Consider the following 72089-nt stretch of genomic DNA (forward strand, 5'->3'; position numbering starts at 1 on the left):
AAATAATATGCATTTTACCATTTTAATTTTTAATTATTTGTTGGATGTTTGTAGAACTCCAGATGATTTGTGTATATTACATTATGTTTTGTTTAATTTTAATTTTGTTTTGAGGCGGAGTCTTGCTCTGTCTCCCAGGCTAGACTGTGGTGTGATCTCACCTCGTTGCAGCCTCCGCCTCCTGGGTTCAAGCCATTCTCCTGACTCAGCCTCCCAAGTAGCTGGGATTACAGGCGTACACCACCATGCCCAGCTAATTTTTGTAGTTTAGTAGAGACAGGGTTTCACCATGCTGGCCAGGCTGTTCTCAAACTCCCTACCTCAGGTGGTCCACCCACCTCGGCCTCCCAAAGTGCTGGGATTACAGGCGTGAGCCACCATGCCTGGCCACATTATGTTTCATTATAACTTTGCTAATTTTATTTATTCTAGTAAATATTTTGGAGGTTCCCTAGAATGTTTTGTGCCCACAATTATCTATATGTAAAGATATATTTACTTCTTCCTTTCCCAACTGTATGTCTTTTTTTTTTCTTTAATAATTGGCTAGGACTACCAATATAACTTTGACTACAAGTGGTGACAGAGGACATCCATGTCTTGTTTCTTTTTTTTTTTTTTTTTTTGAAACAGAGTCTCACTGTATTGCTCAGGCTGGAGTGCAGTGGCGCAATCTTGGCTCACTGCAACCTCCGCCTCCTGGTTCAAGCGATTCTCCTGCCTCAGCCTCTGGAGTAGCTGGGATTACAGGCACCACCACCATGCCTGGCTAATTTTGTATTTTTAGTAGAGATGGAGTTTTGCCATGTTGACCAGGCTGGTCTCGAACTCCTGACCTCAAGTAATCCACCTGCCTCAGCCTCCCAAAATGCTGGGATTACAGGCATGAGCCAATGTGCCCACCCCCATGTCTTGTTTCTAATCTTGGAGTGAAAACATTCAAACTGCACCGTGATATAGTGAACTAAGTTAATTGTATATGTTTTATGTTCTACTGATCAGTTTGTGGAAATTCCCTAGTCTGCTGAAATCTTTTCATTCTTTGATAAATATCATCATTGAATTTTGTCAAATATTTTTTCTGATTCTACTGAGATAATCATATGGTTTTTCTTTTTTATTCAGCTAACATTGTGAATTACATTGGTTTTTTGAATGTTCAGCTAACCTTGAGTTCCTGGGATGAACCTCACTTGTTTGTGCTATATTATTTTTATGTTGCTGGATATGGCTCACTAGCATTTTAAGGACTTTTGCACCTATATTTATAAAGGATATTTGTAGATTTTCTTGCCTTGTCTTCTTATTGATTTGCTTTCTTGGTGCAATGCCTGGTTTGTAAAGTGAGTTTGACCATTTCTACTATTTTCTAGAAGAGATTGGATAGGATTGATATATTTCTTCCTTACATGTTTGGTAGAATTCACCCCAGAATCATTCTGGACCTACAGTTTTCTTTGTGGGAAAGTTTTTATTTAAAGTGTGGTTTCTTGGCTGGGCACGGTGGCTCATGCCTGTAGTCCCAGCACTTTGGGAGGCCAAGGCATGTGGATTGCTTGAGTCCAGGAGTTCAAGACCAGCCTGGGCAACATGGCAAAACCCTGTGTCTACTAAAAATACAAAAATTAGTTGAGCATGGTGGCAGACATCTATAATCCAAGCTATTCAAGAGGCTGAGGTGAGAGGATCGCTTGATCACAGATAGCAGAGTTTGCAGCGAGCTGAGATCGTACCATTGCACTCCAGCCTGAGCAACACAACAAGACCCTGTCTTAAAAAAAAAAAGTATAATTTCTTTATTAGTCATAATACTATTTGGGTTGTCTTTTTCTTTTTGAGACAGGTTCTTGCTCTGTTGCCCAGGCTGGAGTGTGATTATAATGGTGTGATCATGGCTCACTGCAACCTCAACATCCCATGTTCAAGTGATCCTCCCGCCTCAGCCTCCCAAAGTGCTAGGATTACAGGCATGAGCCACTGCACCCATCCGGTTATCTCTTTATTATAGTAAAATATACACAACAAAATTTACCATTTTTTTTCCCCCTTCAAGATGAGGTCTTGCTCTGTTGGCCTGGGTTGGAGTGAAGTGGCATAATCATGACTCACTACAGAATTGAACTCCTGGGCTCAAGTAATCTTCCCCCACCTCGGGCTCCTGAGTAGCTGGGACTACAGTCATGTGCCAATATACTTGGCTAATTTTTTAATTTATTTTTATTTATTTATTTATTTTTTTGAGACGGAGTCTCGCTCTTGTCGCCCAGGCTGGACTGCAGTGGTGCGATCTCGGCTCACTGCAAGCTCCGCCTCCTGGATTCACGCCATTCTCCCGTCTCAGCCTCCTGAGTAGCTGGGACTACAGGCACCCACCATCACGCCCGGCTAATTTTTTTGGTATTTTTAGTAGAGACGGGTTTCACCGTGTTAGCCAGGATGGTCTCAATCTCCTGACCTCATGATCCACCCGCCTCGGCCTCCCAAAGTGCTGGGATTACAGGCGTGAGCCACTGCACCAGGCCAATTTATTCTTTTTTATAAAGGTGGGGTCTCCCTATGTTGCCCAAGCTGGTCTCGAACTGCTGAGCTCAAGGAATCCTCCCATCTCGACCTCCCAAAGTAGTAGGATTACAGGTGTGAGCCACTGTGTCTGGCCTGAAATTTACCATTTTAACTCTACAGTTTTGTGGCATTAGCTACATTCATACTGTTATACAGCCACCACCCCCATGTAGCTCCGGAACTTTTTCATGTTCTCCAACTGAAACTACCCGTTAAACACTAACTCCCCATTCCTCCTTTTCCCCAGCCCCTGTTAACCACTGGTTCCACTTTCTGTCTCTGTGAATTTGACTACTTTATATATCACATATAATGGGAATCATACAATACCTATCCTTTTGTGTCTGGCTTATTCCACTTAGCATAATGTCTTTAAAATTCAACCGTGTTTAGCATGTGTCAGAATTTTCTTCCTTTTTGAGGCTGAAAAATACTACATTGTATGTTTATACCACATTTTGTGTATCCACTCATCCACCGGTTGATGCTTGAGTTGATACCACCTTTTGGGTATTGTGAATAATGCTGCTGTGAACATTGTTGTACAAGTATCTGTTCATGTACCTGATTTCTTTTGTGTATATACTCAGAAGTGATAGCAATTCATTGCATTTTTTTTTTTTTTCTTGAGAAGGAGTGTCCCTCTGTCACCCAGGCTGGAGTGCAGTGGTGTGATCTTGGCTCACTGCAACCTCTGCCTCCTGGGGTTCAAGTGATTCTCCTGCCTCAGTCTCCTGAGTAGCTGGGATTACAGGCGCCTGCCACCACACCCAGCTAATATTTGTATTTTTACTAGAGACTGGGTTTTGCCATGTTGGCCAGGCTGATCTCGAACTCCTGACCTCAGGTGATCTACCCACCTTGGCCTCCCAAAGTGCTGGGATTACAGGTGCCTGCCACCACGCCCAGCTAATTTTTGTATTTTGTTAGAGGCAGGGTTTCACCATGTTGGCCAGGCTGGTCTCGAACTCCTGACCTCAGGTGATCCACCTGCCTTGGCCTCCCAAAGTGCTGGGATTACAGGCATGAGCTACCCAGACAATTCAATGCTTTTTAATTTTGAGGGATCACCATTCTGTTATCCACAATGGCGGTATCATTTTATATTCCTGCCATCACGTACCATGCATAAGGGTTCAATTTCTCCATGTTTTCACCGATACCTTTTTTCTGATATTTTGATAACAGTTATCCAGTAAGTATGAAGTGGTATCTCATTGTGGTTTTGATATGCATTTCCCTAATTATTAGTGATGTTGAGCATCTTTTCCTGTGTTACTGGCTATTTGTATATCTTCGGAGAAGACTCTTACCTTTTTGAATTGGGTTGTTTGTTCTTTGTTGTTGAGTTGTAGGAGTTCTTCATATCTTGTGAATATTAATCCCTTATCAGATATGATTTGCAATTTTTTTATCCTATAGGTTACCTCTTCACTGTTTTATAGTGTACTGAAGTCTCCCCTCCCCTCCCCTCCCCTCCCCTCCCCTCCCCTCCCCTCCCCTCCCCTCCCCTCCCCTGCCCTCCCCTCCCCTCCCCTCCCCTGCCCTCCCCTCCCCTCCCCTCCCCTCCCCTCCCCTGCCCTCCCCTCCCCTCCCCTCCCCTCCCCTGTTTAACAGAGTCTCACTTCGTTGCCCAGGCTGGAGTGCACTAGCTATTCACAGGCACGATCATTGTGCACCTTAGCCTCAGACTCCTGGGCTCAAGCGATCCTCCTGCCTCAGCTTCCTGAGCAGCTGGGAGTACACGCATGTGCCACTGGGCCCAGCAGAAGTTTCTAATTTTGACAAAGTCCAACTTATCTATTTTTCTTTTGTTGCCGCTTCTTTTTGGCTTCATATCCAGGAAATCACTGCCAAATCTAACGTCATGAAGATTTTTTCCTGCTTTCTTCCAAGAATTTTATACTTTTAGCTCTTACCTTTAGGTATTTGGTCTATTTTGAGTAAACTTTTGAATATTATCTATTTTTTTAAATGAGGTTTGGTAATTTGTGTTTTTCAAGGAATTTTTCAGTTTCATCTGAATTATTTAGGTTTAATGGTATGAAATTGTTCATAATTTCCTTACTATTTTTGGGACAGAAAGGTGTGATGCCTTTCCCCTCCTCATAAGAGTCATGGCTGACACTCCATAATAAAAGATGGGTTAAAAAGAGAAAAATATAATTTATTTGGTCATAGTTTTACGTGACATGGGAGCCTTCAGAATGAAGACTCAAAGGTACAGGGGAAATGATCTGATTTTATGCTTGAGTTCAATGAAGCAGGGACAGCCATGTAGAAATGTGACTGGACAAAAATGGTTATAAGCCAGTGTTAATAGACTGAGTGAGGAAACCCAGCAGGCCTATGTGGTTCAGATTCTTTTTGGCCTCTCTGAATGGCATTAATTTCTCCCAGGTATGAGTGGGATCCTTTCTGGAATGGAGGGTTTATGACCTATTATCAAACAAGGTAGATGAGAGATTTTCTTCATAGCCAGGTCTTACACAGAAATGGGGGAAAATTAGAGTAATATATTTAGGTTTTATGGCTAGCTCTGTGGAAAAGGGTTGCATTAATAGTTCCTATGACTTACCTTCGGGAAGAGGAATTCGAGTTTCTGTGGCTTGCCTTGGAGGAGAATGATGGGGAAGAAACACAGGGCAAGAGAAAGAGAAATTTTGATTCTGAGGCTGCTGCTCAGTCCTTTGGGGTATCATTTTCTGAGCCCCAACACTATCATTAAAAAAAAAAACTTGGCCGGGCGCAGTGGCTCACGCCTGTAATCCCAGCACTTTGGGAGGCCGAGGTGTGCAGATCATGAGGTCAGGAGTTCGAGACCAGCCTGATCAACATGGTGAAACCCCGTCTGTACTAAAGAAAAAATACAAAAGTTAGCCGGGCGTGGTGGTGCACGCCTGTGGTCCCAGCTACTCAGGAGGCTAAGGCAGGAGAATCACTTGAACCTGGGAGGTAGAGGTTGCAGTGAGCCGAGATTGCGCGATTGCATTCCAGCCTGGGCGACAGAGCAAGACTACATCTCAAAAAAAAGAAAAAAACAAAAAAACCCCACAAAACTATTTCTGGCTGGGCGCGGTGGCTCACGCCTGTAATCCCAGCACTTTGGGAGGCCAAGGCGGGCAGATCACGAGGTCAAGAGATTGAGACCATCCTGGCCAACATGGTGAAACCCCGTCTCTACTAAAACTACAAAGATTAGCTGGGCGTGGTGGTACACACCTGTAGTCCCAGGTACTTGGGAGGCTGAGGTAGGAGAATCGCTTGAACCCGGGAGGCAGAGGTTGCAGTGAGCTGAGATCGCACCACTGCACTCCAGCCTGGGTGACAGAGTGAGACTCTGTCTAAAACTAAAACAAAAACAAAACATGGGTGACAGAGTGAGACTCTGTCTAAAACAAAAACAAAAACAAAACAAACAACTTTATTTCAATAGCTTTTGGGGTACAAGTGTTTTTTTGTTACATGGCTGAGTTATATAGTGGTGAATTCTGAGATTTTAGTGCACCTGTCACCTGAGTAGTATACATTGTACTAATGTGTAGTTTTTCATCCCTACCCCCCCAACCCTTTCCCTTTAGGGTCTTTAAATTCCACTATATCACTCTATATGCCTTTGTGGACTCATAGTTTAGCTCCCACTTGTAAGTGAGAACATACAGTTCTTGGTTTTCCACTGCTATGTTACATCACTTAGAATAATGGCCTCCAGCTCCATCTAAGTTGCTGCAAAAGACGTTGTTTTGTTCCTTTTTATGGCTGAGTAGGATTCCATGGTGTGTGTGTGTGTGTGCGTGTGTGTGTACCACATTTTCTTTACTCATTGGTTGTTGAGCACTTAGGTTGGTTCCACATCTTTGCAATTGTGCTGCTATAAACATATGCCAACACTATCATTTTAATAGCTGAGTTATTTCTAGAAATATACTCCTTTCTTATTCTTGATATTAGTAATTTGTGTCTTTTATTCTTTAACTGATTTGTCTGGCTTGAGGTTTATCAAGTATGTTTTCAAAGAAACAGCTTTTAGTTTTACTGATACCTGTGGTTTTTTTTTTTTTCTTTTTTTTTGAGACAGAGTCTCGCTCTGTTGCCCAGGCTGCAGTGCAGTGGCGCGATCTCGGCTCACTACAAGCTCTGCCTCCCGGGTTCACGCCATTCTCCTGCCTCAGCCTCCTGAGTAGCTGGGACTACAGGCACCTGCCACCACGCCCGGCTAATTTTTTGTGTGTGTGTTTTTTTAGTAGAGACAGGGTTTCACCATGTTAGCCAGGGTGGTCTCGATCTCCTGACCTCGTGATCTGCCCACCTTGGCCTCCCAGAGTGCTGGGATTACAGGTGTGAGCCACTGTGCCCAGCTTCCTGTGTTGTTTTTCTGACCCTTACTTAATTGGTTTTTTAATTATTTCTTTTCTTTTCTTTAATTTTTGTTTAATTTCCTCTTCTTTTTCTAGTTTTTTTTTTTTTTTTAATGGTGGATACTTAGATCATGATTTAAGATCTTATTCCCTTTCTAAGTCTTTAAAATCTATATAGGTATTTTCCTTTATCATTCTTTAGCCTGTTCATAAAAATTATTTTGAACTTTTTATTTGGAAGTAAGTGTAGATTCACAGGAAGTTCCAAAGGGAGGACAGACAGGGCCCATCATTTTTTCCCCAATGATTACATCTCACATAACTATAGTATAGCGTCAAAACCAGGAGTTTGACTTTGGCACCACGTATATGTGTAGTTATGTGTTATTGTATGGCATATGTAGATATAAATGTGACCACAACTGTAATCAAGAGACAACTATTCCATCCCCACATGGTGTCTCTTGCTACCTCTTTATTTTTTATTTATTTTTGTTTGAGACAGAGTCTTGCTCTGTTGCCCAGGCTGGCATGCAGTGGCGCCATCTCAGCTCACTGCAACCTCCACCTCCTGGGTTCAAGCAATTCTTGTGCCTCAGCCTCCCAAGTAGCTGAGACGACAAGCGCATGCCACCACACCCTGCTAATTTTTGTATTTTTAGTAGAGATGGGGTTTCACCATGTTGACCAAGCTGGTTTTGAACTCCTGACCTCAAGTGATCTGTCTGCTTCAGCCTCCCAAAGTGCGGGGATTACAGGTGTGAGCCTATGCAAATTAGTGCTTATGAACAATTGTGTACAGGTTTTTGTTAGGACAGAAGTTTTCATTTTCCTAGGATAAATGCTCGATAGTATAATTATTGGGTCATGTGGTATGCATGTTTTCAGATTGTTAAGAAACTGCTGAACTACTTTACAGAGTAGCTGTGCAATTTTACATTCCCATCAGCAATGTAAAAAAGGTGCAGTTTTTCCACATTATCCTCAGTATTTTCTAATGTCACTAGTTTTTATTCAGCTGCTCTGATAGTTGGCGGAGCAGTGGCATTGGTAATTCAAGCCTGTCTTTCCTACCCTCTGCAGTGTCTCTTTCAGTGATCTGATGTTAAAACCAGATACTGTGATTGTCCACCTGGTTTTTGGTTTTTATGAAGGTAATTTCTTGTGTAGATAGTTGTTAATTAGTGTTCCTGCAGGGGAGATCATTGTAGGGTCCTGTATTTGGCCATCTTACTCTGCCCCGTCTCTGTTTTATTCTTTCATACTCTGGTGTATAATATATAATAAATACTTCATAATTACCTTGTGGATTGACTCCAAAGCCAAGTAGGGCAGAGATATTTTATATTAATTCACCCTGAAAACACTAAATGCAACCGCCCCCGTCAAATTTCTGCCCTCTGACTCCCCATCAGTTTATTCAGTTTTTGTTCTGTTGGATCTTAGGTCAGTCTCATGAAACTGTTTTTTTTTTCTCAATTAAAAAGAATCTGTGACTCAGTGCACTCGAACGACTTGAAAGTTTTCTAAGTGATAGCTTGAAAGCATGTTTTTTTTTTTTTTTAAGATTCCATTTATTGATGTGTCAGTAGTTTGAAGTAGTTAATACAACCCCTTTTCCCAAGGTTCTCAGAATATCCTTTGTTGAAGACACAGACTTTGACTTACCTTATAGCAGAGCCTTCAGGCAAGCATTAAATGAGTTAAAAACCACCTGTAGATGTCAGAAACATAGTGGCTGTGATTAATTAGTTACTAATAACTTTTAAATGGGAAAGTTCTGCTTTAGATGCATAAGAATAATGCACTGACAGGGACATTCGATTGTTTCTGTGGTATGAAAAATAAAGATTAAAAAACCACTTTAAAAAGGTTTAGGCAGCTGGATGCAGTGGCTCACACCAATAGTCCCAGCACTTTAAGAGTCTGAGGCCGGTGGATCATTTGAGTGCAGCAGTTCAAGACCAGCCGCAGAAATATGGCAAAACCCTGCCTCTACCAAAAATACAAAAATTAGCCAGATGTGCTGGTGCATACCTATAGTCCCAGCTACTTGGGAGGCTGAGATGGGAGGATTGATTGGGCACAGGAGGTCAAGGTTATAGTGAGCAGTGATCGTGCCTCTGCACTCTTACCCTGGGTGAGAGAGCGAGATCCTGTCTCAAAAAAATCAAATCAAATCAGTCAATCAATGAAATAAAGGTTAGATAAGATATCTTTAAGGATAACAAATAAATATATTTTCAAAGAAGTCAGTGAACGGTACATTTGATTTATAAAATGTAGGAACAAGTTATATACAGGAAAAATTCTGGACATGTAACAATCCTGAGACACTGTACACTAAATATACCACAAATATAAAAGAATATCAAAGACATTCAGTAAGTCTGGAATAGGGCTTAGAGAAGTGTCTTTTTATAAAACTCCATCAGTAATCTGAATTGCAATCCCAGTTGAAAATCAGTGGCCTACAAGATACTAGAAGTTTAAATAAAGAAGTGAGGTAATGGCCAAGTTAACATTTTAAATAATAATAAATTATTGCTGACATTGTTATTTTGTTGTTGCCTGATATTAGGCAAAACATTATCAGGTCTTTCTGATAAATACAGGAAAACTCAGTAAAAATATTTAATGACAGTTTTGGTCATTATTTTTCCTGAATGTTTTGGACAGTGAGGACATTGACAAATGTCTAAAAATTTCTCGTTTAACATACAGTTTCTGAAGTGTTTATATTAATAATATTTTATGTATACAAATTTAACATAGGGCAAAGCGAGCAGCTCTTCTGATTCGACCACTCTTTCTATGCAACTCTTTTTTTTTTTTTTTTTGAGATGGAGTTTCGCTGTTGTTGCCCAGGCCGGAGGCTGGAGTGCAATGGCACGATCTTGGCTCACTGCAACCTCTACCTCCTGGGTTCAAGAGATTCTCATGCCTCAGCCTCCCGAGTACTGGGATTACAGGCACCTGCCACTACGCCCGGCTAATTTTTTGTATTTTTAGTAGAGACAGAGTTTCACCATGTTTGCCAAGCTGGTCTCAAACTCCTGACCTCAGGCGATCCACCTGCCTGGGTCTCCCAAAGTGCTGGGATTACAGGCGTGAAGCCACTGCGCCTGGTGTCTATGCAACTCTTATAGTAATATACCAACCACAATTATATCTAGCATTTTTTTTTTTTTTACTTGAAATGATTCAAACTCCCAGGAAGTAGCAAAGATAGTACAAAGATCCCATGTACCCTTCCACCACGTTCCTCCCATGGTGACATCTTAGTAGCTGTAGTATCAAAACCAGAAGACTGATGTTGGGACATTACTGTTAGTTATGCTATGGATCTTATTCATTTTCACTATTCTTTTTTTTTTTAATTATTATTATACTTTAAGTTTTAGGGTACATGTGCACAATGTGCAGGTTAGTTACATATGTATACATGTGCCATGCTGGTGTGCTGCACCCATTAACTCGTCATTTAGCATTAGGTATATCTCCTAATGCTATCCCTCCCCCCTCCCCCCACCCCACAACCATTTTCACTATTCTTTTAACTTGCATGCATTTGTATGCATGTGTGCGCATGTATATAGCTGTATGCAATTTGATCCCTTAAATAGGTTCATCTAATGACCACCACAGTCAAGATACAGAACTGTGCCCATTAACCACAAAATAACTCCTTTGTGTTACCTCTTGTATTTATTTATACTACCTCTGCCCCAATCTCCCTACCAGTTGTTCATGTCCCCTGGCAACCACTAATCTGCTTTCCATTTCCATAGTTTTGTCATTTGCAGAATGTCGTGTAAATGGGATCATATGGTATATGTAGAGACTGACTTTTTACATCTAAGTGTAATCCCCTTGATGTTCATCCAAATGGTTGCATGTGTCAATAATTGTTCTGTTTTCTTTCTGAGTAGTATTCCATTGTGTGATGTTCCAGAGTTAGTTCAGTGGTTTACCCACTGAAGGATACTTGGGTTGGTTCCAGTACTTTCCTGTTAGAAATAAAGCTACTATGAATATATGTGTGTAGGTTTTTGTATGATACATGTTTTTCTTTTCTTGAGATAAGTGTTCAAAGGGTACAATTCCAGGTAAGTATATGTTTAGTTTAGTTTTTTTTTTGTGTGTGTGTGTGTGTGTGTGTGTGTATGTGTGTGTGGTTTTTTTTTTTTTTTTTTTAGAGTCTTGCTCAGTCACCCAGGCTGGAGTGCAGTGGCACCATCTGGGCTCACTGCAAGCTCCGCCTCCTGGGTTCACGCCATTCTCCTGCCTCAGCCTCCCGAGTAGCTGGGACTACAGGCGCCCGCCACCACGCCCGGCTAATTTTTTGTATTTTTAGTAGAGATGGGGTTTCACCGTGTTAGCCAGGATGGTCTCCATCTCCTGACCTCGTGATCTGCCCGTCTTGGCCTCCCAAAGCGCTGGGATTATAGGCATGAGCCACCACGCCCGGCCATGTTTAGTTTTTTAAGAAAGTGCCACTTATTTTTCCACAGAGGTTGTATCATTTTATATTTCTACCGGCAATGTATGTGAGATCCATTTTTTCTGCATCATCACCAACATTTATTATTTCTCCCTTTCTTTTGCTGCTCTAATATGTATGTAGTGATATTGTGATTTTAATTTGCACTTTCTTAACGGCCAGTAATATTAGATGACTTTTATGTGCTTGTTTCATATATCTATCTCCTTTTTAAGAAAGTATCTGTTTTGCCCATTTTATCATTGGCTTATCTGGGTTTTTTGCTATTTTAGAAATGAGATCTTTGTTGGATATGTGGCTTGCAAATATTTTGTCAGTATATATATGTATAATATTCTGAATTCATATATCATATGAATTCAAATTCAAGAATTATATATTTTAAAAGTATATATTTTGTTGCAAATATTTTACATTTATATATGTATATATGTATATATTTTATATGTATATATGTATTTATATGTATATATAAATATAAAATAAACCCTTGTTTTCAAGAAAGAGATCTCTTAACTCTTCCCTCTGTTATTTCTTAGGGCAGTGAGCTCAGAACTCTTTTTGGTTTTTAGCAAAGGCCTGATGTTGCATGAAGTATGGCTAGCAGCAGGGTGACAGTCAGGTGTACACCAGAATTTTTACATGATAGATCAATACAAAGAATTCTTCCTTTTTTTTTTTTTTTTTCAACTTTCAGTTGAAAAGTACTCTTCAGAGAATATCAGAGAGCTCTCACAGGGGTGAAACGTTTTGAGTTTGGGAAAAACGTCAGCCACATTTAAGCCCTTACAGTACATCATCAGAAAACTTACACATTGAAGACATCCTGTCATAATAACACATACAGGGAAACTCAGTTCTCAGTCGATCTTCAATATACATCAGAGAACTCACATAAAGGAGAAGTCCTATGTGTACCTTCAATGTCAAAAATTCTTCTCTAGGAGATCATCCCTTATACATCAAATAAGTCACAAAGTTGAGAAAACCTATGAATGTAATGAATGTGGGACAATTTTCCCTGAAAATAATCTCTTAGAGTACATCAGAGAACACACTCAGAGGAGGACCCTTTGAATGTACTGAATATGGGAAGTCTTTCTGTAGGAAGTCAAACCTTATACATCAGAGAATTCACACAGGGAAGAAACCCTCTGAATGTAATGAATGTGGTAAAGCTTTCAACTAGAAATCAGGCCTTAGACTGCATCAGAGAACTCACAAAGATCAGAAATCCTATAAATGTGATCAATGTGGGAAATTTTCAACGAGTTTTCAGGTGTAAAAAGCCATCAGATAAATCACACAATGAAGAAATCCTATAAATATGATGGAGTAGGGAAGATTTCCACCAGAAGTAAAACCATGAAAAGTATCAGAAAACTCACTGGGATTAAATTTATAAACATAATGAATGTGGAAAAGCTTTCAGCCACACATCAAACCTTGCACTGTATCAGAGAACTTACACATGTGAATGGGCCTGCCAGTGTCATGGATCTTGGAGTACTTTTAGGCAGAAATCACACTTCCAAGAACATCAGAGAACTCATGGGAGGAATTCTATAAAGGTGATGAATGTAGGACAACTTTCAACCACAAGTCAGAGCTAAGAAAAGACTGGAGAACTCAGACAGGGGACGAAAATCTATTTACCAAATGAATGTGGAAGTTTCTCACTAAACATGTAACTTTTTGTTTTGAGACAGCGTCTTGCTCTTCCCAGGCTGCAGTGCAGTGATGCAGTCATGGCTCACTGTAGCCTCAACCTTTGAGGCTCAAGTGATCCTCCTGCCTCATTCAGTCTCCTGAGCAGCTGGGGTTTCAGGTGCATACCACCATGCCTGGGTAATTTTTGAAAAATGTTTTTCTTAGAGATAGAGTCTCACTACATTGCCCAGGCTGGTCTCAAACTCCTGGGCTCAAGGGATCCTCCTACCTCAGCCTCACAAAGTGTTGGGATTACAGGTGTGAGCCACTATGCCCAGCCAACATAAGAGAACTTTCACTGGAGGGAAAGCCTTGAAATGTATTGCATGTGGATAGTCTTGTAGCAACTAAGTATAAGCTTAGTCCGTATTGGAGTCAGATAATTCACCCAGGAAAGAAACGCTATGCAGGTAATGAATATAGAAAATATCCTATATGAACTAAACCCTTATAAACTTACACTATGGAGGAATCCTGAGAAAGAAATGAAAAGATGGATGCTTTCTGTCCTTGACTGAACCTCATTGAGCAGAGAATTTAAACAATGGAGAAAACCTAGAATGTAATAAATGTATGATAATCTCAGCTCAAACCACCTTTCTCAGTGCAACAGAAAATGTATACAGGCTGGGTGCAGTGGCTCATGCCTGTAATCCCAGTGCTTTGGGAGGCTGAGGCGGGTGGATTACCTGAGGTCAGGAGTTCAAGACCAGCCTGGCCAACATGGTGAAATCCCGTCTCTATTAAAAATACAAAAATTAGCCAGGTTTGGTGGTGGGTGCCTGTAATCCCAGCTACTCAAGAGGCTGACGCAGGAAGAATTGCTTGAGCCCAAGAGGCAGAGGTTGCAGTGAGCTGAGATTGTGCCACTGCACTCCAGCCTGGGTGACACAGCAAGACTCCATCTCAAAACAAAAAAAAGAAAAAGAAAATGTATGCAGCAGTAGAGACCTCATAGTATATCAACCAGACCAAATAAATCATATGAAGGTAACGGATGTGGGAAATCCTTCTTCCAGAATGCAACCACACAATGTGAGATATATATATATATATATATAATAAAAGAGACCCCTATGGCACCTACTTGTGTGTTTGCATATTCTTGTGTGTTCACCAAGAACTATTTCCTTTTGTCCCTAGGCCAACAACCACTCTTCCATCTATATGGGGTAGTGGAATGTGGATTTCAGTGGTAAAACAAGTCCTATGAGAGATATCTTCATTCTATATGTTTTTTTGCTCTCCTTGTTCCTATACTAGAGATGAAAAATACCATATGGAAGGAGCCAAGGTTCAAGAATCACCGTGTGGAATAGTTTCCTCATCTTACTTCTCTGGCAGCCTTTTATGAGGAACAAACAAACTTGTTCTCTGCTGAGCTGTTATAGGTTTGGGTCTACTTGTTACTGACATATCCTAGACATCCCTCAGCTGATACAAGCTAAGAATATGACTTCCTTGAAAAGCGTGAAGTTGATATGTGTCTTAGTCATTTGCATTGCTATAAAGGAATACCTGAGGCCGGGTAATTTATGAAGATAAAAGGTTGATTTGACTCATGGTTCTGCATGAAGAAGAAGCATGGCACCAGCATCTTCTTCTGGTGAGGGACTCAGGTTGCTTCCACTCATGACAAGGGGAAGAGGGGTAGCAGGCATCACTTGGAAAGACGAGAAAAGAGAGAGAAGGGAGGTGCCGGGCTCTTTTTGACAATCAGATCTTGTGCAGCCTAATAGAGTGAGCACTCACTCATCAAGTTGATCACGAGGGATCCACCCCCATGACCCAGACACCTCCCACTATACCCCACCTCCAACATTGGGGATCAAATTTCAACATGAGATTTGAAGGAGGCAGACGCCCAAACGATATCAAAAGCCTCATGGGAGAAACCCCTGACAACATCCTGACTGATCATTAGCTATTTCCCACAACTCTTCATTACTCATCTGGTAAATGACAGGATTTGTCTGATGTTGCCTTGTGATTGATTACATTTAGGTTATGTACCTTTTGTAGACATACAACAGAAGTAACAGAAGTGTTGAGATTTCTTTTTCTTTCTTTTTTTTTTTTTTTGAGACAGTCTCCCTCTGTCACCCAGGCTGGAGTGCAGTGGCGCGATCTCAGCTCACTACAACCTCTGCCTCCCAGGTTCAAGCAATTCTCCTGCCTCAGCCTCCTGAGTAGCTGGGATTACAGGCGTTTGAGCTCAGGAGTTCAAGGATGCAGTGAGCTATGATGGCGGCACTGCAGTCTAGTCTGGGTGACAAAGCAAGACCTTGTATCTAACAAAATTAGAAGAAAAATCTTGTGAGGAGATATGTTCAGGCTATGCATGTATCCTCTCAATCCTCAAGTCACTACTCATTATTTTTAGTGTTTACTTCTGATCATTGCCCAAGTCACTTATTACCACAGTCGCAAAAACCTGTTATTTTTAGTTCCATGATTCCTCACGTGTTTATCATGGTATAGAAAATAGTTTTCTTTTTTCCAGCATTTATTATTTATTTTTATTTTTATTTATGTCTGTATAGATTCAGCTTCTCTATATTCAGTGGGTTATAATGCTTAGCTAGTATGGTTGGTTGTTTTTTATTCTCAAATCATCGGAGATGAAGCTTGTGGGGCGTTTAAATTGTTCCTGTGTCCTTTTGTCATGTTTCTGGTATCTTTTTGCTTTTACCAAACCGTTGTTGTACTTGTTTTGATAATTTTGATTTTTCCTTACAATGTTTAGAATTCTAAGCCCCTCTTAAGAAATCCTTTAAGATTGTGATTAGAATTTCATTTAATTTTGTCTCAATCAGGTGCCCATAGGTATAACCAATTCAACGCACTGGCCTAGATTCTTTCTGTGGAAACCCAGAGACACAGTCTAGCCATATGGGGCTCAGGCCTTTCCTACTTTCCCTCTCTGCTGACCAATGTCCAGAGAATACTCCCTACCCAGTACCACATCACCCACTAGGGAATGTTTTCCGGGCCCTAAATGTTTTTAATGCTCCTTTTTCCCCCCTCTCTGCTTTATAGATCTTTTTTACCTGTGTCTAAACTTTTGTTCCAACAAACGGTAGGATGACCTGGAGACCCTGGAGGAATTAGATTTCCTGCTCGTCTCCTTCTTTAGGCTCTTTATGTCACTACAGACACATAGGAAGCCTGTTTCTGCAGGGTTTCCACACTGCTGCGTGTGGTGACTCTGTGGATGAGGAGCATTTTCATGCTTCAGCACTCACCCAGCACACCTTTTTCTTTCCTGTCTGTTGTTTGAAAGAATGATAGTGTACCTTAGCTGCCTGTCTAGTTGACTAAGTGAATAAGTGTCCAACTATTATCAACCATCTGTGACCTGACAGAGTGACAGACAACCCAGCTGTGTAACCACATGGATGGAGGGAACTTAGGGAGTGTTGCCAGGATAAATAGCTGCTTGCTTCTTTATCAGTTTAGGCTCCTCTGCATCGTAGAGCCCCTTACTCTGCCCTCTTGAGCACAGTTTTTAGTGTCAGGTAACTAGGCAATAAACATTCAGAACCACCTGCAGCCCACTGCTAACTTGAGTCCCATAAATGAGCTACAGGGTGTTCATTAGCTGCCTGAGATACATTCAAATTTATGGCTGTAGGTGGGTGCGCGCATACTCTGGCATGAAGATTCATGTTTTTTGTCACATTTTCAAAATGATTGCTACTCTAATGATGCAAAATTGTCAAGAACTTTTGCTCAGGAGAGACCCCTAGGAAGCTCATGAATAACTTTCTGTTATATGTGCAGGTTTCTGGGAAGATAGTGCATAGCTGCTTTCAAAATTTCTAAATATTTAATAACTTAGTTACCTATTACCTATAATTTTTTATATGGTTTGGCTGTGTCTGCACCCACATCTCATCTTGAATTGTAGTTCCCATAATCCCCATGTGTGATGAGAGGGATCCAGTGGGAGATGATTGAATCATGGGGGCAGTTTCCCCCATGCTGTTCTCATAATAATAAGTTCTCACAAGATCTGATGGTTTTATTATTTTTAAAAATTTTTATTTATTTTTTTGAGACAGTGTCTTGCTCTGTCACCTAGGCTGGAGTGCAGTGGCACGATCTCAGCTCACTGCAGCCTCTGCCTCCTGGGTTCAAGTGATTCTCCCACCTCAGCCTCCTGAGTAGCTGGGACTACAGGCTTGTGCCACCATGCCCGGCTCATTTTTGTATTTTTAGTAGAGACAGAGTTTCACCATGTTGGACAGGCTGGTCTCAAACTCCTGACCTGAAGTGATTTGCCTGCCTCGGCCTCCCAAAGTGCTGGGATTACAGGTGTGAGTCACTGCGCCCGGCCAAGATCTGATGGTCTTATCGGGGCTTCCCTCTTCACTTGGCTCTCATTCTTCTCTTTCCTGCCGCCATGTAATTATAAGGACGTGTTTGATTCCCCTTCCACCATGATTGTAAGTTTCCTGAGACCTCCCCTGCAAAACTGTGAGTCCATTAAACTTCTTTCCTTTATAAATTACCCAGTCTCAGCAGTGTGAGAATGGACTACTACAATTTTCATCTGCTGCTCAGAAGTGACCTCCAAGAAACTTACATTTATTAGGTTCAACCCCCATGTTCCATTTCACAGCCACTCCGATGTAGGATATTGCCATCTTAGGGGTCAGAGTGCTATGCGACAAGTTAAGAGTGTCTGGCTGACTCTTGAGCAACACCTAGAGACCTATTCTTCTGTTTGGACTCAGGTTCCAATGATTGCTCTCAGTGCCTGTGAAGAGCAAGGCTTGATCAAAGTCTTCCAGAGATTGGCCCAGGGCAGTCTACCAGCTCTGTTCTTGCTGGTGGCCTTCCTTACCAAAGGATGATAATTTCAGGGCAGAAATTCTTCAGTCTCAAGTGGAATATGAGGATCTTGATATAGCAGCATCCTGTGTGGCTAAAGAAAGTGAACCTTTGGGAATGATCTGTGAGAAAATGACTTAGGGTAGGTATTGGTCTATGACTTCTGGTTAATAATGAGTTCATTTGTGTATGAGATTGCATTCTAGGTGTGTATATATGTGAATGTTTTGTATAGCAGTGTGTTAGCTAAGCAAGGAAAGCTGTTGAGCAATGTTGTGTTTGATTGCAGCAGGTGAAGAGGTATTTCTAGAAGAAATAAACTTTTTAAAGATTCTTTTCCTTTTGGTGAGAACACTTGCTTGAGGACAGTAGAAGAAACATTTAATAGTCAATTAAGAAACAGTATGAATGATTTAAGTGGTCTTCCTTAGCTGTTGTTGAGCCCACAATTGTTACCAATACTGCTCTGTTGCTATTTATTTGATGTGTTGTTTGAAGTGAGTGAAGAATTAATCTCTATTAATAGTTTGAATGGAACAGCTATAGGTGAGAATATTTTAAGAGAAGTTGTGAAAACACTTAGTGCAACCTGAGGTGGAATTGCTAAGATGTGTTTCAACTGATGGTGGTAAAAATATGTGGAACAGAAAAAGGTTTAGTTGGGCAAATTTACAGAGCTTGTGAAAATGTAAAGTGTTTAAGACCTATGGTTATTTATTATATCGTTCATCAACAGGAACATTGCTGAAAATATTTCAGTCTGTCATGTCTTACTGAGTGAGTAGTGTAACAGTAAAACTTCTGGTCTCATTGATTTAACTCTGATGAGATCCATGAATTTGAATGTTTTGTCTTGTCCTGTCACATAGCTGATCAATGACTTAGCAGTGGTAAATACTTGTTGTGAATTTTTAAAGCTTATAGCCAAGACTGAAATTTTTCTGAATGAGAAAATCTGCCCTAAAGCACTATTAATAAACTGTGAATGCCATAGGTTTGATAATCTTTCTGAATTCAGCTTGAAGTTACAAGGCAAAACAGCACTTATATGTGAAATTTAGATACGGTGGTTAAGTCATTCCAACAACTAATGTTTGAATCGCAAGTAACGTCAACCTGCTGTGTACACTCTTGTGTTGTCAAAAATTACAAGATCTGGGTGTGATGACACTTGCCTGGGGTCCCAGCTACTTGGGGGTGCTGAGGTGGGAGGATCACTTGAGCAAAAGAGTTTGAGTACAGCCTGTGTAACATAGCAAGACCCTGTCTCTTAAAAAATTACAGCAAGAAGAGAGATCTCCATTCCCATGCTTTAGAAGCTGAAACTACTATTCTAGCAGCATTTTGGGAGAACTTTGATGCAAATAAAAAGGGAATTTCCATACTTCAAAAGCATTAAATTTTGAGGTGCTGCCACTTAATGTTTAATTGGAAGTGATTGATCTGCAGTGTAATACATGTTGAGGAGCTGATGTGCAGAGGACAATCAGATATAATTCTGTCAATACCTTCCTAGCGCAAAATAGCCTTAAATAGAATTGTATGCCAAGAATCAGTACTTGGCAGTATGTATTTGTATGGAGACACTTTTTTTCTTTGAGCCAGGTCTCACTCTGTCACTGCAGTGACATTGCTCACTGCGATCATGGCTCACTGCAGCCTGGACTTCCCAGGCTTAAGCAATCCTCCCACCTTAGCCTCCAGAGTATCTGGGACCACGGGCACTCACCATCGTGCCTGGCTAATTTTCTAAAGTTTTTGTAGAGATGAGGTCTCATTATGTTGCCCAGCTTGGTCTCAAACTCCTGGGCTCAAGTGATCCTCTCGCTTCAGCCTCCCACAGTGGAGAAACATTTTTAAAAGATGAAATATATAAAATCTCATTACCGATCATCATTAACAGGTGAACATTTGAACTGATTTTGATAAGTGGGACACATGCTAACTCTGAATCCCATTAAACAAAATGTAGAATTCTATTCTCATTCGTAGACCTATACTACCTAAACTTGCACCTTTTAATTAAACTTCAAATTCCATGAATAACAATTTTGTGTAAGTTCTTTTTCTCCTTTTATATAAGGACCTATGTAATAGCCTTCATTTGCCTCTTTTTCCATGCAATCTAAAATATTTATGACTCCTTACATAAAAAGTTTGTCAAGTGATACCCTACAGAAAGGACCATGCTCTAAAGTTATGTTTAAGACCATATTAGATGCACAGCGACAAAAGATTAAACAAAGACTGACAGGGCCAGAAGCATCCACATGTAATTCAATTACTTGGTTTAGCAAAAGAGTCAACATCCTATAATGGAAGTCAGCATTATCCAGGGTAGTGAGTTGAATTGTATCCCTACAAAGTTCATGTCTACCTACAACCTCTGAACATGATCTTAGTTTGCAGGTGTAATTAGGATAATGACTGAAATGAGCGTATCCTGGATTAGGGCAGACCCTACATCCAGTGAGAGTTTTCTTACAAGAAATAGACAAGGACACACCAGGACACAGAGAAGACAGTGTGAAGACAGAGGCTGAGATTGGAGTGATGTGCTTGCAAACCAAGGAATGCCAGGACCACAATAATCTGGGAGAAGAAAGGAAGTATTCTTCCTTAGATCCTTCAGAGTGTGGCCTTGATTTTTGACTTCTGGTCTCCAGAACTGTAATAGAATAAATTTCTGTTTCTTCAAGCCACAAAGTTTATGGTAATATGTTGCAGCAGCCCTAGGAAATAAATACATCTAGAATCTCTACAATATTTTATCTGTAATGTCTAACATAATTCAGATGCCTGACATATTAATATGTGTCATAATTCAGATGCAGAATAATGTGACCCAAAATCAAGAGGGAAAAAGCCTACCAATGGAAAAGGCCCGAGGCGACCTAAATGTTGTAATGAGAAAACATGAGTTTTGAAGCAGCTGTTTTATTATGTTTAAAGATTTAGGCCTGGTGTGATGGCTCATGCCTGTAATCCCAGCACTTACGGAGGCCCAAGTGGGAGAATCACTCAAGCCCAGCAGTTTTAGACCATCTGGGCAATATAGAGAAACCCTGTCTCTACAAAAGAGTAAAAAAACTAGTTGGGCATGGTGGCATGTGCCTGTAGTCCCAAGCTACTCAGGAGGCTGAGGCAGGAGGATCGCATGGGCCTGGGAGGTCGAGGCTACAGTAAGTCATGATCATGCCACTACACTCCAGCCTGGGTGACAAAGTGAGACCATCTCAAAAAAAAAAGTCTCGCTCTGTCACCCAGGCTGGAGTGCACTGGCACGATCTTGGCTCACTGCAACCTCCACCTCCCGGGTTCAAGCAATTCTCGTGCCTCAGCCTCCCAAGTAGCTGGGATTACAGGCATGCACCACTGTGCCCAGCTAATATTTGTATTTTTAGGAGAGACGGGGTGTTACCATGTTGGGCAGGCTGGTCTTGAACTCCTGACTTCAAGTGATCCACCCGTCTTGGCCTCCCAAAGTGCTAAGATTACAGGATTGAGCCTCCACGCTGGGCCAGTAAAGGTTTACTTTTGAATGATACCAGTATGAGCCAAGGTACCAGAGCCAGGACAGAATAGTGTCCCCCAACATTAGGAGATGTGCGGGGCCTCCTCTCTACAGCCCCAGGGGATGGCTCTGTCTCTCCCTGTCACTCCCCAATGGCCCCAGGAAGGAGGCGAGCTCTAGAATCTCTGGCTTGCAGTGAGCTCCAGGCTCAGGAGATGTCAACTCTCTCCCCTTAGGTCAGTCTATGGCCATGCCTATTATCGTGGCATTCCCTCCCTCACCCCCCAATTCTTACAACCACTAATCGGGTTTCCATCTCTATGTCCTTTCTTGAATGTTATATAAATAGTTATGAAATATGTAACCTTTCACATAACATAATTCCCTTGAGAGCTATGGAAATTGTTGTGTATGTCAATAGTTTGTTCGTTTTTATTGCTACATAGTATTCCATAATATGGATGCACCACAATGTGTTTATATTCACCCACTGAAGGACATTGAATTTCCAGTTTTTAGCTATTACACATAAATCGTGTAATATTTGTGTTCAAGTTTTTGTGTGAACGTAACTTCATTTCTCTAGGATAAATGCCCACAAGTAGGATTGCTTGGTAGTATGGTACATGTATGTTTAATTTTGTAAGAAACTGCAAAAGTATTTTTGTAGCCGTGCCGTTTTTAATTCTATCACCAGTATATGAGAGATCTAGTTCTGTATCTTTGTCAATACTTGTGTCAACATTCTGAATTTTAGCCATCTTAATAGGTACCTCATTGTGGTTTTAATTTGTAGTTCCTTAATTTCAAATCATGTTGAATGTCATTTCATTTATTTGCCATTGCATTCTGTGCCCAGGTCTTACTTATGTGGTGACTGAGTGATGGCATATAAAGGTCAATGCCATTGAAAGAAGAGTTTAATGTAACTAACAGTTCCCCTAGAAAAGAGGCATAGCATGCTACACAGGGCCATGGGAGGAATACCAGGTTTGGTCAGGTGGCAGAAGACAGGAGCAAGGGGAAAGCTGAGACTGGAGTCTTTATTGGGGTTTCCGTGGAAAAGACAAGGCAAGGCAAGGTAAACAGTTTAAGATTAGGTAGGTTGAATAATTCTGGTGGGCTCTCAACTAAAGGAGTGGTCCCTTAGTTGCCTGGTACCTGGCCCTGGATGATTAAGGTTGGGGAATATTGTCTTCTGCGATATACAGGCCAGACAGAGGAGGTATGGCTCTGGATTGATTAGTTTGCATATCAAAAGCATGCACCTGGTTGGGCCCTTTGCTGTCTCTAAGAGTTAGCTAGACCTGGGAGAGGCAGTCACTCCCCAGGCTGAAGGGATTTTTTTAAAATGCCAAAACATAATATACAGGGTGGGAAATGTAACACACATTGGTATATCTTCATTGACAAAACAGAGACTACTCATGTCTTTTTCCCATTTTCGAATTGAATTGTTTGTTGTGTTACTGTTTAAAATTTTTTCGAGGATTTTTTTTCACATGCATGAAAAAGAGATATGTCTTTAGTTTTCTTTCTTTTCTTTATTACATATATGAAATTAATACAGGCCTCATGAAAGGAGTTGTAAAGTATTCCCTCTTCAATTCTGAGTTTGTGTAGAATTGATATTAATTCTGTAAATCTGTGAGAATTCTCCATGGAAATAAACTGGGCCTGAACATTTATTTCCTGGAATGTTTTTACTACAAATTTTATTTATTTAATGGTTTTAAAAAGTTCAGATTATCTGTTTTATTTTGGGTGAATTTTGGTAATTTGTGGCTTTGAGGTATTGACCTGAATATTGGTCAGTTTCACCTAAATTGTCAAATTTATGTGCAGTTTTTGTGCTGTTCCTATTATCCTTTTAATGTCTGTGGAGTCTGTAGTGATATCACCTCTTTCATTCCTCACATTGGTAATTTGTGTCTTTTTTTTCCCATCATAGTATAGTTTCATCAATTTTATTGATCTTTACAAAGGATCAACTCAAGTTTCATGGATTTTTCTCTATTGTTTTTCTGTTTTTAATATGATTGAATCCTGCGGTTATGTTAACTATTTCTTTCCTTCTGCTGGCTTTGGGTTTATTTTGCTCTACTCTGTTTCCTGAAGTGTGAGCTTGGACTACTGATTTGAGACCTTTATTTTCTAATGTAAACATCCGCTGGTATAAATTTCCCCCATAGCACCGCTTTGGCTCCATGGCACTTTTTTTTTTTTTTTTTTTTTTTGAGACAGAGTCTCGCTTTGTCACCCAGGCTGGAGTGCAGTGGCACCATCTCAGCTCACTGCAAGCTCCGCCTCCTGGGTTCACACCATTCTCCTGCCTCAGCCTCCTGAGTAGCTGGGACTACAGGCGCCCGCCACCACGCCCAGCTAATTTTTTGTATTTTTAGTGGAGAGGGGGTTTCTCCATGTTAGCCAGGATGGTCTCGATCTCCTGACCTCGTGATCCACCCGCCTTGGCCTCCCAAAGTGCTGGGATTACAGGCGTGAGCCACCGTGCCTGGCCTGTGGCACGAATTTTGACAAGGTTTTATCTTTTTGTTCCTTCACATTACTTTTTAGTTTTCTTTGCAACTTCCTATTTGTCCTGTGGAATATTTAAAAGCATGCTTTAGAAGTATGCTGTTTACTTTCTATGTGCTTACATTAAAAAAAATCTTTTTGTTACTTATTTCTAGTTTGATTCCATTATAGTCAGAGGACATAGTCTGCATGATATCGATATTTAAAAATTTACAGTTTGCTTTATGACACATTATATGCTCTAACTTGTTGAATTCTCCATGTGTACTTGAAATGAATGTATATTCTGCAGTTGTTGAGTTGGAGTGTTCTATAAATGTATATTATCTTCAGCTGAGTGATGGAATTCTTTTATATATTTGCCAATTTCCTGTGTGGTGGTTCCATCAATTGTTGAGAGAGGCATATTGAATTCACCAACTATGTTAGTAGACTTTTCTATTTCTCCTAATTCTGTAAGTTTTGGTTTCATGTATATAGATGCTCTATTGTTTTGTGCACATAGGATTTTTGTCTTCTTGGTGGATGGAGCTTTTCTATAATGATGCAATATAACTCTCTACCCTGGAAATATCCTTTGCTTTGAAGACTACCTTTAATGTTTGATTTCTTTCAGTTAACATGTTTTTAGGTTCATCTGTGTTGTGGTACATATCAGTTGTACTTCATTACTTTTCATGGCTAAATAATATCCCATTTTATGAATGGATTAGACCACATTCTCTTTATTCACTCATCTGTTGATGGGCCTTTGGCTTGTTTCCACCTTCTGGTTATTATATATGTGAATAATGTTGCTATGGCATTCATATACAAGTTTTTGTTTGAGCTCACATTTTCAATTCTTTTGAATATACACATAGGAGTGGAATTGCTGGCTCATAAGGTAATTATATGATTAACATGTTGAGGAGCAGACAAACTATTTTCCAGAGTGACTGCACCATTTAATATTCCTACCAGCAATGTATGAGGGTTTCAAATTCTCCACATCTTTGCCAACAGTTGTTATTTATTTATTTATTTATTTATTTAGAGATGGAAGCTCACTCTGTCACCAGGCTGGAGTGCAGTGGCACAATCTTGGCTCACTGCAACCTCCGCCTCCCGGGTTCAAGTGATTCTCCTGCCTCAGACTCCTGAGTAGGTTGGAACTACAGGTGTGCACCACCAAACCCAGCTAAGTTTTGTATTTTTAGTAGACGGGGTTTCACCATGTTGGCCAGGATGTTCTTGATCTCCTGACCTCATGATCCGCCTGCCTTGGCCTCCCAAAGTGCTGAGATTACAGGCATGAGCCACTGTACCCAGCCTCTATTTTTTAAAAAAATCACAACCATCATAGTGGGTGTGAAGTAGAATGTCATTGTGGATTTAATTTGCATTTCCTTAATAACTAATGTAATTAAGCATCTTTTGATGTGCTTGTAGGCTATTCGTTATCTTTTCTAGAAAAATGTCTATTAAAGTCTTCACCCATTTTTGAACTGGATTGTCTTTAGAATTCTTTATCTATTATGGATACCGGATCCCTATCAAATATATTATTTGAAAATTTTTCCTCCCATTCATTGGGTTGTCTTTCTGCTTCCCTTAGAGTGTCCTTTGCTGCACAAAAGTTTTAACTTTGATGAAGTTAAGTTTATCAATTTTTTGTTGTTCCTGATTGTGTTCTTAGGGCCATATCTAAAAAATGATTGTCAAACCCAATGTAAAAAATTTATTCCTAGCCAGGCACAGTGGCTCACATCTGCAGTCCCAGCACTTTGGGAGGCCAAGGTAGGAGGATCACTTGTGCCCAGGAGTTCAAGACAACCCCGGGCAACGTGGCAAAACACCATCGCTACAAAAAAAAATACAAAAATTAGCCAGGTGTGGTGATACACACCTGTAGTCTCAGATACTTGGGAGGCTGAGGTGGAATGATCACCTAAGCCCAGGAGGTTGAGGCTGTAGTGAGCTAAGATTGTGCCACCGCACTCCAGCCTGGGTGACAGAGTAAGACCCTGTCTCAAAAAAGATTTACCCCTATGTTTTCCTCTCAGTGTTTCATAGTTTTAGCTCTTATATTTAGGTCTTTGATCTATTTTGAAATAATTTTTATATATGGTGTTGGGTAGGGGTCTATTTCACTCTTGCACATGGATACCCAGTTGTTGTACCAGCACCATTTGTTGAAAAGACTCTTGTTTGTTCATCGAAATGTCTTGCCACTCTTGTCAAAAATCAATGGAGCATAGATGTATGGGATTTTCAGTTCTTTTTCATGGATCTATATGTCTGTCCTTATGTCAGTATCACACTGTGTTGATTACTGTAGCTTCGTAATGAGTTTTGAAATTGAGGAAGTGTGAGTTCTCCAACTTTTTATTTATAAGCCTATTTGTGAAAGGTTGGTAGTAATGTTCTCACTTTCATTTCTGATTTAATAATTTGAGTCCTTTTTTTCTTGGTCAGGCTACCTAAAGGTCTGTCAATTTTGTTAATAATTTCAAAGAACCAATTTTCTGTTTTGTTCTACTGTTTTTCTATTCTCTATTTTGTTTATCTCTCTTCTTTATTCTTCCTTCTGCTATCTTTGGTTTAAGTTTGCACTTATTTATCAAGAGGTCCTTAAAGTATATAGTTAGGTTATTGATCTATTTAATGTAAGTGTTTTCAGCTATGTTTCTCCCTAAGCACTGCTTTAGTTACATTCATGCATTGTGGTAGATTTTCATTTTCATTCATCTCAAAATATTTTCTAATTTCCTTTGTGATTTTTTCTTTAATCTTTTAATTTTTTAAAAATTTGTCATTTGATTTCCACATTCTCGTGTTTTTTAGTTTTTCAAGTTTTCTTCTCTTACAGACTTCTGTTTTCATTCTGTTTTGACCAGAGAAGATACTTTTTTTTTTTTTAAATAAGGTCTCACTTCATCACCCAGGCTGGAGTGCAGTGGCACAATCTTGGTTCACTGCAGCCTCAACCTCCCAGACTCAAGTGATCCTCCTACCTCAGTTTCCTGAGTTGCTAGGTCTACAGGTTCATGCCACCATGCTTGGCTGAATTTTTGTATCTTTTGGAGACGGGGTGTTGCCATGTTGCCCAGGCTGGTCTCAAACTCCTGGGCTCGAGATCCTCCTGCCTGGGCCTCTCAAGGTGCTGGAATTACAGGTGTGTGCCACTATGCCTGGCCCCAGGAGGTACTTTATATTACTTTAACCTTTAAAACTCATTTAGGCTTATTTTGTGCCCTAATATCATGGTCTGTCCTAGAGAATGTTTCATGTACACTTGAGAAGAATTTGTATGCAGGAGGTGTTGGGTGAAGTGTTCTGTATAGATGTTAGGTTAGGTATAACTGGTTTATGGTTTAGTTCAGATCCTCTATTTCCTTTTGACCTTCTTTCTTATCTATTGTTTCACTCACTATTGAAAGAGGGGAGTTGAAGTCCACTAAGAGCTATCAAAGTAGATTGCTTTTACAATTTGTATTTTTCAAATGTGATTGTTGTGATACCTCCTCCTTTTTCTTATTAAATCATGACCTGTCCTTAAAGCCCACATTGTCCAGAGAGAAGGCAGTTACAAGTCATTGTTGACAAGGCAATACAAAGTGACAGAGACACTAGGAAAGTGGTAAAAGATAAGATCAAAGTTGGTAAGAGGGGCAGTAAATGACTTTGGGGCAAGGACTGTTACCATTAATGGAGGGAACTGTCATATTCTAAAGAATATTGCATGTTTCTAAGGAAATAAGGGTTTCCTGAGGGTGCAACTTATTTGGTGTGAAATGGATTAGGGCATGAAATGGATTAGGGCATGGCTTGCAGATTCATGCCACAGATGTCAGGCAGGTTACATCAATGAGGCAAAGGGGAAAAAGACTGATCACTAGCTGGCTCCAGTGAGGACTGAGACATTGGTATATTGGTTTGGAGCATTTAATTTAGTGCATCTGAACATCAAGTAAGAGAAGAGTAAACCATAATCACGTATGCTGAAGGTATGTACAAGGTTGTCGTCATTTCAATCCTTTTGGCTCATTAAATATTTCTTTTTTTTTTTTAAAGAGCGTAGCCTCTTCACCCTTGCCATTTGAGGGATTATTGAATTGTTAGGCATGCATGCATTGGAGACATCTGGTGAATAAGGAACTAAATGAGGATAGGAAGGCTTCATTAGTTAGCGATGACATTACCCATTCTGAACCTGTCACTGAGTCCCAGCATATCTGATTAGTCAAATTTATTTGGCGGGTATCTTTTGCCAAGAAATCAGGCCAGCCAGTTTCCTAGTTTTAAGTATCAATGGGTCAGTCAGCTGATGTGTAAGCTAGTTATACAGTTCTGTCAGTGCTCCTTAGAATACTGGAAGATCACTAAAATAGCCAATTGGCCAGGCAGGCTGTTGGTACTTGAAGACTGTGCAATCTGACAAGAAAACAAATTTCTCTCCCATTATAAAAGGCTACCCTAGTACAAGGACAGAAGATACTATTTCTTCTGGGGTTCTGGGAAGACATTTAATATGAAAAGGTATCAGAGAAGACAAACATAGAGGCAGGAAGTCACATGAAGGTGTTATACCCCTTCTTTCAGGGTAACATGTCTCTCCAAGGGCAAAGATATCTGAATGTAACAAAAAACTTTTCTCTTTTGAACTGTCAGAAGGGTTATTTGGAGAGTAAAAAGGAGGGGAACTATTGTTCAAATGGATTAACGTGATGATGCCCAGATTTTCTTTGCACGCCCATCTGGTTGATCTTGGAAATAGGATTTTACATTATTGTTTTGCAAAATTGCTTCGACTGGTACTTACAAAGTATTTGTGTGGAAGCAAAGCAAAAAAAAAAAAAGGTTATACTCTATAGTACTAATAAACTGATTAAATGTGTAGACATAACTTTGAACTGGGAATCTCAATTTATTGAAAATACATGTTTTGGTTGACAAAGATCTGAAGAACAGTTCTGTACACTTCTGAAGATTAATAACAAGTTTTAAAAATTTATAAAATACCCGTGAATAGGGAACTCATAGCAATATTTTACCTATTTATAATAAATTAATCACCTCAAAAGATAACTTGGAACATCAAAAGGAAAAATGTTCAGATTTCACTTTGATAACTGTACCTTCAGCAAGTATTTCTGAGTGCCTAATATGAAGAGGGACTGTTTCATGTGTTTGAGATACACTGTGAATAAAACAGACAAAAATTCCTGCCTTGTTTTCTATCTTTATTAGCTTGAAGGCCCTTAGTGGGTGGGCAGACAGAAAATCAGCTCCTCCAGAGTCTCTAGATGAGGCATCCATCTGCTAGAGTAAAAGACCATGAGTTGCTAAGGAGATCAACCAGGCAGGGAGAGGGAGCATACATGACTAGAGCACAGACCATGGTCTCCAGTTGGTGATGTATTGTATGGAAAGGTATCCTGTGGGCCGCCCTCTGCTAAGGGACAGCAGGTGAAGCCTGAGTCCCCAGTCATGGGGCTTTGCCACCTGGCCTCCCAGTGACTCAGGCCACCTGGGTGGTGAATCAGTTCCACCCTACAGGGTTCCTGATCCATAATACCAAACCCTATCATAATCCTCAAATATCCTATTTAAAAGGGGCAGGGAGAGAGATGATTCTAAATATTTTCTTTCAGAAAGTGTATGAGTAAAAAAAATTTTAAAGAAAGACTTGCTTTATATTACGAAGTATTACAAAAACAGAGTAAACAGTGATGTTTTGATTCTCGGACTAACTGGTCCTAATAGGTACTAACTGGGCTTGTGTAGCTTGTGTACCATTAATCTTCCTGTCATATCTGCTTCTCTCCAGGGGTAACCTTATGTTCTCCTATTGTCAATGCATTTTCTTGGTAAGGCTGCTGGCAGTTCTACAGTTACAATGTAACTGGCCTATGATATTCTATTTCGTAAGTCGTAAGATGTATTCTTTTTCCAGACTTGATTCAATTATCCTTCTGTGAAAAATTCAATAGCAGGCCAGAAAGATGGGTATTATAGTTCCTATACATGCCAGTCCTATTCACAAAATGATGTTACTAAAATATCAGAACGTTTAATCAGTCATATGCACTATCTTTACAAATGACAATTTAGTATATAAAGATATTTAAAATCAGTGGGAAAAAGGTGAATTAATCAATGGCATATGAAGTACTGGCTGTTTATCCAGAAGGAAAAAAGTTTTGTAAATTCTTATATCCAGTGACATCAATGGAAGCATCAGATAAAGAGACCTTTATTTTGTACAGTACATGGTACTTTTACAGTACCATGTACTTTTACCATGTCACCCAGTGTGACATGGGTGATTTTTTGCCATACCAATAAAATGATGGATCCAGGTAGCAATGGTCACAATCTGGATGGAGAAAGCTGTCAGCAGCTTGATTCCAGTCAGTCTTAAAATAGTCTCTTATTATGGGCATCTACTTGAGCAACCCAGATGGTTGTACTAAGCAGCTGTGACTTTTATGTCCACTGTACAAAGAATGAAAGGGTGCTTTTTAATCTGTAATTTCCAATTAGAATATCAAATATCTAGGCCACATCCAGAGCCCAAGGCTTAACAAAAATGTAACAAGGTTCCTGAAATGGAGTATTGGCCAGAGCTGAGAACATCCTTGTGCTCTTTCCACTGAGAGGAGTGACCGCTTCACTTTGGGTTTGTTAATGGCACTGAGTTTGAACACACAGAGGATCCTAGTAGTTTCAGTTGGTGAAACCATCAGTGAGCCAGGCCCAATTACAGTAACCTCTATGAATTGAGGGCTCTACTAAGCCAGCAACTTTGCTTCGTTCTGGAAAGAGGTGATACATTATTTCCCTTCTAAGAGACAGCTACTACTATTGCCTATACAGCTGACATACTGTGGGGCCAGGACAGCTGCTTTCCTGAATGCTCCATTTTCATTCCACAAGTGAGGCTTGCTGGGTCCTTTTCATTTTGTTAGTTGTTGAGTCCAAGATGACAAACTCCCAAACTGGAATTTTAGATCAGAGCCCTCTACCCAGGGAAGAGATATCCAATGTGTAAAAGAGCCCAAGAGTAAACCAAAAAACAGCTGCTTTTCAGAAGGGGTGGACCTGGTACCCTTGTCAGGGAACCAAGTCAATTCCCTGTCCCCCAGCTCCCAAGCGCTGCCCCCTTTTGCCAGAAGTTTCAACCCACAAAATCACCACAGAGACTTGAAGCCCAAAATGATCAGAGCTGTTGGACCTCAGAGGTTATCTTTACATACAATTATTCCTGATTAGAATTCTATGACTTATGCGAATTACAGGGAATTAGAATTCTCTCTATAATTTATGGGAATTAATCCCTACTATACTTTCAGATGTAAACATAACTGTAGTACACTCCACTGGCCCAAAGTACCTCACCCATAAGGTTATTACATTTGTTTGCCTTCCCATTGCCAAACCCCATTAGCTAAATCTGGGTGTCCTCTACCCCCACAGGAACTAGTAAGATGTTGCCTTGGGCATGGATTCAATAAAGCCATATAAATCGGAGTCCCTCCCCTCCTTGGAGGTTTCCCATAATACTTGGGTGGGTGCCAATGGCCTTTGGAGCCAGGGAAAACTCCTCCTTAAAGCAGATATAGCTGGGGTATATGGAGGTGTCAGGAGGTGTGGAGGAAGTACCTCTGTGCAATTCAGCAAGGCACAATTACGTTGAACTGCACAGTGGCTGCTCACCATTCAGCCAAAAGACTTTTAGGTTCATGCAAAGCCCTGTATCAGGTGGTACTATCAATTTCATTACATTGAAAGGATGTCTTTTCCACATTTCTCTGATCATATTTGAGGTTCTCCTTGACTCTGTAGCCTCCTAATAAGGTTTGTGCTCTCTGATTGATTTAAGCCTGGCTTACACAGAAGCTTTCTGCCTTCCTAGCACAAGATAACTAAATTATGTGTAGAAACAAATAGACTCAAACATGTAAAAGTTCAACAGAATACAGTAGTCCCTGCTTAACTACAAGGAATGCTCTCCAAGAATCCCAAGTTGATGTTTGAAACCACGGGTATACTGAACCCTGCATATACTATATTTTTTTCCTACATATACACATGCCTATGATAGTTTAATTTATAAATTAGGCACAGCAAGAGATTAAGGACTAATAATAAAATGGAATAATTACAACAACATGCCAGAACTGCTCTTGCAATTTGAGGCCATTATTTAGAAAAACAAGGGTTACTTGAATACAAGCACTGCCATACCCTGACAGGTGATCTGATAACTAAAATGCCAAGTAAGTGACTAACTGGCAGATAGTGTATACACTGTGGATATGCTAGACTAAGGAATGATCCAATAACCCTCATGGGAGAGCAGGAGGGCATGAGACTTCATCACACTACTCAGAATCGGGTACAGTTTAAAATGTAGGAATTGTTTATTTCTGGATCCATTTAATAACTTTAAAGTGCAGTCGACCATGGTTAATGGAAATTGCATAAAGTGAAAATGCAGATAAGGGGGGACTACTGTATAAGCTTAAATTTTGCTCACATAATGTTCAACTGGGAAAGACACAGAAGAGGAGAATTTTGCTACATATATTCATTCAGGCACAGACTTCTTTATCTTGTACCATGCCACATTAAAGCATGGCACCAAGTTTGTCCTAGAAATAATATCCATTTTGTTGTGACAGGGCCCTGGTAATTTGTTAGGGAAGTCTCTTATGTTTCAGACTGGGATGTGATATACATCATGGACATCCACATCTTAGTAGCCAGTCACAAAGACCCACCTGGATGAAAAGGAGACTGGGAAATTTGGACTATGTGCCTGGAGTAAAATGAAATTGGTGCTGGTGAAGAGCTTACCAGCTTGTGTGATGTGTGGGAGCTATCTAATAGGGTATGACTTCATTCAGGCCTATCCATAGTACTCTGAAAACAGAAGCCTGTGTGAATTCTTTGATACACTCTGAAGGTTGCCTTTTGGACACAATTCTTCCTGCATTCATCTTCATCTGGTTTCTTTCCTATGTGAATTCTCTGATTCACAGTGAGGGTTTACTTCTGGGACTGTCTTCTTACATTCACTACCCTCAATTCGTTTTTTGTGTATCTCTGATATCAAATGGGGTATTCCTTTTGTCAAAAGGATTTTCTAGTTATTACATCAATAGGGATTCCCCTCTCCCTGAATTTTCTGGTATAAGCTTAGGGTTGACTTCTTACATAATTTCCCATATTCACTGCATTCATAAGATTTCTCCCTACTGTGAGTCCTTTGATGTATTCTGAGGTTTGATTTCTGGCCAAAAGTTTTCCCACATTTATTACACTGAAAGGGTTTCTCCCCTGTGTGAATTCTCTGATGATCACTAAGGATTGCTTTCCGGACAAATTTTTTCCCACATTCATTACATTTAAATGGTTTCTCCCCAGTGTGAATTCTTTGATGCACTCTGAGGGTTGATGTCCGGGCAAAAGTTTTCCCACATTCGTTACATTTGAATGGTTTCTCTCCTGTGTGAGTTTTCTGATGTTGAATGAGATGATCTTTTCGCCAGAAGGATTTTTCACATTCATTACACTGGTAAGTTTTCTCCCCAGTGTGAGTTCTCTGATGTATTCTGAGGTTTGACTTCTGGCCAAATGTTTTTCCACATTCATTGCATTGAAAGGATTTCTCCCCTGTGTGAATTCTGTGATGATCTCTGAGGGTGGACTTCTGAACAAAAGTTTTCCCACATTCACTACATTCATAGGGTTTTTCTCCTGTGTGAATTCTTTGATGTCCCCTGAGGGTTGACTTCTGGACAAATGTTTTTCCACATTCATTACATTTATAGGGTTTTTCTGCTGTATGAATTCTCTGATGAGTACTGAGGTGTGACTTCTGGGAGAAAGTTTTTCCACATTCACTACATTCAAATGGTTTCTCTCCTGTGTGAGTTCTCTGATGTTGAATGAGATGTCCTTTCTGACAGAAGGATTTCCCACATTCATTACATTTATAGGGTTTTATCATTGAGTGACTTCTCTGGCGAACTCTGTGAACCGACGTCTGGTAGGATTTCTTATTTTCATGATATTCAGAGGATTTAACCCAAGTCTGTGTTCTGTCACTACTTACCAATGGGTTCTCTTCTGTGACAGTTGTTTGAGGATCAGTGAGGTGTGCCTTTCTGTTGAAATTATTTCCACTTGAATTTAATTCATAATGTTTTATACCCACGTTAAGTTTATTATATTCCTTCACAGGTGACTTCTCAAAGGATTTCCCACATTGATTAAGATGCAGGTGTTTCTTCCCTGTGCCAGTTCTCCTGTGGTCAAAGAGAGTTTTCTTATCACAATTTTTCCTAAATTCATCATCTTTACAGGATGTTTCTCCTGTGTGAGGACTCTTATGTTTAACACAGTTAGCCTTATCATTAAAGGCTTTTCCAATTTTATTACATTCAAAAGCTTGCTCCAAAGTTTGAAACTTTGGATGCTTGGGAAGATTTTCATTATAATTGAGAGCTTTCATGTTTTTATTATGTTCATAAAATTTCTCTCCAGTCTGAGTTTTTTCAAAGTTAATTTTGAAAGGTGAATTCTCACATACATTACCGCAACCTATTTTCTTTGTTGAATAGTTTCTATTATTAATGATAAATTCAGAAATACTTTGCAAATTCACTTCCCATGAGTCGCATTTGCAGGACATTTTTGTTGAAGCAACAGCAGCTACATGCAGAGTAAATGGTTTCCCCAAAACTTTCTCTTCCTCTGTAGTCAATGTTTTATTATTGATACACATTGCTTGCTGCAAGTGTTTGTCTTTGATTTTCTTGTTCTGCTTGATCAGGTCATCACCTCTGTAATCTTCTAAAACAGAAATATTGAAAACATCTTATGACTCTTACATCTTCTGTGGGTAGGGCTTATCAATATACAGCCTATGTTGCACCTAATTATTTGATTTATCAAGATTAAATAATTCAGATGTATGTGTGTGTAAATATATATATCTCAGACCACCCTCCTTTAAAAAATAATATTGATATAGTGCAAATGGGAGAGGAAACTGGTAATGAATACATATTTTGCATGTGATTAGTAAGATTTTCCTAACTGGGTAGATAGAGGAAAGAAAATAAAACTTAAGCATTTTATAGGGGTAGTTATTTTAGGGAGCAGGAAAAACAGAATGGGATAAATACAACAAAAACTCTAAATGTAAGTAGTATAACAAGGAAAATCAGGAGATAACAGGAATTTTGGAATAGACTCAACGGGGAAGGGGTTTAGAAGCTGAAAGTAAATTACAGTCTAGGTCTTGACATTATCTAGATTATAATGGTTAGAATAGTCTATTGTCTATATTCTTACAATTTGATATTCCTCATCAATTCAACATCAAATTAAATTTATAACAGCACCAACTCCTTTATGATTAAATGAAAAAGTTTATAGCTCCAACCTGTCTTATGGTTGTGATTCATAGAAATACAAGCAAGTATAAAATTGTTGAAAATAAAATCCATTCATGCAACTAACTTAGATGCACTGCTCCATTCTGGCTGTCATAGTGTTGATTTATTCCATCAGAACTAAGCACTAAGTGAACCTGATCATCCCATCCTAAGTTTCCACATTTCAATCTGACATGAGGGGTACAATTTTAAATAGGGTATCACAAAAAGTTTTACTGTGAAAATGACATTTAAGGGAGGTCTGGATTCTTTATGCATTCTAAATGCCTATCCTTGACAGGTCATATTGCAAATATCATCTGCCACTTCTCGCTTACCTCTTAACATTTTATTAAGCATGAAACAATATATATCTGCATAAAACTTTCATGTGCATCTTAATGCTATTAAGTGACCACTCATGGAATCAGAAACCATGTCATGAAACACAAATGGCTCTGCAAAAATCCCTGTTTACCTATGCTTAGAATTCACCAGTCTCCTAGTATTTATGTAATAATTTCCTAGATTTTCTTCATAGTTTTATCACCAATATATGAATTCCTAAAAATGTAGTTGAATTTTGCCTGCTTCTGACCTTTACATAAATATAGCCATATATGCATATTTTTTGATTTCTTTTAATATTATGTTTGTAATCAGTGTACAAGATTTTATGTGGCTGTATAATTTTTCCTTAAAGAATACAACTGTTTCTCCATTCTACTGTTGATGAGCACTATTTTTGCCAAACATAAACAATACTGCCATTAATATTCTTTTATGTATTCCAGAGAACATAATCATATCTTTTTGTCAGTCATAGTTAGAAAAGGAATTACTTGGCTACAAGATATGCAAAAGTTTACCTTGATTAGAAAACATTGTGGTGGGATGCAAAGGCATAAAAATGATACAATGGACTTTGGAGACTTGGGGTGGGAGAAGGGTGGGAAGGGGGAGTGGGAAAAAAGACTACAAATTGGGTGCAGTGTATACTGCTTGGGTGATGGGTGCATCAAAATCTCAGAAATCACCGCTAAAGAACTTACTCATGTAATCAAATACCACCTGTTTCCCCCAAAACCTGTGGAAATTAAAAAAAAAAAAAAAAAAAAGAGGCCGGGCGCAGTGGCTCATGCCTGTAATCCCAGCACTTTGGGAGCCTGAGGCAGGCAGATCACAAGGTCAGGAGATCAAGACCATCCTGGCTAACATGGTAAACCCTGTCTCTACTAAAAATACAAAAAATTAGCTGGGCGTGGTGACGGGCGCCTGTAGCACCAGCTACTCGGGAGGCTGAGGCGGGAGGCTGAGGCAAGAGAATGGCGTGAACCTGGGAGGTGGAGCTTGCAGTGAGCTGAGATTGCACCACTGCACTCCAGCCTGAGCGACAGAGGGAGACTCTGTCTCAAAAAAAAAAAAAAAAGAAAAAAAAAGAAAACATCCTCCTGATACCACAGTAGTTTTACCAGTTTATATTTCCAATCAGTGGATAAGGGTGTCTAACATTCCATATCCTCACCAAGACTTGGCATTGCCATATTTGTAAACTCGCTTCATATCTGTTATTTCACCGCATATCTCACTTCATATATTATTTTGTGCTCCATGAAAACTAATGAGATTGAACACATTTTCAAAGATTTACTGGCCATACATATTAAAAAGTTCTTGTTCAATGTTTTTGCCCATTTTACATCTGGGTTGCCTATCTTTTCCCACAATGACTTGCAGAAGTTCTTTACATTTTCAGGAAGCATATCCTTTCTAAGTTATTTGCACTACATACATATTATGCTAGTCGGTGGCTTGTCTTTTTCACCCCTTGAATAATACATTTTATTAACAAATTTCTTACTTTTAATGGAATCAACTTTATTAATCATTTTCTTTTAACTGCTGCTTTTTGTGCCTTTAGGCTAAGAAAAGTCTTGCAATATTTAGGTGTTCACCCCTAAAGTGACCCGGAGTCTAACCACTCCTGCAGAATTATATCTACTACTGCTCAGTAACTCACTTGGGTGACTCTGGTTTGAGAATTCCTCCTCTGAGAACCAAGGCTCTTCTCCTTGCTCCAACTTGAAGATCACCTCTGGTTTGAAATGGCAGTACCCTGTTAATAAAACACAATCGAGGACTTAGACCAGATATATGAGATTTTAGTCTCCAAAAGTGGAAGAAAATACAGCTTTGGAAGCAGTATCCTGAAAGTGCTCCTTTGCATTTATCACTGGGAGTTGACAACACATTCTTTCTAGTCCTCGACAGGGCATAGTTACTTTGGAATCCTGAATGAAAAGCCTAAATAACATTAAACTTTAAGTAAATTGTTCACATGGATTGGCACTTAAAAAAGAAATACCTTCTATATGGAGTTACAAGGGTAAGTTATGTTTACATGCTTACCCACTGAGACGAGGTTGCTGTAGTTCTCCAGCATCACATCTCTGTACAGATTCTTCTGAACAGGGGCCATTTGCTGCCACTCCTCCTGGGTGAATTCTATAGTCACGTCCTTGAATGACACTGATGCCTGTTAACAGTACATTTCTATTCAATCTGAAGGGTTCAGAATTAGATGATGTAGAAAATACTCATGAAAACAATTCTTATCAGGTTTAACTCTAAAAAGCTTAAACGAATATAAAGGATGCCTATTTTGAATCTAATTTTATCTTATACTTTGAAGGTATTAAATTGGTAAAAGCTTTTATAGGAGAGGTGCAGTGGCTCATGCCTGTAATCCCAGCACTTCGGGAGACCAAGGTGGGAGGACTGCTTGAGCCCAGGAGTTCAAGACCAGACTGGGCAACACAGCAAGGTCCTGTCTCTACAAAAAATTAAAAAAATTATCCAGGTATGGTGGTATGTGCCTGTAGTCCCAGCTACTTGGGAGGCTGAGGCAGGAGGATTGCTTGAGCCCAGGAGGTTGAGGCTGCAGTGAGCCATGATCACACCACTGTATACCAGCCTTGGTGACAGAGCAAGACCTTGTCTCAAAGAAAATGTTTATAAATGATCTATATATGAGTTATATACATATACTATAAATAGATACATTAGTAAAACTTTTCTTTTTTTTTAATTCTTATTTTTGTAGCCAAAAAATGTAAATAAGCTTCCTACAATTTTTATTCCATCCCAACAGACTACCCTGGCCATACATCATGGCAGGAGTCAGCAAATTATGGCCTTTGGGCCAAATCTGGCTTGCCAGTTTTTTGTGTATGTGTGGTAAAGACAGGGTCTTGCTATGTTGCCTAGGCTAATCTTGAACTCCTGGCCTCAAGTGATCCTCCCACCTTGGCCTCCAAAAGCTCTGGGATTATAAGTGTGAGTCACTGTACCTGGCCACTTGCCGCTTTTTAAATGAAGTCAGTTGGCACACAGGCACACCCAATCATGTTGCATTGTTTATGGCTGTTTTTGTGCTGAAATAGCACTGAGAAGTTCCATCAGAGACCTTATGATTGTCAAAATTGAAAATATTTCTTACTTGCCTTTATAGAAAAAAATGTACCATTCTCTGGACTAAATAATCATATTAAAGAAAAGATAAAGTATAATACAACAACAAAGGAAACATATATATAGGGATTATGTAGATTGAAAGTAAAAGGATGGAAAAAGATATACCATATAATCAAAACCAAAAGATAGTTGATATGATTGCATTACTATCCTATACAGTAGATTTTAAGGTAAGAAAGAGGTATAAAAAATGAGTAACAGGCCGGGTGTGATGGCTCATGCCTGTAATCCTAGCACTTTGGGAGGCCGAGGCAGGCAGATCACGAGGTCAGGAGTTCGAGACCAGCCTGACCAACGTGGTGAAACTCCATCTCTATTAAAAATACAAAAATTAGCCAGGCATGGTGGTGAGTGCCTGTAATCCTAGCTACTCAGGAGGCTGAGGCAGGAGAATCGTTTGGACCTGGGAGGCAGAGGTTGCAGTGAGCTGAGATCGCGCCACTGCACTCCAGCCTGGGTGACAGAGTGAGATTCTTGTCTCAACAACAACAACAACAAAAAACTGAGTAACAATTTGTAATGACAAAACAGTCCTTTCAATAGAAGATACAACAAATCGAAATTGCTATGCACCTGACAAACATAGCATCCAAATTGCATTTCTTATTATTCACGGATTACGTATTTGTAAATTCACACACTAAAATTATTTGCAACCTCAAAATCAACACTTGCAGTTATTTTGCAGTCATTTGTGGACATCTACAGGAAGGTAAAAAATTTGAATTGCCTGACCTACATGTTCCCAGGTGAGGCTCAACAAGGTGATCTGCTTTCTTGTTTCAGCTCTGATACTGTAAATAAGTGTCTACTTCTCAGTCTATTTTGCGTCATATTTACTGCATTTTTGTGCTTTTTCTTGATGATTTCACTTTTTCTTTTTTTTTTTTGAGACAGAGTCTTGCTCTGTTGCCAGGCTGGAGTGCAGCGATGCGATCTCGGCTCACTGCAACCTCCGCCTCCCAGGTTCAAGCAATTCTCCTGCCTCAGCCTCCCGAGTAGGTGGGACTACAGGCACGCGCCACCACACCCAGCTAATTTTGTATTTTTAGTAGAGATGGGGTTTCACCATGTTGGCCACGATGGTCTCCATCTCCTGACCTCGTGATCTGCCCACCTCGGCCTCCCAAAGTGCTGGGATTACAGACGTGAGCCACCGTGCCCGGCCGATGATTTCACTTTTTAAATGGCCTATATGTATAGCAGTTATGTGCTGTCTAGTGTGCCTATGTGCAAGAAGCCTGTGATATGTCTCATGGAGAAAATATCTATGTTAGAGATTCATTCGGGCATTAGTTATGGTGTTGTTGGCCATTAGTTCAATCATTATAAACCAACAATATTAAATAAGGTGTCTTTATGCAGAAAGACACACAAAAAGATTATGTACTGACTGGCTGACAAAAATGTGACTAGAGGCTTAACCCCGTATTTCTCCTCTGAGTAATGGTTCAGTATTTATTAGTTCAGTGTTTGTAGTGACTTTTTGGAACATTACTACTGAGAATTATGAGAACTGACTGTATTATAAACAAAAGTTGACAGAAATGAGATATCAATCTACAATTTTAATTAGTGATTTTAATGTAACTCTCCCAGTAACTCACAGAAAAGCAGATTAAGAAAAACCAACAGGGATACAGAACAGGAGTCAGTGAACTACAGCACAAGGGTCAAATCCAGCTCACCACTACTGTTTTTTTTTTTTTTTTTTTTTTTTGTAAATGAAAAATACCACCACTACCAATTTTTTTTTTGGTAAATAAAGTTTTCTTGGAACACAGCCACATTCATTTGTTTATGTATTATCTATGGCTGCTTAACACTACAGCTGCAGAGTTTGGTAGATGCAACAGAGACTGTATCTCTCACAAAGCCTGCTATCTGACATTTACAGAAAAAGTTTTCTGACCACTGATATAGAAGATTGAAAAGACATAATTAACCAACCTGACTGACATATATAGGATAACCTCTGCATAACATAATTCTCTGGTTTCCTTTGCACATTTAAAAAAAAAGGACAGTCCATCTCACTAAATTACAAAAAATTACAATCATACAGCGTAGCTTTAGATCTTAGAGATGTAGAGAGCTGATAAAAGCAACGCTAACATCCTTACAAGAACATAGCTGGGAAAACAGAAAATTAGTATCTTTTTTTCAAACTATTAGGAGAGAGATAGGCACCTGCAGGGAGAATCAGGATGTGCTCATTTGCTTACTGGAACAGACGCTACTCAACTCCATCTAATACAATTAGGAAGATAAAACTAGAAAAATTTAACCTGCTAAAGGCAAATGTGTACTAGTTTGAGTGTGTGAAGTCCCTGGGGTCCATACACATAGGTGGATTTTCACCTTGCTACAGGATCAAAGGGAAAATCAAAAAAGAAATGAGGCTGGGCACAGTGGCTCACGCCTATAATTCCAGCACTTTGGGAGGCTGAGGCAGGCGAATCACTTGAGGTCAGGAGTTCGAGACCAGCCTAGCCAACATGGTGAAACCCTGTCTCCACTAAAAATAGAAAAATTAGCCAGGTGTGGTGGTGTGTGCCCATAATCCCAGCTACTCGGGTGTCTGAGGCAGGAGAATTGCTTGAACCCGGGAGGTGGAGGTTGCAGTGAGCTGATATCGCACCACTGCACTCCAGCCTGGGTGACAGAGCGAGACTCCGTCTCAAAAAAACAAAACAAAACAAAACAAATCCCCAAGACCCAGAAATTAGAAAATACATTGAGATTACTCACAATGAATACACAAAATACCAAAATGCATGAGATGCAGCTAAGGCAGTGCTAAGCATGACATTTATAGCTGTAACACCTATATTAAAAATGATCCCAAATCAGCATCCTAATTGTATACTTTAAGGAACTAAATGAGGTGGGGACCTTACTACTAACCTTACAAAAATAAAAAAGACAATAAAGAATACAGTGAAGTGTATAGCAACAAATTACATAACTGAGGTGAAGTGGACAAATTCCTAGAAACACACAAACCACCAAAATGGACTCAAAAAGAAACAGAACATCCGAACAGACCGATATAAGACTGAATCAGTAATCCAAATCCTCCCAACAAAGAAAGGCTCAAGACCAACTGTCGGTCTTTAAATGTTTGGTGAATTCTACCAAACGTTTAAAGAAAAACTAACACCAATCCTTCTCTAATTCTTCCAAAAATAGAAGACAAGTGAACATTTCCTAACTCACTCTATGATTTACCTTGAACCAAAGCCAGATAAAAAGAATCACCCAAAAACTATGATATATATCCTTTCTGAATATGTGTGCAGAAGTTTTCAACAAAATACTAGCAAACCAAATCTTGCAACAAATAAAAAGTACTATACACCATGACCAAGTACAATTTATTTCCAGGAATGCAAGGTGGCTCACCATAAGAAAATAAATCAGTGTAATATATCACAATAATAAAATGAAGAAAACAAATCACATGATCATCTCAACTGATGCAGAAAAAGCATTTGACAAAAATATGCTTTCATGATAAAAACAAACATTTAACATAGTAGGACTAGAATAGAACTGCTGCAACACAATAAAAAGCATTTCTGAAAAACCACAGCTAACATAATACGCTAGGCTAAAAAACAAGAAGGTTTCTTCCAAATATCAGGAATAAGACAGGGATGCCTGCTTTCATCATTTCTATTCATTATACTGGAAGTTCTAGCTAGAGGAAATAGGTAAGACAAAAATGCATCCAAATTGGAAAGAAAAAAGTAAAACTATCTCTATTCTCAAAGACCATGAGATTTAATATATGGAAAAGACTAAGGAAGCCACAAAAAACTACTAGAGCCAATAAATGAATTCAGCAAAATTGTAGGATACAAGATGAACACAAAAGAATCATTTCTCTCTCTAAATACTAGCAATGAATAATAAAAAAACAATTCCACTTACAACAGAACAAAAAATAATAAAATAATAGGAATAAATTTAACCAAGAAGGTACATGACTTATATGTGAACACTAGAAAACATTGCTAGAAGAAATCAGAAGACCCAAATAAATGGAAAGACACCTTATGTTCATGAATTGGAAGATTTAATATTGTTAAGATGACAATACTCCCAAAAGTGATATACAGATTCAGTGAAATCTATATCAAAATCCTAATGACCTTTCTGCAGAAATGTTGAACCTACAATTTATATGAAATTGCAAGGGACCCTGAATAGTCAAAACAATCTAGGAAAAAAAGAAAAAAATTTGGATTACATTTCCTGATTTAAAAACTTTATTATAAAGCAACAGTAATCAAGAGAGTGTGGTACTGGCATAAATACAGACATACAGATCCACAGAATAGCACTGAGAGCCCAGAAATAAACCCATACGTTGACCATTTATTAGGAAAAAAATAGTTTTCAACAGATGATGCTGGGATAACTGAATCTCATCAAAATAATGAAGTTGGACTCCTACCTTATACCGTATTTTTAAATTGCCTCAAAATAGCCAGGCGTGGTGCCTCACACCTGTAATCCCAGCACTTTGAGAGGCTGAGGCAGACAGATCACTTGAGATCAGGAGTTCATGACCAGCCTAGTCAACATGGTGAAACTCTGTCTCTACTGAAAAAATATAAAAATTACCCGGGTATTGTGGTGCATGCCTGTAATTCCAGCTACTCGGGAGGCTGAGGTGGGAGAATCACTTGAACCTGGGGGACAGACGTTGCAGTGAGCCAAGATCGTGCCATTGGACTCCAGCCTGGGCAACAGAACAAGATTCCGTCTCAAAAAAAAAAAAAAAAATTGGCCTTAAAAGGGATCAAAGACCTAAATATAAGAGTTTAACTGTGTGACTCTTAGATGAAATCAGGAGTAAACCTTTATGACCTTGGATTTGGCAATGACTTCCTGGATATGATACCAAAGAAAAAAAATTGGACTTCATCACAATTAAACTTTTGTGCAAAGGATACCATCAAGATAGTGAAAAGAACCTACAGAATAGGAGAAAATATTCACAAATACTACATTTAATAAATGTCTAGTAGCCAGAATACAAAAGAACTCTTATAACTGAACAACAAAATGTGTAATCCAAAATGGGCAAAGGACTTGGATAGACATTTCTCCAAAGATGATAAACAAATAGCAATAAGTGCATGAAAAGATGTTGCACGTCATTAATGAAGGAAATGCAAATCAAAGTCAAATGATACCACCTCACACCCACTAGGATGTCCATAATTTTAAAAAAAGGGAAAATAACAAGTGGTTTTAATGATGTGGAGAAAGTGGAACCCTAATACACTGCTGGCGAGAATGTAAAATGTAAAATGGTGCAGCCACTGTGGAAAACAGTTTGGCAGCTACCAAAAAAGATAAGTCAAGAGTTACCATATGAGTCAGAAGTTCCTTTTCTAGGATTAGTCCCAAGAGAAAACAGGTGTCCAAACAAAAACTTGTACATGAATGTTAATAGCAGCACTAGTCATAACAGTCAAAAGGGAGAAACAATCCAAATGCTCATCAGTTGAATGAATAAACAATGTGGTATATCCACACAATGGAATATTATTCAGTCATAAAAAGGAATGATGTACTGATATACAACATGGATGAACCTTGAAAACAGTATGCTAAGTAAAAAGGATAGTCACAAAGGGCCAGGTGTGGCGGCTCACACCTGTAATCCCAGCACTTTGGGAGGCTGAGGTGGGCGGATCACCTGAGGTCAGGAGCTCAAGACCACCCTGGCCAACATGGTGACACCCTGTGTCTACTAAAAAAAAAAAATAGAAAAATTAGCCAGGCATGACGGTGGGTGCCTGTAATCCCAGCTACTTGGGAGGCTGAGGCAGGAGAACTGCTTGAACCTGAGGGGGCGGATGTTGCAGTGAGCTGAGATCGTGCCATTACAATCCAGCCTGGGCGACAAGAGCAAAACTCTGTCTCAAAAAAAAAAAAAAAAAATATAGAAATAGTCACAAAGATCACATATTATATGACTTCACTTATTAGAAATGTCCAGAATAGCCAAACATATAGAAACAGAACACAGATTACTTGTTGTTTAGGGCTGAGATTGTGTATGTCAGGATGGGGGATGATAGCTAAATGATATGGAATTTCTTTTTGAAGTGATGAAAACATTCTAAAATTGATTGTGGCAATGACTGCACAACTCTACAAATATACTAAAAACCACAAAATTGTACACTTTAAAAGTGTGAATTATATGGTATGTGAATTGTATCTCCATAAAGCTGTTAAAAATAAAGGACACTAGAATAAGTAGCATGATTTGGATTTTCTATATCCTGTTAAAGAAACTGAGTTCATGAGCAAAAACCAGGCATAAGAAAAACTCCAAGGCTAGACTACCTCACGGGTATATTTTTCCAAACATTTAAGGATGAAATAACAGCAATCTTAAACTCATTCAGAGAACACAAAATGAATAACTGTTTCCAAACTCATTTTTTGAGAATATAATGTTGACGCCAAAACGTGACATGACATGACAGAAAAACTGCAAGCCAGTATCTTTCCATTAATGTAGACACAAAAATATTAATTGAAATATTAACAAATTGAATCCAGAAATAACTTAAAGTGATAGCACTACCTTATCATGTGGGAATTATCCTAGGAATGCAAGGTTGGTTAAACATTGATAAATCTATCAATATAATTCACCTCTTTAACAGACTAAAGGGATAAAATAATATGATTATCTCACTAGAAGCAAGAATAGCCATCTGACAAAATACTCATGCATGATTAAAAAAAACTCAGGAAACTAAAAATAAAAACGGGAACTTCCTTATTCTAATTAAGGACATATACAAAAAACAGGTAGTTAAAATAAGACTCAATGGTGAAATACTGAGTACCCCTCAGGTGAGGTATAAGACAAGGATTTCTATTATCACCATTTGTACTAAACATTTTACTGGAAGTCCTAGCAGTAAGGCTAAAAAGAAATTAAAGATATAAAAACTGTAAAGGAAGAAGTAAAATTGTCTTTATTGCAAAAAAAATTTTGTACATTTAAAATCCAAAAGAATCCACAGATAAGCTATTAGAATGAGTGAATTTTGTAAAATGCCTAGGTGTAAGATCAATACTAAAAAAATCCATCGTATTTTAATAAACTAACAATAAACTGGAAAATGACATTTAAAATGCAGTATCATTTGTGCTATTATCAAAATAGATCAAATACCTAGGAATAAATCTAATAAAAGATGTGAAAGACTTCACCTCTACTCTGAAAAACTTTCCATCAGGATTTTCTGTGAAAATTGATAAAACTTCCATGAACATGAAAAGGACCTAATATAGTAAATAAATTCACAAAATTCGTGACTTACTATAAAGCAACAGTAATTATGACAGTGAAGTACTAGCAAAAAGATAAAATAATTGGACCAAAGGCAGAAAATATACAGTCTATATTAGACCTGCATACAAGTCACTTGACTGACAAAAAACAGCTGCAATTCAGTTGACAGAAGATGGTCTGTCTAACAAATGGTGCTAGAGCAACTGGATATCCATATGGAAATATGAACCTTGACACTCACCTTATACCAAACACAAAAGCTACCTCTATGTAGATCAAGCTAAAATAAACAAGTATGTAGTAACAATATAGGAGAATATCTGTATGATCTTAGAGTAGGGAAAGAGCTTTCAAATATGATACACAAGGATCTGCCATTAAAGAAAAGACGATCTGACCTTTATTAAATGTAAAAACTTTGTTGTCAAAGATATTATTTAAAAAATGAATAGGCAAGCCACAGAATCCAAGAACATTAGTAATGCACACATGGCAAAAAACATTTACTGAAAATATTGAAATAATTCCTACTTAAAAAAAGCAAATAACCCAATTAAAACAGAGTTGAATAGGTACTTTATATATTACATAAAGAGAAAGGATGTCTAAATGGCCAAAACACAAACAATGGTGCCCAACATTAGTATTTACCATAGAAAAGCAGATTATAAATTTTGATGAGATACCACACTATACAGCCACCAAAATGGCTAAAAACAAAAAGATTGATAAAAACAAGTGTTGCTCAGAATCTGGTACAGCCAGAATGCTAGTGGGAATGTAAACTGATTCAACCACTTAGGCAAGCTACTTGCAGTATGTATTAAAACTGAACATATGTTTATTCTATGAACCAGCAATTCCATTTCTAAGTATATCCCAAAAGCAATGAGGACATACCCAAAGACACAAAAGAATATTCACAGCAGCCTTATTCCTGATAGCCTCAAACAGGAAAAACAAATGAAAAAATGCACTAAGAGAATGAGGAAATAAATTATGGTGTATTCAGACAATGAAATACAGCCCAGTGATAAAAGGGAAATATTAAGATACAGAGCAAAACATTCCCTTGAAAACTGTAAAAGAATACACTTTGTATGATTCTACTGGTATCATATTCAAAAATGAATTTATCTTTTTTCCCTAACATATGAGGTCAGAATAGTGGTTGCTCTGTAGAGGGGAGCAGTGGTGTTATCTTAATCTGGGTACTAAATTACATGAATTTACATATGTAAAAATCCATCCAGTTACACACTTCAGAGTACACTTTACTGGTATTAAAACTGCATCTCAGTTAAAGAACTAAGTTTTTAAAAGGAAAAGAGTGCATACAAGAGAAACAAAAATTTAGCAAAATATATATAGTTGGTAATTTGGGAAGATGGAACATATTTATTATATTATTTCTTTGTATCTTTCTATATTTGAACAATTTCTCAATTCCTTACAGGAAAAGGAAATTTGGACATAGACTCATACAGAGGAAAGATGATGTGAGGACAGACATCTAAGCCACGGAACAAGGCCCTTCCCTCACAGCTCTCAGAAGGAACCAAACCTGTTGACATCTGTTTCTTTTTTTTTTTTTTTTTTTTGAGATGGAGTCTCACTCTGTCGCCCAGGCTGGAGTGCAGTAGCATGATCTCAGCTCACTGCAACCTCCACCTCCCAGGTTCAAGCAATTCTCCTGCCTCAGCCTCCCGAGTAGCTGGGATTACAGGCACCCGCCACCATGCCCAGCTAATTTTTATATTTTTAGTAGAGACAGGGTTTCACCCTGTTGGCCAGGCTGGTCTCGAACTCCTGACTTCAAGTGATCTGCTCTCCTTGGCCTCCCAAAGTGCTGGGATCACAGGCGTGAGCCACTGCACCCGGCCCCTGTTGACATCTTGATCTCAGACTTCACCTGGCCCCTGATGACATCTTGATCTCAGACTTCTGGCCTCCAGAATGGTGGGAAAATAAATTGCTGTTTAATCTACCCAGTCTATGGTTCTTTATTATAGCAGCCCTAGCAAACTAATAACTAAGGCTCTAACCTTTATCTCCCTCCCCTGTCTTATTATTCCCTAAGAGGAAGTCCAAATTGCAATGGGCAAAGATTCTTACTGGACCTTGCATGCCTTGTTTAGCCTGCTCTCAAAATGCAGTAATCTCCTGTACTGCAACAATGAAAACCTTACCCATTTTTCAGGACAAAATCCTTTTAAACTCTCCACCTCTGATCAACAGAGCCGACACCATCAATCTGTCCTTTCTTTGAGTCTGTCTACCTGAACCTGTTTCCCTTACCTGAAAAACTGTATTAATAAAAGCCTGAGTTTGGCACTAAGCCATCTACTTCCACTGAGGAAAAAGCAGAAGCAACATACTGCATTTATTTCAAGGCTGTTATGAGAAAGATTTGCACTGACACATGAAGACCAACAAAGACATTTTCCCTGACTTTGATAACTTTAGATTCCGTGAGGAATCAGCCTGGTTTAAGCTTCTCATCAATGCAAATCTGTAAAAAAATACTGTCTGTCTGGCTGTCTGCCATGGCTATCAGAAAGAATGAAAACTGCAGTTCCATTTTGGAAAATCTATAACATCAGGGGACCTCCATCTTTCCACATGCCAATGCTGCTGTGCTACTGCCCTGCTTTTCTATATATTCCTTGAATGATTTTGATCCATTTCTACATTTCCATATTAATATGTGGACCCTTAAACACCTATGAAATCCACGATGAAAAAGGTATTAGTAATTAACTCACCTGAGACATGTTCATTTTCTGCTGCTCCTGAAAGAGTGTGGAGAACCGTAAAGGATAACCTGCGGGTGAGGAAGGAGTCATGAGAGATCTGGGCAGCCTCTATCTTGCTTGCCTACCAATGTCATCACACCAGCTGGGGAAAAAGGCCTCTCTACAAAAAATGTTCCTTTGACCCTTGAGAAGGGACAGGAAGCACTACACAGAAAGCACCTCCTGAATATGTGCATCTTTAATGTGATCATGTGGATGAACCCTTGCTGTGTGTGGGGGTTTTTTTTTTTTTTTTTGAGACAGGATCTGGCTCTGTTGCCCAGGCTGGAGTGCAGTGGTGTGATCTCAGTTCACTGCAACTTCTGCCTCCTGGGTTCATGCGATTCTCCTGTCTCAGCCTCCTGAGTTGCTGGGACCAAAGGCATCCACCACTACGCCCGGCTAATTTTTGTATTTTTTGTAGAAACGGGGTTTCGCCATGTAGCTTAGGCTGGTCTCGAACTCCTGACCTCAAACAATCTGCCCGCCTTGGCCTCCCAAAATGCTGGGATTGCAGGGGTGAGCCACCAGGCCTGGCCCCTTGCTGTTTCTCATCAGGCGATTGTAGACTATTTTCCTATTGATTTATTTAAAATGTCTTTTTTGACTAACAACTAAAACAGAATTAACATTAATATTCTGTTAATATTATTTACACCAATAGAAAACACAAAACTGAAAAAAAGGAGATGCTGAAAGACAGACTATTTTAAAATATTTTTGTACTAACTTATAGTTTCTCAAAAGACTTTCGATAAGACACTTCTGGTGACTCACCTGTGACAGAGCAAACAGCACTGTGCTTTGCTCCAAGCTCTGTCCTGAGTGACCATGGACAAACTGTTCATCCTAGGTTCAATACTTTTTAAGGTTTTAAAAGAGTCAGAAATATAAATCCTTTCCTGTATTGTCATTTTTGTGATTCTACAGGTTCAGGATAGAGGCAACCTTAGTAAATTTCTAGATGCTACGTGTGATGGATGTTGTGTGAGAGTGACTCAGAATCTGGAAAGAGTGAGGCAAGAATGAAGAAAATGGGGGCTCTATGAGGACGATTAGAGACAATTTCCTCAGCCCTGGCTGATTATGCCTTCCTTGAAGACCATGGAGAAAAGCCCTCCAGTAATGTGGCTTTTCCTGTGCAGTCTGACAGTCACCCATCCCTCTCAACCCCAGCTTACCACCTTCTGCAAGTTGGCCCACAGCGTTCAGTGTCACACAATCTGTGATGGCTTCTGGATGTGGCGACATCACCAAGTCTGGTGCTCTCTGGGCAAGGGGATGAAGAACTGCTGCTGGTTGGGCAAATCAAGACCTGCTCCTCTCTGGGTTCTTCTGCATCTGTTTGGAAGCCCTGGTGAGGAGGTCTCTGTTCTGTCAGAGGGCAGTTCTTCGGTGGGACTCCTGTTCCTGGGGCTCCCTCCTTCCTGCAACATAAAGAGCTGCTTTGCTCCAGAGAAGCTGGGGCTGAGGCCTGGGTAACAAATTCATTTTAGTTGAAACTTTCATGGAAAGCAGTGTTCGTGAAGAACACAACTTCCAGCACAACTTACATTTTGGGCTGGATAATTCCCTGACATAAGGAGTGGTCCCGTGCATTGTAGGATGTTTAGGAGCATTTCTAAACATGCACTAGACACTAGGACACCCCTTCTCCCTGTTGTAACAATCAGAAACGTCTCCAGGCCAGGCGTGGTGGCTCACGCCTGTAATCCCAGGACTGTGGGAGGCCAAGGCGGGTGGATCACCTGAGGTCAGGAGTTCAAGATAAGCCTGGCCAATATGGTGAAACCCCACCTCTACTAAAAATACAAAAAATTAGCTGGGCATGGCGGTGCATGCTTGTAATTCCAGCTGAGATTACAAACTGGGAGGCTGGGGCAGGAGAATCAGTTGAACCTGGGAGGTGAAGGTTGCAGTGAGCCAAGATCACACCACTGCACTCCAGCCTGGACGACAGAGAGAAACTCAGTCCCCCCTCCCCCCAACAAAAAAAGTCTCCGACATTTCCAAAGTTCCCTGGGGAGCAAAATCCTCCTGGTGAAGAACTGACCTAAGGCCTTAAACCTGATTCTCTTGGCATTCATTAGAACCCTGCTATCCATGACTACAGCCTCCAATCACATCAACTCCTGAGCACTGGAAATGTGGCTAGGGCCACTTGTTGAAATAACATTTTGGATACACTGAGAAAACCACAGTGTGTTCTTAAAATTAATTTCACGTTTTAGATTTTCATGTAGCTACTGGTTTAACATTTAAAATTACGTATGTGACTCATCTTCACTGCCCTAGAATATCAGACTGACTTCTAAAGACAGAGACAGCAGGGACAGCACAGGAGGTGGCAGGGGCCTCAGTCTAACCCAGAGGCTCTGGAGACATCCCAGAAACCCCACAACAAATACACTTGCCACATAGTAAGATTCTGTCCACGCTGACTTCACAATCATTGTTCTGGGGTTTTGGGGACAATCACTCACCTAGTGCTGTGAAGGCTGCAATGCTGGGTTAGGTAGGTAGGCCATTACAAACAGCCTGATTCGGGGAGTAAAGTGTTTATTTATTGACATCCAAGCTCTCTCATCCTTTGTGAGCTTGGCTCTATCTTTTCACCCCTCCTTCTTCATTTTTAATGATATAAATAGGGTGGTTGTGAGAATTAAATGAAATACTACATGAAAAGAACAAAGTGTCTTCCAAATATAACGGGAATCAACATTTACATGCTGCTTAGTAACTAGCGCTTAGCTAAATGCTTTACAGGGGATGGCTTACCTCTGAACGACACAAAGCAGTTTTTACTAATATCCTCATCTTCAAACGCTCAAGTGACAGAGCCAAAATTCACCAGGTCGTTCTAGCTCCTAGGCTCGGGCTCTCACCGCAGACCCACGGGCCGTACGCGCTTTGTGGCAGGTTCATGGTCAATACAATAAACGCGCATTCCTTTCCTGAAGCCAGCACCGCGTTTTCCGACGCCTGCCTGCATTCTGGCACCCACACCTCTGCCCGCACCGAGCGTCTTCCAACTAGGACTCAGCCCCAGCTAACGCCCCGGGAGCCCGCCCCCACCGGCCCTTCTCAGGCTGAGGTCCCGGGCCGACCCAGGCACAGGGAGCAGAGGGCCTGCTTTGGGCGAGTTCCCGGGACGTCACGTTCCGCCCCCTGGACACTAGCCCATCCCTCCCTGCAGGTCCGCAATCCGCGTGGAGGCCCGACGCTCTCACCTGAGCTGCGAACCCTCTGCAGCCGCAAACACTGACCGGGAGAAGCCGGAAAGTGGGACTGACTGCACATGCGCAGACGAAAACGCAGCATATCCGTTCCCAGCATGCTGCGCTGTAACCCATAACATCCAAGACTACGTTTCATATGCAGTACGGCGCCAGCCCTCACTGTTTTTGTTTTTCCCCCAAGATTTATGGAGTAATAACATGGATGGTCCTGATAATTGGAGCCCGGGTTCTGTCAGAGCCCCAGAGGTTGTGGGTTAGACTTGAAGACAACAGCAAATGCAGCGTGTGGTTGCAGAAAGCAAGAGCCGCGGAAGACGTTTGAAAACAATTGGGAAAATTTGTATACGGACTGGAAATTAGAATTATTAATTAATTGTGGCAGCATTGGGATTATGTAGGTAATCTTGCTTATTCATAAAGAGATGTATATGTAAGTGTTTAGGATTGTATTATGTTTGTAAGTTTTTGGGGTTTTTTTTTGAGACGGAGTCTCACTCTGTCGCCCAGGCTGGAGTGCAGTGGCGCGATCTCGGCTCACTGCAACCTCCGCCTCCCGGGTTCAAGCGATTCTCCTGTCTCAGCCTTCCAAGTAACTGGGACTACAGGCGCCCGCCACTACGCCCAGCTAATTTTTGTACTTTTAGTAGAGACGGGGTTTCACCATGTTGGCCAGGCTGGTCTCGAACTCCTCACCTTAAGTGATCCGCCTGCCTTGGCCTCCCAAAGTGCTGGGTATACAAGCGTGAGCTACCACTCCCGGCCCGTTTGTAAGTTCTTTTTAAAAAATAATTAGAAATGGGAAGTATGGCAAAATGTTAAGAATATCTACTTCTAGAATATGGACATGCTTATTGACTACTTTCTCTTATGTGTTGGAAAATTTTGTAATATAAAGTTTATAAAGGGAAAATTGGGACTGTAATGTTACAAGTGTGCCTTTTAACTTAGAGCTGCCACAAAAATATATAAACAGTTTTGTGAATAAAGCTGTAAAATGTAACAAATACTAGAAAATGGAAACCATTATTAACATAAAAGAATATTTGTGATCCTCAGTTTATCTCTGGGGGGAAAAAAAAGAAAAAGCAAGTAAGCTGTTCAGTATTACATAATACCTGAAGTACACACAATCCCAAATAAGAAAACCATTATCCACAAATTATGCATCTCCTAGAGATGAGCTTGCTTAAACCTTATGTGGTATGCTTCTGAAATCAGGAACCAAATTAGGAACCTCTCAGCACAGTATTTTATGACACTCTTTTTAGTAACACACATACACTCACACAGACAGGGTTGATACTTTCTAACAGGTTATTTTATATGGCAATGATAAGAATAAGTTTTGATTAGCAAGAAAAAAGATTAATGGCAACAGTAAACTAGTGCAGTATATATGAATCAAGGTATAAAACTTTACTGTTGACACTGAAAAACACTTTAATAGATACTGGAGGAAAAGACTAACATTTGTGTTTAAAAATTCTAATCACCTATGTTTTCTAAGTATATATTTTCTTTTTTCGACATTTATATATTTTGCCTGTTTTCCTAAAGGAACTATTCCAACTTTCATTCTAATAAAAACTTATGGTAATGATCAGAAAAGAATTGAAAATGCATAGCAATGTCTCTATATTTACTATGTATACTATCACTAAATATTTAAAAATTTATCCTGGTGCAGTAAAAGTTCAACTATATGAAAAAGAAAGAACGTAGTATGTATCAGCTGGCTTTTAAAGCAGTGGAACGAGAACCTTCAGTAACCTCGTTAGGACAATGAGATAGGCGCTGCAACAAAGGACATATCCATGGCACTAACATTACAATCAACAATTTTCACAAGAATTCATTCAACAATAAGCAATTAAAAATAATATCAAAGTTTTAAATTTTTAAATTATACATTTCTTAAGTTTTTAAGAAAAACAGGTGTTTTAAAAAGATAAACCCTTTAATTCCTTTCCAAGGAAAGTCTCGCCCTTCACTTCTGTCGGAAGGCTGAGACCTTGCCTGGTGTTCAAAGAGCTGTTCTCTGCCAATTTCCAAGTTCGGCGCTGTGTGTGTAGATGCAGCACCACCGCAGCTGATAAATGTTTGCAGTGAGGTTTGGTTTGTTTGTTTGTTTTTGAGACCGGGTCTCACTATGTCACTGAGGCTGAAGTGCAGTGGTGCTATCACGGCTTATTGCAGCCTGGACTTCCTAGGCTCAAGTGATCCTTCCACCTCAGTTTCCCAAGTAGCTAAGTTTTGGACCTCCCTCCCTTCCTTCCTCCCTCCCTCCCCTCCCTTCCCTTTTTCTTTCTCTTTCTTCTTTGTTTTTGTCCATGTTGGTCTCAAACTCCTGGGCTCAGGCGATCCACCCACCTTTGCCTCTCAAAGTGCTGGGACTACAGACGCGAGCCACCATGACTGGCCTGCAGTGAGATATTTTGAGGCTATAAAACATCATGTTTCTCTTAAAGTATCACTCACTAATTTAGTAGTGTTTTTTCATTCACCTGTTGAAGGGCAGCTGGTGGTTACCAATTTTTGACAATTATGAATAACCCTGTAATGTAAGATTCACACACAGGTTTTTGCATAAAAATAAAATTTCAATTCACTTTAAAAAATCCTTTCTTCTTTGTGTTGCCTGGTACGTCTATTCTTTTGCAGATAATATCGTTTGGATTACTCTAATTTTATAGAAAGCCTTGAAATCTCATAATGTAAATTCTCCAATTTTTTCTTTTTAAGAATTATTTTGGCTATTCTAGTTTCTCTGCCTTTCCATGGAAATTTTAGAATCAGCCTGTTGACATCTACAAAAAGATTGCTGAGATTTGGGAGAGCTGGCATCTTAACAATATTGAGTCTCTCAATGAGTGAAATTGGTGTATTTTGGTTGGGTGCAGTTGCTCACACCTGTAATCCCAGCACTTTGCGAGGCTGAGGCAGGCAGATCGCTTGAGGTCAAGAGTTTAAGACCAGCCTGGCCAACATAGTGAAACCCCATCTCTACTAAAAATACAAAAAATAGCCGGGCATTGTGGCACGTGCCTGTAATCCCAGCTACTCAGGAGGCTTAGGCAGGAGAATTGCTTGAACCCAGGAGGTGGAGGTTGCAGTGAGCCAAGATCGGGCCACTGTACCCTAGCCAGGGCAACAGAGCAAGACTCCACCTCAAAAAAAAAAAAAGAAAATGGGGTATTTTATGTAAATCTTTCTTTTCTTTCAGCTATGTTTTGTAGTTTTCAGTATACATATAGATCCTGCACACATTTTGATACATTTGTACAGAGGTGTACCTTTCTTTTTTCCTTCTTTCTTCCTTTCTTCTTTTTTAAATAGATTTTTTTTAATGTCACATTCCAGTTGTTCACTGTTGGTATATAGGAATAAGATGACTTTTGTATATTGACCTTTATCCTGAAACCTTGCTAAACTTGCTTATTAATTAAATAAGTTTTTTTGTTATATTGTTTGAAATGTTCCACATATATAGTCATTTTGTCTGCAAATAGTGACCATTTGTTTCTTCCTTTTCAGACTGTATGACTTTTCTTTCTTTCTGTTCCTTTATTTCACTGGCCAAGACTTGTAGGATGATGTTGAATAGGAGTACTGAGAGAGCATTGTTATCTTAATCTGTTTTCCAAGACGGCATCTTGAATGCTGCATCCTTGGGGGATGGGGTGAGGTGAGGAACAGAATGCTCTTCCTCACATGGCAGAAGGAGAAAGGGGCAAGAGAGGGCCAAACTCGCCTTTTTATAATAGCACCAATCCTACCCATGAAGGTGACACCCTCGTGGCCTAATCACCTCTTAAAGTTGAAAATGCATAGCAATCTCTCTTAAAACTGTTACAATGGCAATTAACTTTTCATTTGAATTATGGAGGGGGACAAACATTAAAACCATAGCAGTTGCCTTATTCAGCTCATCATTAAATGTGATGTTAGCTAATAGTTTTTGTAAATACCCTACATTAGAAGTTTCTTCTATTCTTAATTAGCTAAGAGATTTTACAACAAATATGTGTTGAATTGTGTCAGATACCTGTCCTGCATCTATTGATATGATCATATGGCTATTTTTATTTAGTCTGTTAATACTGTGAATTACATTCATTGATTAAAAATTTTTTTCTTGTTGTGGTAAAATACACAAAACATAAAGCTTACAATTTTAAACATTTTTGAGTGTACAATTCAGTGGTAAAAAGCCTTTTCACATTGTTATGCAACTGTTAACACTGTCTGTCCCCAGAGCCTTTCATCACCCCAAACTGAAACTTCACACTCACTCAACAACTCTCCATTCCTGCCTCCCCTAGCACCTCTGTAACCACTATTCTACTTATTTTCACTATGAATTGTAGGTACCTCATTTAAGAGGAATAATAAAATATTTGTCATTTTGTGTCTAGCTTATTTCACTTAGCGAATGTCCTCAAGGTTCATCCATGTTGTTACATATATCGGAATTTCATTTTGTTTTAAGGCTGAATAATATTCCATTATATGTATACATCATATTTTGTTTATCCATTCATCTGTCAGTGAACATTCGGGTCATTTCCATTTTTGGCTATTATTAGTAATTCTATCATGAACATTGACGTAAAAATATTTGTTTGAGTCCCTGTATATTAGTCTGTCTTTAGACTGCTATAAAGAAATACCCAAGACTGGGTAATTTATAGAGGAAAGAGGTTTATTTGGCTCACAGTTCCACATGGCTGGGGAGGCCTCAGGAAACTTAAATCATGGTGGAAGGTGAGGGGAAAGCAAGGACCTTATTCATATGGCGGCAGGAGAGAGAAGAGCACAGGAAAAACTATCATTTATAAAACTATCAGATCTCCTGAGAATACTCATTATCACAAGAACAGCATGGGGGAAACCTCCCCCATAGTTCAATCACTTGCCACCAGTTATCTCCCTCAACACCTGGGGATTACAATTCAAGATGAGATTTGGGTGGGGACACAAAGCCTAATCATATCATGCTGCTTTCAGTTATTTCTGGTATATACCTAGAAGTGGCATTGCTGGATCTTGTGGTAATTCTATTAATTTTTTGAGAAAACACTGTACTGTTTATCACAATGGCTACACCATTTTACCTTCCCACCAGCAGTGCAAAACAGTTCCAATTTCTACACATCTTCATCAACTTATTTTCTGTTTATAATTAACTTTTATGACAGCTTTTCTAATGGGTGCAAAGTGGTGTCTTGTGGTTTTGATTTGCATTTTCTTAATGATTAGTGATGTTTTAAAATACAGTGTATTAATGGAAAATTTGAGATATAGTAAGGCCAGTAGATTAGGATACAACAGCCACTGGAAAGAAAAAGGGGTATACCGCATCATGGGGTCCACACAGGGAAGCACCAAAATCAGCCAAGGAGGCAGAGGGAGAGAAGAGAACTATGGGTACGAGTCTTTACCGTGGTTCATTTGGGAAGGAATGGGCAAGACAAGGTAATCAGGCTTAGGATTGCCTAGTTTGAATCATTTCAGCAGGCTTTGGGACAGAGGGACTTCCACTAGTTTTCTGGTACTCAGCCCTGAGGTGTTTTGTGCAGGGGATAGTGGCTCAGAGTGTGACAGCCTGATAAAGGAGGTGTCTGGAGCATGAGTTCTAGACTTGTCCGTTTGTATTAGAAAAGTGCCCTCATCGTCAAATTGATTACTATTTCAAGAAATTTTCTAGCCCTGGGAGGGCGTCCCCCTAACGTCAGCAAGGGTCCTGATGTCAAATCATCAGAATAGAGAAAATAAAAGGCCTGGCTAATACAGATGCTGAGCATCTTTTCAGTGCTTATTGTCTGTTTGTCTTTGGAGTAATGTCTGTTCAAGTCCTCTACCCATTTTTGAAGTAGGCTGTTTTTTATTGTTGAGTTGTAGGAGTTTACCTCTGTGTTTTGTCACTCTGTTTCCTGAAAATAACTCAGGGGTGCTCCTGGTTTGTCCATCTATTGCTTTGATTCCTTGGATCCCACTCATTCTTTCACTTCAAGAAAAAACAAATAATTGTTGCATAGGCCTCTGTATTTTGTAGCTGCCCTTATATAAGAAGCAAATCATATATGATTTGCAAATATTATCTTTCATTGTGTGTCTTTTCACACACTTGGTAGTGTCCTTTAATGTAACAAAAGTTTCAAGGTCCAATTTATTAATCCTTTTGTTCTGTTGCTGTGCTTTTGGTGTCATATGTAAGAAATCACTGCCAAATCCTATGTCAAGAAGCTTTTCCTTTATGTTTTCTTCTAAGTGTTTTATAATTTTAGCTCTTATATTTAAACCCTTGATCTATTTTGAGTTAATTTTTGTATACTGTGTAAATGAAGTGTCCAACTTCATTCTTTTGCGTGTGGTTATCCGGTTTTCCCAACCACTTTTATTGAATGCAGATTTTCAAATGTTGAACTAGGTTGCATTTTTGGGATGAACCCCATGTGGTTGTGATGTATTCGATTTGCTAATATATCATTTGCTATATTTATTGCATCTATATTCATGAAGGATATTGTTCTATAGATTTCTGTGAATGTTTTTTACTGGTTTGGTTATAGGGTGATGCTGGACTCAGTAAATGAATAGGAAGTTGTTGCTCTCTAATGTTTTCTGAAAGAGATTGTGTAGAACTGGTATTATTTCTTCATTAAATGTCTAGCATAATTCACCAGTGGAACCACCTGGGTCTGGAGTTTTCTTTTTGTAAGTGTTTTTAACTACAAATTTGATTTCATTAATAGATATAGGAATATTTGGGTTATTCATTTTCTTCAATGTGTTTTGGCAGTTTGAACCAATTCAAGGAATTGGTTCATTTTACCTAAGTTATTAAATTTATAGTCATGAAGTTGTTCCTAGTATTTCCTTATTCTCCTTTTAATGTCCATGAGGTTAGTAGTGATGTCCCCTCTTTCATTCTTTATATTGATAATTTGTGGCATCTTTCTTTTTATCTCGGTCAGTCTTGCTAGAGGTATGCCAATAATAATTTTTTTTCAAAGAATTAGCTTTTTGTTTTGATTTCTCTATTTTTCTGCTTTCAATTTCATTATATTTTAATTTTTATTATTTCCTCCTTTCTGCTTCCTTTGAATTTCATTTCTTTTCTCTAGTTTCATAAGGTGGAAGCTTGGGTTGTTTTAGATCCTTCTTTTCTAAAATAAGCAAGTAATGCTCAAACAGCCCTGTAAGCACTGTTTAACTGCATCTCAGAAATTTTATGTTCTATTTTTATTTTCATTATGGTAACAATATTTTAAAAATTTCATTTAGGCTTCCTCTTTGACTCATGGGCTTTTCAAAGTGTGATGTTTAAATTAAAATTTATTATATTTTTAAAAATTAATTTTGAGGTGAATTACTTTATGGCATCAAAAAGTGCTTTTTAGTACTTTGATTTTTTTATTCTTTTAAATTTGTGTAGGTTTGTTTTATGGCCCAGAGTATGATCTGTTATGAAGAATGTTCCATGCGTACTTGAGAATAGTGTATATTCTGTTAGTGGATACAGTGCTTTTCAAAGGCCAATTAATTTAAATTGATATAGTATAGTGCACATTATATCCTTACTGATTTTCTATTATTCTTAATTTTTTTTGGGGGGGGGCGAAAGTGCTTCTTATATAAGGGCAGCTGCAAAATACAGAGAGGCCTATGCAACAATTATTTGTTTTTTCTTGAAGTGAAAGAATGAGTGGGATCCAAGGAATCAAAGCAATAGATGGACAAACCAGGAGCACCCCTGAGTTATTTTCAGGAAACAGAGCGACAAAACACAAAGGTAAAATTTCCAGTCAAGGAATTCTTCCAACAACTTAACTTTAGCTAGTTTCAGGGATTCCCAAGCCCTCCTCTTCAGTGGAAAAGTATGACTTATTACTGCAAACCCATTACTCTGCTACAATAAACACTTTAGAACAGAGTTTTGAATCACATCTGTCTACCCGAAAGCTCAGGGGTAGAATGAGGCAAATACCCACAAAAACAAACACAAAAACCTGACAACAAAATGACCCCAGTGAGGACAAAGGTTTTTCAGAAAGTGCCTGTACTGGAAAGGCTAGATCGTAAAGCATTAAATATGGCTGTGTATCCAAGAGCCAGTTAATGTTAATACATGGGATAACCAGGTAGTTTTAACCTCTATGGCTAACCCCATTTCTCTATTTATGTAGAGAGAGCTAGCACTGCTATATTGACAACTACCAATATACAGCTCTGTCCTTTAGCTTACCTAGGACTGCTGTTGTTGTGGTTCCTTTTAGTCAGTCAGCTGCAGTAACTTTCTACTATAGCCCAAAGGTTACACGCACTTCCACACGGGAAATAGGAGAGCTGTTCTGGATAGCAGCAGCTGCAGCCAGTGGAAACTTTCTTAAGATTCTGACAATCTCTGTAAGCACCTGGTAAGATTCCTGAAGCACAACCTGAAAGGCTGCAGCCCCCTCCCCTCATCTGCTACCTCCAGTGCTTTGCTCTCACAGTAGCCTGTGCCTAGCCTTTAGTATTTCAGTTAAAAATTCAACTGAATCGTTCAGGTTTCAATAGCATCTTGGTAGCCACAGTCCTAGGTAAGCAAATGCTCAAGTTCTGTTTCTTCCTGTGGGTGCCTTGTTTTAAATGTGGGAGTAACACCTTCAGCCCTCTACATCTCCAAGGTAAAACTGGAAGTCTAAACCTTTATTTTTAATTAAACACTACTCAGTTTAACAAAAACAAAACAGTGCTGGGTGGAAAATGACTGTTTCCTCCCACTCGCTGGAAGCAACTAATGTTAATAGGAACTTAGCTTTCTAGACAGGTTTTAATGTAGTCATACACATACAATTTTTTTTTAAAAGCCAAGAAGTAACCAAATGATTTATTTATAATTTGGTTTTACATGTACATCATTTTATGGCCTGGATACTTGGGACTACCTCATTCTTTTTCCTTAGCTGCATATTTTTTCATTGTATGAGTGTATCATGTTTTAAAAACAATCCCTTCTTGATGGAATTTTAGTTTACATCCAGTTTTCACTGTTATGATGTGCACTGAATATATCTGTCATTACCCATATAATGAAGGGGTTCAATTGCTTGGGGTGGAGGTGACAGTCCAGTGACCACAACCAAGGAGGATTTATTATAAAAAGGGGATTTTATTTTGCAACAAGTAAGGAGGACATGGGATAATTTCCTCAAAAATGAAAACAGGGCGTTTATTAGGCTGGTTAGCTGAGTCATTGTATGTAGAGATGGAGTAAGGGCAGCACAGGCACAGTCCCTGATCATGTTTCTACATACGTGGTATGTATAGAAAATAGCAAATAAGGCCGGGCATGGTGGCTCACGCCTGTAATCCCAGCACTTTGGGAGGCCGAGGTGGGTAGATCACGAGGTCAGGAGATTGAGACCATCCTGGCTAACATGGTGAAACCCCGTCTCTACTAAAAATACAAAAAAAATTAGCTGGGTGTGGTGGCGGGCACCTGTAGTCCCAGCTACTTGGGAGGCTGAGGCAGGAGAATGGCGTGAACCCAGGAGGCAGAGCTTGCAGTGAGCGGATATCGCGCCACTGCACTCCAGCCTGGGCAACTGAGCAAGACTCTGTCTCAAAAAAAAAAAAAAAAAAAGGAAATAGCAAATAAGCTCCTCCTTGGGCAGGGTTTCTAGCGTGGTAATGAGGAGGGTTCACCAAAGTCCATCTCCAACTCAGGCATGTCTGGATCCAACCTGTTCTGGGGGCTGAGCTCCTTCCTGGAACTTTTTGAAACAAGAACTGAAGGTGCAACAGTTACATGTGCAGAAAACCTGGGGCCCCTGGGTTACGATATGACTTTGCACATTTGGGTGATTAGTCCTGTGGTACTTAGAAATATTCTCTCTTTGACCAAACTCTACTCAGACTCCTCTGAGCTCTTTTACAAATTAATTTTGGCAAGAATCCTGCTAAGTCAGTTTAGCCATCCTTGACATCTACTGAGGTTCCTCATACTCTTATCCCCCAGGTGATGTCTGATCACCCTGGCCTGCCTGCAGCAACAATTCTGTTAATTGGCTTAGCCAGAATTCCCCCTTATCCCTGAGGTTTCCTTAGTAATTTTCCATACACTGACCCTGCTCCTTGGCTACAAATTCTCACTCTTCCTTGAATTCGGAGTTGAGCCCAATCTCTCTCCCCTACTGCAAAACACCATTACAATGCCACAGTGGTCCCTACACCTATCTCAATAGTCCTCTCCTGAACAGTCTTCCATACCTTCTGATATGGTTTGGATCTGTGTTCCCACCAAATCTGTTGAAATGTAATCCCCAGTGTTGCAGGCAGGTGTTGATGAGAGGTGTTTAGATCACAGGGGTAGATCCCTCATGAATGGTTTAGTGCCACCCCCTTGGTGATAAGTGAGTTCTTGCTCTGAGTTCACATGAGATCTGGCTGTTTAAGTGTGTGGCACCTCCCCACTCTCTCTCTTGCTTCTCCTGTCACCATGAGATAACGTTGGGTTCCCCTTCACCTTCTGCCATGATTGGAAGACTCCTGAGGTCTCACCAGAAGCAGATGCCAGTGCCATTCTTCCTGTACAGCCCGCAGAACTATGAACAAATTAAACCTTTTTTCTTTATAAATTACCTAGCCTCAGGTATTTCTTTATAGCAACACAAGAATGGACTAACACACCATGTTTAATAACTACTATGAGTATTTTTTCCTTAACAGTACACATTCCAAAACTAGAGAACTGTTCAGTTTAAATGAGTACATTTAAAAGTATGATAGATATTTCCAAATGGCCTTTGAAAAAGGTTATATAAATGTATGGTCTTACTAACATTACAGGAGGTTCCAGTCTCCCCATGCTCATCCAAACAGTCATCCTGAGGAAGGAGGGAAAGAAGAGGAAGTGGTAGGAGCTGAAAAACTGCAGGAATTCTTAGTCTTTCTGGAAAATGCATTTGGCAGTTTTATACTTCCAAATTATCTTAGAGATATGTATTTATAATTGGAAAAGGAAGATTAAATTAGTATAGGAAAAATTTTTAAAGAAAAATACTTTACAACTCTAACAGTGTTTTCATGTACTTGACATCCCCTTATACATTCATAAAACTACTTGTTAAAATTTTATACTCATTTCTATATAGCTTTAAAAATTTTCACATTTTAATATTTCCCTACATAAAATAAATCTGATATTTATTCTACCACCTTGCTAAAGTCTAACAGTGAATTGAAGTATGCAGTTTACTTAGTTGGGATTTATTCTCAGGAATAATTAAGTGAAAATCCATGAAAATTTTTACCATTTTCCAAAAGAGAAAAATGTGACAGTTCTAGAAGAAAATATGGGTGATGAAATGTTTTGTTTTTAAAGAATGACATGCAGTAAGTCAACAGGCAATTTTCTACTTTACTTCCTTTTCTCTTTCCTTTTTCCTACAGAAAGGCTGGTCAGATATCCCTCACTAGCTGGAACATAATAATTAAGATAAAAAAGAAAAATGAATGTACATTTTGAGTCTAAATTTCCTATAAGATGTGCTCTTTTCAGAATTGGATTTTAGACCATGGTCTGCACATGAACACCTTAACATTTTTTCCCTCTGAACACTGAAGCCAATTATACAGAATTTTTAAACAAAAAATTTAAAAATTAATGTATTAACATTTTTCAATGATAAATTTATATTATAATTTTAATAGCCACATTTTTAAAGACTTTTAGGTTCAAGGGTACATGTGCAGGTTTACTGACAGGTAAATTGATGTCTTGGGGGTTTGTTGTACAGATTATTTCATTACCCAGGTAACAAGCCTAGTACCCGATAGTTATTTTTTCTGCTCCTCTCTACCATTCACCCTCAGGTAGGCCTCAGTGTCTGTTGTTCCCCTCTATGTGTCCATGTGTTCTCATAATTTAGCTCCCACTTATAAGTGAGAACAAGTGGGTTTTTTTTGTGTGTTCCTGCATTAGTTTGCTAAGCATAATTGCTTCCAGCTCCCTCAATGTTCCTTCAAAGGACATGATCTTGTTCTTTTTTGTGGGTGCATAGTATTCCATGGTGTTTATGAAACACATTTTGTTTATCCAGTCTACCATTGCTAGGCATTTAGGTTGATTTTATATCTTTGCTATTGTGAATAGTGCTGCAATGAACACATGTGTGCATGTGTCTTTATGATGGAATGATTTATATTCCTTTGGGTATATACCCAGTAATGGGATTGCTAGGTCAAATGGTAGTTCTGTTTTTAGCTTTTTGAGGAATTGTCACACTGCTTTCCATAATGGTTGAATTACACTCTCACCAACAGTGTATAAGTGTTCCCTTTTCTCTGCAACCTTGACAGCCTTTGTTGTTTTTTGACCTTTTGATAATAGCCATTCTGACTGGTGTGAGATGGTATCTCATCGTGGTTTTTATTTGCATTTCTCTAATGATTGGTAATATTGATGAGCTTTTTTAATATGCTTGTTGGTCACATGTATGTCTTAAAAAGTGTCTGTTCATGTTCTTTGCCCACTTTTTAATGAGGTTATTTTTTTCTTGTACATTTAAGTTCCTTATAGATGATGGATAATAGACCTTTGTCAGATGTATAGTTTGCAAATGTTTTCAGTCATTCTGTAGGTTGTCTGTTTACTCTGTTTACAGTTTCTTTTGCTGTGCAGAAGTCCTTTAATTAGATCCCATTTGCCAATTTTCACTTTTGTTGCAATTGCTTATGGAGTCTTTCTCATGAAATTTTGGTCAGCTCCTATGATCAGAATGGTATTCCCTAAGTTGTCTTTCAGGGTTTTTATAGTTTTGGATTTTGTATTTAAGTCTTTAATCTACCTTGAGTTGATTTTTGTGTATAGTATAAGGAAGGGGTCCAGCTTCAATCTTCTGCATATGGGTAGCCAGTTATCCCAGCACCATTTATTGAATAGGGAATCCTTTCCCCATTGCTTTTCTAAGCTTTGTCAAAGATCAGATGGCAGTAAGGTGTGCAGCCTTATTTCTGGGCTCTCTATTCTGTTCCATTGGTCAATGTGTCTGTTTTTGTACCAGTACCATGCTGTTTTGGTTACTGTAGCCCAATAGTATAGTTTGTAGTTGGGTAGTGTGATGCTTCCTGCTTTGTTCTTTCTGCTTAGGATTCCCTTGGCTATTTGGGCTTGTTTTTTATTCCATATGAATTTTAACATGTTTTTTCTAGTTCTGTGAAGAATGTCATTGGTAGTTTGATAGGAATAGCATTGAATCTGTAAACTGCTTTGGATGGTATGGCCATTTTGACAATATTGATTATTCCTGTCCATGAGCATGGAATGTTATTCATTTGTGTAACCTCTGATTTCTTTGAGCAGTGTTTTGTAATTCTCATTGTAGAAATCTTTCACCTCCTTGGTTAGTTGTATTTCTAGGTATTTTATTCTTTCTGTGAAGGGGAATGAGCTCCTGATTTGGCTCTCAGCTTGGCTGTCGTTGGTGTAGAGGAATGCTAATCAATTTTGTATGTTGATTTTGTATTCTGAAAGTCTGCTGAATTTGTCAGCTTAAGCAGCTTCTGGGCCAAGAATTTGGGGTTTTCTAGGTATAGAATCATGTCATCTGCAAACAGGGATAGTTTTTCTTACTACTTGGATGCTCTTTATTGTTTTCTCTTGCCTAATTGCCCTTGACTAGGCTTCCAATACCATGTTGAACAGGAGTGAGAGATGGAGGGCATCCTTATCTTGTGCTAGTTTTCAAGGGGAATGCTTCCAGCTTTTGCCCATTCAGTATGATGTTGGCTGTGGGTTTGTCATAGCTCTTATTACTTTGAGGTATGTTCCTTTAACACCTAGTTTGTTGAGAGTTTTTTTTTTTTTCCACATGGAGGGATGCTGAATTTTAATGAAAACCTTTTCTGCATCTATTGAAATGATCATGTGGTTTTTGTCTTTAGTTCTGTTTATGTGACGTATAAACTACATTTATTGATTTGTGTACACTGAACCAGACTTGAATCTCAGGGATAAAGCTTACTTGATTGTGGCAAATTAGCTTTTTTGATGTTCTGTGGAATTCAGTTTGCTAATATTTTGTTGAGGATTTTTGCATCAGTGTTCATCAAGGATATTGGCCTGAAATTTTCTTTTTTTTGTTGTGTCTCTGCCAGGTCTTGGTATCCGGATGTGGCTGGCCTCACAGAATGAACTGAGGAGGAATGCCACCTCCTCAACGTTTTGGAATAGTTTCAGTAGAAATCGTACCAGCTCTTCTTTGTACATCTGGTAGAATTTGGCTGTGAATCTGTCTGGTCCAGGGCTTTTTTTCGTTGGTAGGCTGTTTATTACTGATTCAGTTTCTGAGCTTGTTATTGGCCTGTTCAGGGATTCAATTTCTTCCTAGTTCAGTCTTGAGGGTGTATGTGTCCAGGAATTTATCCATTTCTTTTAGAATTTCTAGTTTATGTGCATATAGGTGTTCATAATAGTCTCTGATGGTTATTTGCATTTCTGTGGGGTCTGTGGTAATATCCTCTTTGCTGTTTCTGATTGTTTTTATTTGGATCTTCTCTCTTATTAGTCTAGCTAGTGGTCTAATTAATTAAAAAAAATAAGCTCCTGGTTTCATTGATCTTTTGAATATTTTTTTTGTGTGTGTGTGTGTCTCATTCTCCTTCAGTTCAGCTCTGATTTTGGTTATTGTTTTTGGCTAGCTTTGGGGTTGGTTTGTTCTTGCTTCTCTAGTTCTTTCAGTTTTTATTTTAGGCTATTAATTTGAGATTTTTCTAACTTTTTGATATGGGCATTTAGTGCTATAAATTTCCCTCTTAATACTGCCTTAGCTGTGTCTCAGAGATTCTGGTATGTTGTATTTTTGTTCTTAGTAATTTCAAAGAACTTCTTGATTTCTACCTTAATTTTATTATTTACCCAAAAGTCATTTGGGAGCAGGTTAATTTTCCTGTAATTGTATGGTTTTGAGCTATTTTCTTAGTTTTGAATTCTGTTTTTATTGCACTGTGGTCTAAGAGAGTGGTTGGTATGATTTTGGTTCTTTTACATTTGCTGAGGATTGTTTTATGTCCAAATGTGTGGCCAATTTTAGAGTAAACGCCACATGGTGATGAGAAGAATATATATTCTGTTGTTCCTGGGTGGCGCATTCTGTAGATGTCTAACAGGTACATTTGGTCTAACAGGTTGAGTTGAGGTCCTGAATATCTTTGTTAATTTTCTGCCTCAATGATCTAATACTGTCAGTGGGATGTTGAAGTCTCCCATATAATTACATGGGAGTCTAAGTCTCTTTGAAGGTCTCTAAGAATTTTCTTTATGAATCTCAGTGCTCTTGTGTTGCGTGCATATATATGGTAGGTTTGGGAGATAGGTTTCTTGCAGATAGCATACCATTGGGTCTTGCTTCTTTATCTAGCTTGCCACTCTGTGCCTTCTAATTGAGGCATTTAGCCATTTACACTCAAGGTATTGGTATGTGTGGATTTGATCCTGTCATCATATTGTTAGTCATTTAATATGCTGACCTGTTTGCATGGTGCTTTATAGTGTTACTGGTGTGTGTACTGAAATGTGTTTTTGTAGTGGCTGGTAACAGTCTTTTCTTTCCATATTAATGCTTCTTTCAGGAGCTCTTGTAAGGCAGGCATGGTGGTAACAAATTTCCTCGACATCTGTTTGTCTGAAAAGGATCTTGTTTCTCCTTCACTTATGAAGCTTAGTTTGGCCAGATATGAAATCCTTAATTGGAATTTATTTTCTTTAAGAATGTTGAACATGGGCCCCCAATCTCTTCTGGTTTGTAGGGCTTCTGCTGTGAAGTCTGCTGTTAGTCTGATATGCTTCTCTTTGTAGGCCTGTACTTTCTCTCTAGCTGCTTTTAACATTTTTTCTTTCATGCTGACCTTGGAGAATCTGATGATTGTGTGTCTTGGAGATGATCTTCTTGTGAAGTATTTTGCAGGGGTTCTCTACATTTCTTGAATTTGAATATTCGTCTCTCTAGCTATGTTGGCAAAGTTCTTATGGATGATATCCTGAAATATGTTTTCCAAGTTGTTTCCGTTCTCCCAATCTCTTTCAGCGACGTCAGTAAGTCATAGATTTGATCTCTTTACATAATCCTGTATGTCTTCAAGGTTATGTTTGTTCCTTTTCATTCTTTTTTCTTTATTCTTGTCTGACTTATTTCAGAAAGCCAGTCTGGAAGCTCTGAGATTCCTTCCTCACCTTGGTCTATTTTGCTATTATTACTTGTGATTGCATTATGAAATTCTTGTAGTGTGTTTTCCAGCTCTATCAGGTCAGTTATGTTCTTTTCTATAATGGCTATTTTGCCTGTCAACTCCTGCATTGTTGTATTGTGAATCTTAGCTTTGGCTTCCTGAGATGGAGTTTCATCATTCTCCTGAATGATCTTCATTCCTATCCATATTCTGAATTCTATTTCTGTCATTTCAACCATTTAAGCCTGGTTAAAAACCCTTGATCGAGAACGAATGCAGTCATTAGGAGGAAAGAAGATACTCTCTGGCTTTTTGAGTTGTCAGAGTTCTTGCACTGGTTCTTTCTCATCTTCGTGGGCTGATGTTCTTTCAGCCTTTTAAGTTGTTGTCTTTTAGAATTTTTTTTTTCTTTTATCCTGTTTGATGACCTTAGGGGTTTGATTGTGGCATAAGGTGGGTTGAGTTGACTGGCTTCATTACTGGGAGATTTTAGGGGGCCAAGACTCACCTCAGGACTCCTGGACTGCATGCTCTAACTCTAGGGGACTTATATCAGGCCCTAGCTTTGTTCTCTGGCTCCTTGACATTAGGAACCTTCTGTGCTGGAGGGGCTGTGGTGCTCCCAGACCAAAGGTCACAACACTCTGATGGGAGGTCCCAGCCTAAGCACTTTGTAGGGTGGTGGCAGCAGGATCCATCCTCATTTGCATGTGTTAGCAGCAGTGGCAATGGAAGCACAGTGTGGTCCATGCTGATCAGCTGCAGCATGGTGCCAGTGGGTGCCAGTGATCTGCGGGTGCAAGCCTCTCTGTGGACATTCACAGAAGTGGCCATGGTAGTATGGCACGGGGGTGGATGGAGGCCCCTCCAGCAGTTGTGTGCACATTCATGCCAGTTGTGGTGTTAGCACAGGGGTGGGACGCTGATGAGCGCAGGACTGTGTGCGCCCTCTGTGTGTATTCATGGTGGTGGTGATGGCCACTCAAGGTGGGTGTATTAGTCTGTTCTCATGCTGCTATAAAGAACTGCCTGCATACTGGGTAATTTATAAAGGAAAGAGGTTTAATTGACTCACAGGTCAGCATGGCTGGGGAGGCCTCAGGAAACTTACAATTATGATGCAAGGGGAAGCAAACATGTTCTTTACATGACAGCAGGAAGGAGAAGTGCCAAGCAAAGGGGGAAAAGCCCCTTATAAAACCATCAGATATCATGAGAACTCATTCACTATCACAGGAACAGCATGGGGATAACCGCCCCCATTATTCAGCTACCTCCAACTGGGTCCCTCCCATGACACAGAGGGAGGAGGTGCCACGTTCTTTTAAATAACTAGATCTTGTGTGAACTCAGAGTAAGAACTCACTTATCACCAAGGGGATGGTGCTAAACCATTCATGAGTAATGTACCCATATGATCCAATCACCTCCCCCTCCAGGCCCCACTTCCAACATGGGGAAGCACATCACAACACGAAATTTATTGTGGTTTTTTTTTTTTTTTTTTTTGCTTATTATTCTTTTTACAACATGAGATTTAGAAGAGACAAACATCTAAACCATATCACAAGGTATGCCAATAAGATCATCAGCAGAAATTTTGAAGGCCAGAAGGCAGTGAGTTGATATGTTCAAAATGCTGAAGGGGAAAAAAAAAAAAAACCCTGTCAACCAAGAATCCTATATCTGGATGGAGATATGTCAGAAAGATGAATGACTAGATGTTCCTGGTGCTTTTCCCAAAGAGAGAGCTGCAGCTGCACCCTGTCTCCATGGCCTGAGCTGTTATGGTGCTATGACATCTTAGAACTGGAGCCACTGCTGCTCTGTGCTCTACTTCGGGGACCTTAGAAGACATTGTGCCCTTCATTCCTGGGGCTTGCTGCCACTGCACGCCATACCCCCAGAGCCTGGGTTGCACAGTGATGCACCATTTTTAAGCTGAGTTGCTGCTGTACCCCACTCTCTGGGGCCAGACTAACACACAGCTGCTCCATCCTCCTGGGTCCCAGTTGCTGCTGTGTCTGGCCTTTCTGGGCATGAGTGGAGTCTGTGCCCTGCCTTGCTGGGAATCAGAACTGTGGCTAAGTGATGCAGCCCCACTTCCTGGGGCTGAGCTGACACAGTGCCCCACCTCTTTGGAAACTGTAGCTGTGGCTATGCTGTACAGCCCCACCTCCTGAGGCTGAAGTGTCATGGTACCCCGTGGCTACCCAGAAACCAGAACCTCAGATGAGCTGTGCAGCCCCCGCTCCCCAGGAACCAAAACTGCAGTTGTGTTGTGTGATGCCTCTCTAGAAACTAGAATCACTCCCTGCAATCTGAGCTGCTGAGGTGCTCCACCTGGGGAATGGAGTCATCTTTGTGGCACCTGCCTCTTGGGACATGAACTATAGCTGTGCCCTGCCACTCCAGGGTACTTGCCGCCACTGTAGCCTGTCTCCCAGAACCTGGGCTACTATGATGTTCTACTATCCCAAGATTTGGAGTCACCATTGTGTGGTGCCCTGTTCCCTGGGGCCTGAGTTGCTGCTGCACTGACACTCCTGTGACCTAAATTGATTCTCTGCCCCACACTCTGGGGCCTGAGCCTCTAAAGCACCTGTTCACTCCCTGAGCCATGTCACTACTGCACTTTGCCACTCAAAGTCAAAGAGCTCATAAACAATTAGAAAACAAAATACAAAATGGCAGTAGTATATCCTCACCTATCCATAATAACCTTGAATGTAAATCGACTAAATTCACCAATCAAAGGACATAAAGTAGCTGAATGGATAATGAAATAAGATCAAACTATATGCTGCCTATAAGAAACTCACTTTAGCTTTAAGGACTCGTGTGTGTGTGTGTGTGTGTGTGTGTGTGTGTGTATGTGTTTTCTTTCTAATTTGCTCTTGAGATCTCTCTCAAGAGAGTTTATAGAGACTCTAGCTCTTTAATGATGGAACTCCAAAGGATTTGGTGATGGATGTTTACATTGTACCTTTCTTAGAATACTTCTTTATTCTGGCAGACAGTCTAATGCCTAAGTGTTTGACCTGTGGTCACGTGTCCCTCTCACAGGAAACTTGTTTATACTGGCAGATGCTCTTGTCTGTCCTGTGTTCAGCTTATTCCTGCCAAGACAGCCACTCTCTAGGAGAGCTCTGACCAGGACAGAATTTATTTTACTGTGTGTTGGTTAGGTGAGACACAGAGGAGGCAACTCAACAAAACACAGGAAGTAACAGAAGTAGTTTATTACTTCCTGATCCCAGAGAGAAGAGGAAAGCATGCCTCATAGGACAATGGGAACTGAGGAGCCATCTGGGAGATGCATACACAACCAGTGGGTGGGGAGCAAAAGAGACAGACATGGACCTGTGGTTTGAGGCATTTATTGGGACCCAGGGTGTTGCCCAAGAAGTTTTCCCACAGAGACTTCTAACTGGTAGGTTTAGAGCAATCGGGCATGAGTTCCATGGAGGCAGGTTACCACTTACAGGTTGTCACTGCATATCTGTATGATCCATGTGG

General features: G+C 39.6%; 1 protein-coding gene across 4 annotated transcripts; it reads right to left on the minus strand.

The window, feature by feature from the left end:
* Nucleotides 1–28910: 28910 nt before the first annotated feature.
* On the minus strand, nucleotides 28911–50543 carry ZNF510 (zinc finger protein 510). 4 transcript variants are annotated; one of them, XM_063714319.1, is made up of 5 exons: nucleotides 50298–50543; nucleotides 49087–49145; nucleotides 37861–37987; nucleotides 37472–37567; nucleotides 28911–34861 (listed from the first exon to the last, which is right to left on the minus strand). In XM_063714319.1, exons 1-5 carry the CDS (start codon nucleotides 50365–50367, stop codon nucleotides 33165–33167), a joined length of 2049 nt encoding a protein of 682 aa, XP_063570389.1. In that variant the 5' UTR covers nucleotides 50368–50543; the 3' UTR covers nucleotides 28911–33164. The 4 variants fall into 4 exon arrangements, with proteins under 4 accessions (XP_063570389.1, XP_054376286.2, XP_054376287.2 ...); XM_054520311.2 differs by having other exon boundaries at nucleotides 28911–34864; XM_054520312.2 differs by lacking the exon at nucleotides 50298–50543 and adding an exon at nucleotides 43618–43735 and having other exon boundaries at nucleotides 28911–34864; nucleotides 49087–49143.
* Nucleotides 50544–72089: the final 21546 nt, after the last annotated feature.

Source organism: Pongo abelii, chromosome 13, assembly GCF_028885655.2.
Source record: "Pongo abelii isolate AG06213 chromosome 13, NHGRI_mPonAbe1-v2.0_pri, whole genome shotgun sequence".
Lineage (NCBI taxonomy): Eukaryota > Metazoa > Chordata > Mammalia > Primates > Hominidae > Pongo > Pongo abelii.

Excerpts from the sequence above, each read along its gene's own strand:
- ZNF510 (XM_054520311.2), bottom strand. The coding sequence starts at position 50,367 with ATGTCGCCACATCCAGAAGCCATCACAGATTGTGTGACACTGAACGCT. Across the intron at positions 37,988-49,086 it reads AGAAAATGAACATGTCTCAG|GCATCAGTGTCATTCAAGGA; the intron begins GTGAGTTAATTA and ends TACTGTTAACAG. Across the intron at positions 34,865-37,471 it reads CTCAAACCAGAGTCACCCAA|AAGATTACAGAGGTGATGAC; the intron begins GTGAGTTACTGA and ends TTTCTGTTTTAG.